General features: G+C 40.5%; 3 protein-coding genes and 2 long non-coding RNA genes across 9 annotated transcripts; 3 read left to right on the top strand and 2 right to left on the bottom strand.

Annotated features, from left to right (window-relative positions):
* Positions 1 to 6352: 6352 nt before the first annotated feature.
* LOC112265410 (POU domain class 2-associating factor 1-like) lies at positions 6353 to 7803 on the top strand (the record flags this gene model as incomplete). The annotated part of the gene is made up of 1 exon (XM_024442687.1): positions 6353 to 7803. A coding segment is annotated over one exon (357 nt), but the record flags the coding sequence as incomplete, so codon positions are not given.
* Positions 7804 to 14850: 7047 nt separating this feature from the next.
* On the top strand, positions 14851 to 23047 carry LOC112265414. The gene is made up of 3 exons (XR_002955767.2): positions 14851 to 15229; positions 15745 to 15828; positions 22759 to 23047. It is a non-coding gene; the product is annotated as an uncharacterized LOC112265414 (long non-coding RNA).
* Positions 22692 to 28202, bottom strand: LOC112265406. 5 transcript variants are annotated; one of them, XM_024442679.2, is made up of 5 exons: positions 28078 to 28202; positions 26045 to 26145; positions 25007 to 25058; positions 24121 to 24350; positions 22692 to 23941 (listed from the first exon to the last, which is right to left on the bottom strand). In XM_024442679.2, the coding sequence occupies exons 1-5, from the start codon at positions 28082 to 28084 to the stop codon at positions 23654 to 23656; spliced, it is 678 nt and encodes a 225-aa protein (XP_024298447.1). In that variant the 5' UTR covers positions 28085 to 28202; the 3' UTR covers positions 22692 to 23653. The 5 variants fall into 5 exon arrangements, 4 of the variants coding, with proteins under 4 accessions (XP_024298447.1, XP_024298449.1, XP_024298448.1 ...); XM_024442681.2 differs by having other exon boundaries at positions 24121 to 24297; positions 25044 to 25058; XM_024442680.2 differs by having other exon boundaries at positions 26054 to 26145.
* Positions 26780 to 29860, top strand: LOC112265412. Its single transcript, XR_002955765.2, has 2 exons — positions 26780 to 26893; positions 28023 to 29860. It is a non-coding gene; the product is annotated as an uncharacterized LOC112265412 (long non-coding RNA).
* A 6435-nt stretch (positions 29861 to 36295) lies between these two features.
* LOC112265405 (uncharacterized protein C11orf53 homolog) lies at positions 36296 to 50207 on the bottom strand. The gene is made up of 5 exons (XM_024442678.2): positions 50064 to 50207; positions 47079 to 47179; positions 41278 to 41317; positions 38418 to 38713; positions 36296 to 37641 (listed from the first exon to the last, which is right to left on the bottom strand). The coding sequence occupies exons 1-5, from the start codon at positions 50071 to 50073 to the stop codon at positions 37243 to 37245; spliced, it is 846 nt and encodes a 281-aa protein (XP_024298446.1). The 5' UTR covers positions 50074 to 50207; the 3' UTR covers positions 36296 to 37242.
* Between the last annotated feature and the right edge of the window lie 16072 nt (positions 50208 to 66279).

The following is a 66279-nucleotide window of genomic DNA, read 5'->3' as shown; positions in this document are numbered from 1 at the left end:
TCATCAAGATTAGTTGCTCTTTCACTCTCCCCAAAGTTGGTAAAAAGAGGTGTGTGTGTTTAGGTGAGTATGGAGGATGGGCCCACCATGTACATGTCAGTGGTGAGGGGCAAGGTGGTGGAGGTAGTGGTGGTGGGGTCACGTTGTTGGAGGTACTCTGGGTAGGACCAATGGTTCATGGGCTGGAGAGCAGTAGCTGCAGGCTGGGCTATCCAACCTGCACAGAGGCCGACATCATTGACTGTGGAGGAGTCATTGGATAGGCTACTAGCTACTTCAAACCTGGAAGAGCCCTATGAATATACCATACTGGGTTAGCACTCGTAGCCAATAGTAATGTAAAGATTTAAACTTATCCAAATAAATGATGGGAATATATACTCCAATTCACTTACCAAGACGTGCATATGAAGGCAAGTGGTTGTTTGTGATCCCAAACTGTGAAAAATATGTACTGAGAAATCTACCTGAAGGAAGGGAATCTAAATTCACTCGTTATTATTTAAGCTGAGTTACAATGGTATTTGGGCTTTAAAGCTCAGGAGTTTACATTCAAATGCTGTATGTGCATTATCAACGGTAAACCCCGGGTGGTGAGTGATTATAATCCTTTTAAATGCCAACATCATTTCAACAGTAGCTACAAATCCACTGGCTTATATAGGCATGATCCCTGTGTGTAGAACAATGTATTCACTTGCATTACTTCACAGTTGAATAATAAGTAAATTATATCCATTTATGTGTGTGTGTGTGTGCGTGCGTGCATGCGTGCATGCGTGCGTGTGTGTGTGTGTGTGTGTGAAGTATGTGGGAATTTGGAGCAAACAGTGGAATGGCAGAAAGGATCTGGAACAGGAGACCATTAAAATTAATCCAGGCATGCAAATTCCCTTGGCAGGCTGGAGCACTTAATTGTATACTGTATATTGTTGTTGCAAGAGGTGTTTCATATATTATATGGTGTATTCATCTATTACTTCATTTTGCATTTCTCTTTTTTTTTAAAGACAAGTACCACACATTTAGTAAAATAAATTGAACTCAGTCTAACTTCTTCTACTGATCAGCTGAACCCTTCCCGGAACCTCTGAGAACCTCTCTTTTTAGAGAGTCCCTCTGAGAACCTCTGAGATTCAAGTAACACAGTCCATTTAGTTGGGTATCCCTCCTTTTTTTAACAGGCCCTCAATCTTTCTATCGCATCAGGGTCTGTTGGTTGGAGTGTAGTGTTGAGAATGCCGTACTCTGTGTGCCTTGTGAGTTTTCAGGTAATTAATAGGTTGAGAGGTTGGTAAGAGGGCTCATTGGCATGGTTGAGCTGAGCTGATTTGCATAGGCCCTGTGCCCAGCCTTGCAGCCAGGTAGTAACTGTCATGGAAAAACACCTGCATTATATAAGGAGAAAATCCCCTTTTCTACCCTGCTGTAGGAATCTGATCTGATCTTCTCCAGGCTCCTTTCAGTTGACGTTGTGCATGTCCAGCCGAACGAAAGGCCATCTCTCTCGGTTTTTAGGGCATGTTGTAAAGATAAGAAGAAATGCTGAAGATTCTGTTTGATGCTTCAGGATGACAGGTTGACACTTATCTAAAATGTTTCCAATTGCATTCCTGTGGCTTGGCCTCTGTTCTCTTTTTGTCTCCTGCTCTGTCTTGTTCAATCCTCTATTATAGAATGACAGGCTCACAAGCCCTGTCATTTTGAATTCTGTAAAGAGAGTGTGGAAGACGTGAAACAATTATTACTATCTATCAACAATGACAAACCACCGGGGTATGATAACTTGGATGGAAAATTATTTAGGTTAATAGCGGATGATATTGCCACTCCTATTTGGCATATCTTCAATTTAAGCCTGCTAGAAAGTGTGTTCCCTCCGGCACGGAGGGAACACACTTTATTTTAAAATAATTTTGCTACCTAAGAATAGTACAAAAAAACAGAACTGGCTCAAATAGCCGACCAATCATCCTGTTACAAACTCTTAGCAAACTTTTGGAAAAAAATGGTGTTTGGCTAGATACAACGCTACTTTACAGTTAACAAATTGACAACAGACTTTCAGCACGCTTATAGGGAAGGACATTTAACCTCTTGATTCTAGCCATCCCAGATCCGGGATCGTGAATACAGCCTCAAGCTCATTACCATAACGCAACGTTAACTATTCATGAAAATCGCAAATGAAATGAAATAAATATGCTAGCTCTCAAGCTTAGCCTTTTGTTAACAACACTGTCATCTCAGATTTTCAAAATATGCTTTTCAACCATAGCAAAACAAGCATTTGTGTAATATTATTGATAGCTAGCGTAGCATTTAGCGTAGCATTCAGCATGCAACATTTTTACAAAAACAAGAAAAGCATTCAAATAAAATAATTTACCTTTGAAGAACTTCAGATGTTTTCAATGAGGAGACTCTCAGTTAGATAGCAAATGTTCAGTTTTTCCTGAAAGATTATTTGTTTAGGAGAAATCGCTCTGTTTGGTGAGTCACGTTTGGCTACCAAAAAAAAACGAAAATTCAGTCATCACAACGCCAAACGTTTTTCCAAATTAACTCCATAATATCGACTGAAACATGGTAAACATTGTTTAGAATCAATCCTCAAGGTGTTTTTCACATATCTCTTCGATGATATATTGTTCGTAGAAGTGTGCGTGTTCAGTGGGTCAGAAGTTTACATACACTCAATTAGTATTTGGTAGCATTGCCTTTAAGTTGTTTAACTTGAGTCAAACATTTCAGGTAGCCTTCCACAATAAGTTGGATGAATTTTTGGCCCATTCCTCCTGACAGACCTGGTTTAACTGAGTCAGGTTTGTAGGCCTTCTTGCTCGCACACACGTTTTCAGTTCTGCCCACAAATTTTCTGTAGGATGGAGGTCAGGGCTTTGTGATGGCCACTCCAATACCTTGACTTTGTTGTCCTTAAGCTACTTTGCCACAACTTTTGAAGTATGCTTGGGCTCATTGTCCATTTGGAAGGCCCATTTGCGAACAAGCTTTAACTTCCTGACTAATATCTTGAGATGTTGCTTCAATATGTCCACATAATTTTTTCTTTCTCATGACGCCATCTATTTTGTGAAGTGCACCAGTCCCTCCTGCAGCAAAGCACCCTAACAACATGATGCTGCCACCCTCGTGCTTCACGTTTGGGATGGTGTTCTTCGGCTTGCAGGCCTCCCCCTTTTTCCTCCAAACATAACAATGGTCATTATGGCCAAACAGTTCTATTTTTGTTTCATCAGACCAGAGGACATTTCTCCAAATAGTACCATTTTTGTCCCCATGTGCAGTTGCAAACCGTAGTCTGGCTTTTTAATGGCGGTTTTGGAGCAGTGGCTTCTTCCTTGCTGAGCGGCCTTTCAGGTTACATCGATACAGGACTCGTTTTACTGTGGATATAAATACTTTTGTACCCGTTTCCTCCAGCATCTCCACAAGGTCCTTTGCAGTTGTTCTGGGATTGATTTGCACTTTTCGTACCGAGGTTCTTTCATCTCTAGGAGACAGAATGCGTCTCCTTCCTGAGCGGTATGATGGCTTCGTGGTCCCATGGTGTTTATATTTGCGTACAATTCTTTGTACAGATGAACGTGGTTTCTTCAGGCGTTTGGCAATTTCTCCCAAGGAGGAACCAGACATGTGGAGGTCTACACATTTTTGTTCTGAGTTCTTGGCTGATTTCTTTTGAATTTCCCGATGATGTCAAGCAAAGAGGCACTGAGTTTGAAGGTAGGCCTTGAAATACATCCACAGGTACACCTCCAATTGACAAATAATCTGTCTGTAAACAATTGTTGGACAAATTACTTGTGTCATGCACAAAGTAGATGTCCTAACCGACTTGCCAAAACTATAGTTTGTTAAAACCTCTTGAGCTTACTTGAGACGCAGACGTCCCACCTAGAGCTCTAGAAATGCACATGCGCGACGCTACATGCTAATAGTATTAGTTAAAACGCAAACGTTCATTAAAATACACATGTTTGGTATTAAAATAAAGCTACAGTCATTGTGAATCTAGCCACCGTGTCAGATTTTTAAAATGCTTTTCGGCGAAAGCATGAGAAGCTATTATCTGATAGCATGCAACACCCCAAAAGACCCGTAGGGGATGTAAACAAAAGAATTAGCATAGTCGGCGCTACACAAACCGCACAATAAAATATAAAACATTAATTACCTTTGACCATCTTCTTTCTTTGCACACCTTGATGTCCCATAATCAATACTGGGTCTTTTTTGGATTAAATCGGTCCATATATAGCCTAGATATCGATCTATGAAGACTGTGTGGAAAACGGAAAAAAGAGCGTTTCATAACGTAACGTCATTTTTAAAAGTTAAAAATTCGACGATAAACTTTCACAAAACACCTCGAAATACCTTTCTAATGCAACTTTAGGTATAACTACACGTTAATAAGCTATAAAAATCATCAGGAGGCGATGTAAATTCGATAGCCTGCCGTGTGGAAAAATGTCCGGAAAAACACAGAGACAATGCCTCGGGTCGGTGGTCGGAGAGAATCGGTTCCCTTTGGGCGGATCTACCAAGAATCAATTCAGATTCAAATGAGGAGACTCTATATATCCTGTGGTAGCTGTAGGTACTGCAAGCTTGGCCTAATATATTACGGTTCACCTTTAACAATTCATGGGAGTGGCGCATGGATATTTTTTTCCATCTCCAGTGATCAGATTTTCCTGCGCTTTTCGATGAAACAGACGTTCTGTTATAGTCACAGCCGTGATTTAAACAGTTTTGGAAACGTCTGAGTGTTTTCTATCCACACATACTAATCATATGCATATACTATATTCCTGGCCTGAGTAGCAGGACGCCAAAATGTTGCGCGATTTTTAACAGAATTTCAGAAAAAGTAGGGGGGAAGCTTAACAGGTTTAACCTCTACGGGATGGGTGTCCCTAAACCGGGACGGATGCTAACGTGTGCTAATGTGAATAGAATGACGTTTTAAACAACAGCCAACTTTCCGTGACATAGACATGTCTTAAATGGGCAGAAAGCTTACATTCTTGTGAATCTAACTGCAGTTCTAATTAACAGTAGCTATTACAGTGAAAAATGCCATGCTATTGTTTGAGGAGAGTGCACAACAACAAAACATTTTTATCACGTCAACTGGTTTGATACATTCACCTCTGAAGGTAAATAATGTACTTACATTCAGTAATCTTGCTCTGATTTGTCATGCTGAGGGTCCCAGAGATAAAATGTAGCATAGTTTTGTTTGATCAAATAAATGTGTATGTTCAAATGTAGGAATGACCGCACTGCTGTCTCTGGCTCCACACCCACCCCACCCGGACATCTAAACTCAGCAAAAAAAGAAACGTCCTCTCACTGTCAACTGCGTTCATTTTCAGCAAACTTAACATGTGTAAACATTGTATGAACATAACAAGATTCAACAACTGAGACATAAACGGAACAAGTTCCACAGACATGTGACTAACAGAAATGGAATAATGTGTCCTTGAACAAAGGGGGACGGGGGTCAAAATCAAAAGTAACAGTCAGTATCTGGTGTGGCCACCAGCTGCATTAGGTACTGCAGCACATCTCCTCCTCATGGACTGCACCAGATTTGCCAGTTCTTGCTTTGAGACGCTACCCAACTCTTCCACCAAGGCACCTGCAAGTTCCCGGACATTTCTGGGGGGAATGGCCTTGGCCCTCACCCTCCGATCCAACAGGACCCAGACGTGCTCAATGGGATTGAGATCTGGGCTCTTCGCTGGCCATGGCAGAACACTGACATTCCTGTCTTGCAGGAAATCATGCACAGAATGAGCAGTATGTTTTTTTGTTTGTATTATCTTTTACCAGATCTAATGTGTTATATTCCCCTACATTAATTTCACATTTCCACAACCTTCAAAGTGTTTCCTTTCAAATGGTATCAAGAATATGCATATCCTTGCTTCAGGTCCTGAGCTATGTATGGGCAGTTTGTCATGGGCGTCGTAAGAAGCGGACCAAGGTGCATTTTCCTTTTATTTATAGAAATGTTGCCAACAAAACAAGGAAACGACCGTGAAGCTTAACTTCGGCTATAATGCCTCTAACAAAGTCAACTACCCACACTGAAAGGAGGGGAAAAGGGCTACCCAAGTATGATTCCCAATCAGAGACAACGATAGACAGCTGTCTCTGATTGAGAAGTTAGATTTGGGTATGTCATTTTAGGCAAAAATTTTAAAAAAGGGTATGATCTTTAAGAGGTTTAAAGCATAAACTCTGTAAACATTCCATCATATCCACAGAGCATAGTAATATACACCTTCACCTGTACAAAATAGTTGGGGTTTGACTACAAACACATCCACTGTTGTCGGTGCAGACCCTAGCACCTACGTCCACAGCCCTCACGCAAGTGGACCTCCAGGACTCAGTGTTGACTTATATCCCGTGGACCCAGCCGCTAACCACCATCCCTACATCGGGCGTGCAGTTTGCCTTTCACCCTGCCACTCTGGCTGGGTCTCAGTTGCTTCCCATGTCCATGACAGTGACCCCCACCATGCCCCAGCAGGACCCCCAGCCCCTGGAGCAGAGTCTTGCTGTGGCTGAAGAGCCCAACCCTCTGGGGAAACTTCTGGAGGACCAGGATCAGGATGACAAATACACATATGTGAACAGTTCCTCAAACTTCATCCCCAGTGTCTAAGATATATTAGTGTTGGAGCCAGTCATAATCATTTTTGAAATGTTTACAGAATGCTTATGAATGTTTTATCTATGGGTTATAAATGAATGTATTATGTCGGTAACCCTTGTATTTCTATTGCTCATAATTCAGGTACATGGTGCTTGTAGTCATTCTTTCCTTTATGTTGTAATGTACATTGAAGTACTGTGAATTGCTTTTTTTATGATGTAAAAGGAACAGTGTTGTAGTTTGACTAGTTCTATTATTTACTTTACAAGAGTTTTGCTGAAAAATAACTGCTGTCATGTATTATAGATGCTGTAACTGAAAGACAGGCCTTGAATGATTTGTCCCGCATCAATTTAAATTACTTGTAAGATGTTTATTTGTTAAAGAAATACCTCCTTTCTGACAACCATAATCGAATACAGTTGTTTTAAAAGTAGGTACTCTGAGACGTCATTCAATTGTTAAATGAACCCATATTGATATTTATCCAGGGTCTGCTTTGAAGAGTATTTGACATAAAACATGAAAACATCATCTTGCCTGTAGCCTTGCACTCTCTTGTCATTATCTTTTGAAATCAGAATTCAGAAGTTATGGCTGTCAGCTAACTATGGTCCAAGAGTGGGAAAGGCCTTGGTTCTCTGTTTATCTGGCTGTCCCATCTGTGGCTCCCCTGTGGGGTTTTTATGTCTACCACCCCCCAGGCCCCAGGGGAAACTGTCAGAGAAGGGGCTCTGAAGCACACCTGCCACACCCACCTGAAGAAAACCAACTACTACAGGTCTGAGGTCCAGCAAGACTGCTCTTGTGTTCTTTCAGTTTATTGGTTTGTGTTTGAGGGAATGTTTACGTTACAGTATGTTACATTACAGTATTTAGAGATCCTGAAGACCGTGTGAGGCTTCAAAATGTATTATGTCAAACATATTCTGTCAATAATTGTCAAACCTCTACTCTTTCTGTATGTTTTTAATGAAAGTTAACTTGTAAATTAATTTGAATGCCATTACTCAATTTAAGACTTCAATAGCATACTAATACGTTTCAGAGTGGACAGAACTGACAGTTCTAAGGCCTCATACGATATGCTCTAAACACAACTATTACAGAACATTCTGATTTTCAGTTGAAGATTAAACAGAAAATGCTTATCTTTATCTTATCAAAATTAAGTATGACATGAAACACAGCTAACAGTGTGGCTGTAACGTTTTTCTTCTGGTGAAAGAGAAGCGGACCAAAATGCAGCGTGGTTTCTTTGATTCATGTTTAATAACAAAAAGATAAACACGAACACTACAAAACAATAAACGTGGAAAACCAAAAACAGCCCTATCTGGTGCAAAACACAGACACAGGAACAATCACCCACAAACACACAGTGAAACCCAGGCTACCTAAATATGGTTCCCAATCAGAGACAATGACTAACACCTGCCTCTGATTGAGAACCATATCAGGCCAGACATAGAAATAGACAAACAAGACACCCAACATAGAATGCCCACTCAGATCACACCCTGACCAACCAAAACATAGAAACATACAAAGCAAACTATGGTCAGGGTGTGACAGTACACCCCGGCCACAAAACCTGAACCTATTGGGGAGGGTCTGGGTGGCGGCTCTGGTGCTGGACGTGGCCCCCACTTCACCGTAGTCTTAGTCCCCCACCTTGTCCGCTTCCGTGGCCTCCTAGCCACGGCGACCCTACTTAATGACCCCACTGGACTGAGGGGCAGCTCGGGACAGAGGGGCGGCAGCTCGGGACAGAGGGGCGGCAGCTCGGGACAGAGGGGCGGCAGCTCGGGCGCCTCTGGGCTGAGGGGCTCTGGCGCCTCAGACTCCGGCAGCAGCGCCGGACAGGCGGGAGACTCCGGCGGCAGCGCCGGACAGGCGGGAGACTCCGGCAGCGCTGGAGAGGAGGAAGGCCCCAGCAGCGCTGGACAGGTGGAACGCACTGTAGGCCTGATGCGTGGTGCTAGTACTGGTGGTACTGGGCCGAGGACACGCACAGGAAGCCTGGTGCGGGGAGCTGCCACCGGAGGGCTGGTGTGTGGAGGTGGCACTGGATGGACCGGACCGTGAAGGCGTACTGGAGCTCTTGAGAGCAGGGCTGGCACTAACCGCCCTGGCTGGATCTTCACCCTAGCCCGGCAGATGTGGGAAGCTGGGATGTAGCGCACCGGGCTAAGCACGCGTACTGGGGACACCGTGCGAACCACCGCATAACATGGTGCCTGACCAGCACCACGCTCGCCACGGTTAGCACTGCTAAGAGCACTGTAGTGCTGAGATGGCACAGGACGTGCAAGGCTAGGGAGATGCACAGGAGGCCTGGTGCGGGAGGCTGGCACAGTCTTCACCAGACAACTAGCACCTGCCTATTTCCTCCCAAGTAGTATAGTCCATATTCTTGCCGTCCAAACCGTCCTCCCATGTCCATTCCTCTTGCTTTCTCCTGCTGTACCTTGGGGCGGCGACACTCCCCTGGCTTTGCCCAGGGTCCTCTCCCGTCGAGGATTTCTTCCCAAGTCCAGAAATCCTTATTACGCTGCTCCTGCTGCTGCCCGTTACCACGCCGCTTGGTCCTGTTGTGGTGGGTGATTCTGTAACGGTTTTCTTCTGGTGAAAGAGAAGCGGACCAAAATGCAGCGTGGTTTCTTTGATTCATGTTTAATAACAACAAGATAAACACGAACACTACAAAACAATAACCGTGGAAAACCAAAAACAGCCCTATCTGGTGCAAAACACAGAGACAGGAACAATCATCCACAAACACACAGTGAAACCCAGGCTACCTAAATATGGTTCCCAATCAGAGACAATGACTAACACCTGCCTCTGATTGAGAACCATATCAGGCCAGACATAGAAATGGACAAACAAGACATCCAACATAGAATGCCCACTCAGATCACACCCTGACCAACCAAAACATAGAAACATACAAAGCAAACTATGGTCAGGGTGTGACAGTGGCATAATAAAAGTGTTTTAAACTCCAAATAAATCATCAAGGGAACCACAGTCTTATCTCTCAAATATATCTATATTTTTTGGCACATCCTGAAAATCTATCACCAATGACAATGTCCTCCATCAGGCCTTCCACCTTTTATTCCTGTTATAACATGTATTAACGCCCTTAGGATGTTTGTGTTTGCATTGCTTGATAGTACTTAAGAAGAAAGACGACAGCTATGTTGAGATGATACAGTGCATTCGGAAGTATTCAGACCTCTTGACATTTTCCACATTTAGTTACGTTACAGTCTTATTCTAAAATTGATTCAATTATTTTTCCCCTCATCAATCTACACAACAATAACACTGATTCTTTTGAACATTTTGCAAAAAATAATAGACGTTTACATAAGTGTTCAGACCCTTTACTCAATACTTTGTTGAAGCACCTTTGGCAGCGATTACAGCCTCGAATCTTCTTGGATATGATGCTACAAGTTTGAAACACCTGTATTTGTGGACTTTCTCTCATTCTTCTCTGCAGATCCTCTCAAGCTCTGTCAGGTTGGATGAGTAGCGTCGCTGCACAGCTATTTTCAGGTCACTCTAGAGATATTAGATTGGGAGCAAGTTTCCGTCAGGGATTCCTCTGTACTTTGCTCCATTCATCTTTCCCTCAATCATGACTACTCTCCCAGTCCCTGCCGCTGTTTCTCATGGTCTGAGTTCTTTAGGGGCCTTTTGGCAAACCCCAAATGAGCTGTATATGTATTTGTGTTTATTATGGATCCCCATTAGCTACTGCCAAGGCAGCAACTACTCTTCCAGGGGTCTGGCAAAATCAAGGCAGTTATACAATTTTAAAAACATTACCATACATTCATCACAGAATTCACAACACACAACACCCTCAGGCCCATACTCTACCACATATCTACAACACAAAATCCATGTGTATGTGTGTCTAGTACATATGTTATCATGTGTGTGTATGCATGTGTCTGAGCCTATGTTTGTGTTGCTTCACAGTCCCTGCTGTTCTTATCTGTTGTTTAAATATAATTCTACTGCTTGCATCAGTTACCTGATGTGGAATATAGTTGCATGAATAGAGTTGCATGGCTCTATTTAGTACTGTGTGCCTCCCATAGTCTGTTCTGGACTTGGGGACTGTGAAGAGACCTCGGGTGACATGTCTTGTGGAGTATGCAAGGATGACTGAGCTGTGTGCTAGTCGTTTAAACAGACCGCTCTGTGCTTTCAACATGTCAACACATCTCACAAATACAAGTAGTGATGAATTCAATCTCTACTCTACTTTGAGCCAGGAGAGATTGACATGCATATTATTAAGTCCCTATTTGTTGCACCTGACCACACGACGGAACAATGGTCCCGGTGCGACAGAACTAGAGCCTGTAGGACCTGCCTTGTTGATAGTGTTGTTAAGGAGGTAGAGTAACACTTTATTATGGACAGACTTATCCCCATCTTAGTTACTGTTGCATCAATATGTTTTGACCATGACAATTTACAATCCAGGGTTACTCCAAGCAGTTTAGTCACCTCAACATGCTCAATTTCCACATGATTTATTACAATATTTAGTGAATATATTAGTGAATATATATTGAATGATTTGTCCCAAATACAATGCCTTCAGTTTTTTAAATATTTAGGACTAATGTATTCTTTGCCACCCATTCTGAAACTAACTGCAGGTCTTTGTTAAGTGTTGCAGTCATTCCAGAAGCTGTAGTAGCTGACGTGTATAGTGTTGAGTCATCCGCATACAGACACACTGGCTTTACTCAAAGCCAGTGGCATGTCGTTAGTAAAGATTAAATGAAAATGACAGCTGCCCTGGGGAATTCCTGATTCTACCTGGATTATGTTGGAGAGGCTTCCATTAAATAAAACCCTCTGTGATCTCTCAGCCAATCATCAGTCATTTGTGTAAGTGCTGTGCTTGTTGAATGTCCTTCCCTATAAACATGCTGAAAGTCTGTTGTCAATTTGTTTACTGTAAAATAGCATTGTATCTGGTCAAACACAATTCTTTCCCAATCGTTACTAAGGGTTTGTAACAGGCTGATTGGTTGGCTATTTGAGCCAGTAAAGGGGCCATTACTATTCTTAGGTAGCGGAATAACTTTTGACTTGAAGGCACACACTTTCTGGTATGTTTAAATTGAAGATATGGCAAATTGGAATGGAAATGTAGTCCGCTATTATCCTCAGTAATTTTGCCATGAGCCTTTTACTGAGAAGGGGCTTCTGTCTGGACACTCTACCATAAATGCCTGATTGGTGGAGTGCTGTGCAGAGATGGTTGTCCTTCTTGAAGGTTGTCCCATCTCCACAGAGGAAATCTGGAGCTCTGTCAGAGTGACCATCCGGTTCTTGGTCACCTCCCTGACCAAGGCCCTTCTTCCTCAATTGCTCAGTTTGGCTGGGCGGCCAGCTATGGGAAGTGTCTTGGTGGTTCCAAACTTCATCCATTTAAGAATGATGGAGGCCACTGTGTCCTTGGGGACCTTCAATGCTGTATAAAAGGTTTGGTACCATTCCCCAAATCTGTACCTCGACACAATCCTGTCTCGGAGCTCTACAGACAATTCCTTAGACCTCACAGCTTGGTTTTTGCTCTGACATGCACTGTCAACTGTGGGACATTATTAAGACAGATGTGTACCTTTTCAAATCATGTCAATTTAATTTACCAAAGGTGGACATCAATCAAGTTGTAAAAACATCTCAAGGATGATAAACGGAAACAGGATGCAATTGATCTCAATTTTGATTCTCATAGCAAAGGGGATGAATACTTTTGAAGTCGGAAGTTTACATACACCTTAGCCAAATACATTTAAACTCAGTTTTTCACAATTCCTGACATTTAATCCTAGTAACAATGTTCGGTCTTCGGTCAGTTTGCATCACCTCTTTATTTTAAGAAGGTGAAATGTCAGAATAATAGTAGAGAGAATGATTTATTTCAGCTTTTATTTTTTTAATCACATTCCCAGTGGGTCACTCAATTAGTATTTGGTAGCATTGCCTTTCAGTTGTTTAACTTGGGTCAAACATTTCGGGTAGCCTTCCACAAGCTTCCCACAATAAATTGGGTGAATTTTGGCCCATTCCTCCTGACAGAGCTGCTGTAACTGAGTCAAGTTTGTAGGCCTCCTTGCTCGCACATGCTTTTTCAGTTCTGCCCACAAATGTTCTATAGGATTGAGGTCAGGGCTTTGTGATGGCCACTCCAATACCTTGACTTTGTTGTCCTTAAGCTACTTTGCCACAACTTTGGAAGTATGCTTGGGGTCATTGTCCATTTGGAAGACCCATGGGTGACCAAGCTTTAACTTCCTGACTGATGTCTTGAGATTTTGCATCAATATATCCACATAATTTTCCATCTTCATGATGCCCTCTATTTTGTGAAGTGCACCAGTCCCTCCTGCAGCAAAGCACCCCCACAACTCGATACTGCCACCCCCGTGCTTCACGTTTGGATGGTGTTCTTCAGCTTGCAAGCCTCCCCCTTTTCTTCCAAACATAACGATGGTCATTATGGCCAAACAGTTCTATTTTTGTTTCATCAGACCAGAGGACATTTCTCCAAAAAGTACGATCTTTGTCGCCATGTGCAGTTGCAAACCGTAATCTGCCTTTTTATGGCGGTTTTGAAGCAGTGGCTTCTTCCTTGCTGAGCGGCCTTTCAGGTTATGTCGATACAGGACTCGTTTTACTGTGGATATAGATACTTTTGTACCTGTTTCCTCCAGCATCTTCACAAGGTCCTTTGCAGTTGTTCTGGGATTGATTTGCACTTTAGGCACCAAAGTACGTTCATCTCTAGGAGATAGAGCGCCTCTCCCTCCTGAGCGGTATGATGGCTGTGTGGTCCCATGGTGTTTACACTTGCATACTATTGTTTGTACAGATGAACCTGGTACCTTCAGTCGTTTGGAAATTGCTCCCAAGGATTAACCAGACTTGTGGAGGTATACAAATTTTTGTTCTGAGGTCTTGGCTGATTTCTTTTGAATTTTCCGATGATGTCAAGCAAAGAGGCACTGAGTTTGAAGGTAGGCCTCAAAATACATCGACAGGTACACCTCCAATTGACTCAAACGACTGTGTGTCAATTAGCCTATCAGAAGCTTCTGAAGCCTTGACATACATTTCTGAAATTTTCCAAGCTGTTTAAAGGCACAGTCAATTTAGTGTATGCAAACTTCTGACCCACTGGAATTGTGATACAGTGAATTATAAGTGAAATAATCTCTCTGTAAACAATTGTTGGAAAAATTACTTTTGTCATGCACAAAGTAGACAAAACTATAATTTGTTTACAAGAAATTTGTGGAGTGGTTGAAAAACAAGTTTTAATTATTCCAACCTGTCACAACTTCCGCCGAGGTCGGCACCCCTCCTTGTTTGGGCAGTGTTCGGCGGTCGACGTCACCGGCTTTCTAGCCATCGCCGCTCCATTCTTCATTGTTCCATTTGTTTTGTCTTGTTTTCATACACACCTGGTTTACATTCCCTAATCAACTGCATATATATATTCCTCTGTTCCCCCCCATGTCTTTGTGTGGGATTGTTTTGTTACGTGTTTTGTATTGACACGCCCAGCTGGTTTTTCCCCAGGTACTATGTTTCAACCAGGAGTATGTTTAATTGTTAAACATTTTTGCTTATTTGTGACTTTGTCGCGCTTTGCACTTTTGCCTTTGGCTAGAGGTTTGTTGGACACTGTTGCATCCGTCTGTTGTTTGCTTCTGCCCAATAAAGTGTGTGCCTGATCACAATTCTCTACTCTCCTGCACCTGACTTCAACACCAGTAGCACATACTCTGACACAACCTAAGTGTATGTACATTTCAGACTTCAACTGTATGTAAATAAGGTATTTCTGTTTTTTACTGTTAATACATTTGCAAAATAAATCTAAAAACCTGTTTTCGCTGTCATTTTGGGGTATTGTATGTAGATTGATGAGGATTTTTTATTTATTTAATCAATTTTATAATAAGGCTGTAACGTAACCAAATGTGGAAAAGGCAAAAGACCTGAGTACTTTCCAAATGCACTATGTCATTAGCTCTGAAGTATGTGATTCTTATCATGGCTCTCAACTAATGCAGCCAGTGTATCTCCTGTATCATTTTAAGAATACAGCACCTTCATTCTGGCTAAAGAGATGCTCCAACATGCCTGCACAGCTGCCCTGAGACTGAGGGCGGGACATGTGCTATGGCTGCCAAGAAGCATCACGTAAAGGCAGCGCTCTGATGGGCACTCTCCATGATCTAACAGGTTTCAGGAGACAAGGATTAGTTAGGCATTGTGTGAAATCCTTCACATTTAATTCCTGTGATATTGGTTTTGAGTAGCGCTTTAAAACAAAAGGGTTCTATGATGACAGGTAGGGTTAAAAATGAAACATTTTTCATCTGAAGATAATGAATAACCTTGCGAGTATGAGTTACCATACCCTGTCTCAGGGATGGAACATTCTGGAAACCCCTTCGGTCTCCTCAGAGTTAGGTAAATCTGCTTTTTTAGTTTATTTTCACCCCATATATTGAACAACCAGAGTTCCCTACAACTGCAGGTTCTGGTGCCTCTCGGGCAGTTCAAAATGTTGTTTAGGTACCTCCTTGCTGAGGAATGTGATTGTTTTTCTTGAATATTTATAATATTTTGTATTTTATTTTGCATATTTTATAACTCGTGTATTTGCAGGGTTCACTTATAAAATATACTGTATATTGGTCTCAATGGTGATTCACTTTCAAAAATAATAAAAAAATATTTATAATATTTTGTATTTTATTTTACATATTTTATAACTTGTGTATTTGCAGGGTTCACTTATAAAATATATATTGGTCTCAATGGAGATTCACTTTCAAAAAATAAAAAATAAATAAATAATGTTTCTGTAAATTAAGCACTGCTGGGAATAATTGTATTTTTATGAACTCAGAAGCTAGACCATATAATTGTGGTTCTGGTAAATGGTACTGTATGCATAAACAGGTATTTTTCTTATCTCATAGCTTTGAGAGATGGGGGGGAAAACCCAAATCCAATCTCTGCCATGGAAGGTGCCATGGGTGAGATTGCTATTGGCTTGATATCAGGTAAATTCATCTTCTCCTTCAGTTAGTGTTTGTATCCCAGCACATGCCAGATGCTTCTATAGGCTGGTTTGCCATCGTACATAGCCAGCCTACAGAGTCACATTTTGTGGTTTTACTATAACATTCAACTTGCTGTAAAACCTTGTTTAATAACCTTTTACTGCAGTTGAATAAATCAGGGTCACACAGAGTGATTCTTGGTAGTCTTAAACAAATCTACTTTGAAACAAAAGTATACACCTCACACACATGCTTATGGTGTAATGAATACTCAGAGAGAAAAAGGTCTAGATTCACGCGCTGATCGCTGCAGGTGTTTATTTCACCTTCACAGAAGGCAGGAATCGTGGTCACAGGCACACAATGGTCATACACAAGTAGGCAAACAGGCAGGTGAATCAAAACTAGGACTGAAGGCTATAACTGGTTCTCACAAATGAGCTAGGAAAAGACTTAGTAGAGTCTAAACGAACAATACCTCACAAAGGCACAAACAGAATGAACTGAACTAAATAAGGAGCTGATGAGACCAGGTGAGTAACTAACACAGGTGAAATCAACAAATAATACAAAAAAATCGTGAAAATTATTGGCACCCCTGTTTTCAATACTCTAGCACCCTCCCCCTTGGGTACTTTTCTTCATATGCTTCTGTTTTTCAACGCCAAACACACCATTGGTGTGCGTGGTGAAAGCTCTTTTTTCATGTCATCTGATCATAGCACCGATTCCAATCCAAGTGCCAATTCTGTTTATCAAACTTAAACCAGCGCTATGGTCAGATGCCATGAAAAATATAGCCTTTTTTTCAAACACACCAGTGATGGGTTTGGAGTTGAAAAACAGAAGCATATGCAGAAAAGTACCTCATACCTATGGTAAAATATGCTGGTGGATCTTTGATGTTATGGAGCTATTTTGCTTCCACTGGTCCTGGGGCCCTTGTTAAAGCGACAATCAGCAGTTGAGACACTAACAAAGCGACCTCCTCACCCCAGTTTTGGTAAAAAGCTGAGGGATAGGGCTGGGGAAATGTAACCACTCTCAAATTCCTAGACAGAGCTATGGATGTAAGGACTGACCATCCATTACATAACAATTATAGTTTTAACCATATTTTGAGGCTATATAGTGTTTGTTCACATTTACTTTGTTTACCAACATTGGATTGAAACAAGCTTATATTTGGGGTTCTGTTAGGGTATGACGGTTTAACTAAGCTCAGAAGGCATTTAGAAGTTATATTCTTCAAGCATCAATACAAACATTTCAATAATTCAGAAGTAAACATTTTAGAAAAAGGTTTTAGTGTCATTAACCTCATAAGGGGAGGGTGCTAGAGTATAGAAAACACGGGAGCCAATCCTTTTGACCTGTATCTTTTTGAGTTTTTTTAAATGACTTTTTAAACAAAATCTCTTTCTCTCAGCAATTGTATTAGTATAAAATAATAACATTTCCCTATTTGTTTTGCATACAATATAGCTAAGAACGTGTATTATATATTTTATACAGCATTTTTTGCTCAGCTTTATCAAGGGTGCCAATAATGACGGACCTGACTGTATATTCATGAGGTACAAATGCACAAGTAATCAACCTTTGCTTTGAGATGCATTCAGACAGGTTCAGACCAATCTGAGTTTTCATCTACTGGGAGAAATTCTGTGTGAAAAAAATGCTACATCAACACAGTGTATTGGTAATACAATAGCTATGAGCAGAGTTCATGCTCAGACTTGCCCTCTTGGGAATGAAAAGGTTGCCCTCAATCATCCCTTGTCTTCAAAGAGTAAAATGTCAGGATACATTTAGACTGGGACTTATATGTACTGCGGGTAATTAGGTCTAATGGCAAATGGAAAAGACCTCTACTGAAACCATGAAAATACAGGGGAACACATACAGCGACAAAACATCTCATCATTGTAAAGATCAGACTCAAGATGAGGAAAACCCAAGACTAAAAAAACAGGACCAAAAAAGTACCACACCGCATTCCTTAAAACCCAGGAGGAAATTCTACATTATATTAGGAAATTTGGACCAGGCCAAAATAAAAATGTCTCAATAATAAATCAGCCTGTTTAGAGGAGAAGGGACAAGCCAAATAAAAATTATTGGACAAAGTAGTGAAGATTTGTGGCACTATGACACCTTTTTTTCTGGAGGTCAGATACTCTCTTCCCAAGACCAAGCATGTTATTGGCCTGAAGCTTAAAAGGTCTATAAGGACTAAATAGAACTGGGTAGTAGGTCTGGAACAAAAACAAGAGAGTGTAGGAAAATATAGATTTTTTTACACAATGCAATAACAATAGTAAAAGAGTTTGAAGTTTGCAGCCCCAAAGTGTAGGGGAGCTCTCGAAACAGAATTAGAATTGCAGGTGTCATTGTGGCGTGTATGGTGCAGCACCTCTCTTCCCTCCCTGCTCTGGCTTCCTGGTGCTAGAGGGCACAATTTCTGAAAGGTAGAGCACAGGCGTGCTAGTCAGGCCAATTTGTTGGGACAAACATGTATGGCCTTGCTAACCCACACATTTCCCAAAAGGAACAAACACTGTTCGGAACAGACCTGTTTGTAAACATCTAGGAATGTATCTAGGGTTAATCATCCCTTTTTTATATGTATTTTTTTCTTTCACCTTTATTTATAGCCGTAAATCAATTAAGAATACATTCTTAATTACAATGATGACTTGTCAATCCCTAAGGACTGGTCAAAAGGCAAGGCATTGACACTATCAATGCTGAGATGGTCAAGAACGACCCCTGAAATTGCATCGAAATGCACAGATAGACCTGTTTGAAAACATATGGGAGTTCATTTAGGAATAGTCACACTCCTCTCTGGCTTGGTTTTTTTTCACACAAAAAAGGGAGTGGCTGCATGGACCACACATTCACTATACGCGACATCATACAACAATGCCTGGAATGGAAAGCCGCTTTATACCTCAACTTGTGCTCAGAAACATCATTTGGAAAGTCCTCTCATGGCATCCCCCACAAACAAATGACTTGTTAGCTGCCTCTAGAGATGAAGTTGAATGTATCATCCTTGTTAACAACCTTAAAAGACTGGTTCTCCATCATCTGTGGCGTACCCCAAGGATGCATTCTCTCACCCATTATTTTCATGGTTGCTACTGACTGATTCATTAGGAACATTGTAAAAGACCGACCTAGAGGGCCACATCCAGTGGACTCCCTTCTCAGTGCTTGAGGATCTTGAATTTTCAGAGGACATTGCTCTGCATGCTCTTTTCCTAACAATCCCGCATGCAGATGATCACAACTAGATTGAGCCAGTTTGCTGACCAACTGGGCCGGCAGATAAATGTGGAAAAAGACCCACGAGCTGAGAATCAACACACCATGTGTATTGAATCACATATTTTATTATGTGCAGATGGACTGACCCTCATGTTTTAGAGGTAACCATTTTGTACTGTTTTCAAAAACAGAACTGCTAATATAAAATTCATAATAATGTTGCTTTGGCAAACACTGTAAATAAAAAACAACAGTCTATGAATGTGGTACATGTAATTATAGAAAAGAAATCTACATATTAAAATAAAATCTGTAGACATACTGTCTCTCTTTTTGTCAGGAATGGATCTCTCCTTACCCATTTTACATTTTAATCACTTAGTAGAAGACACTCTTATCCAGAGCAATTAGGGTTAAGTGCCTTGCTCAAGGGTCCATCAACAGATTTTTCACCTAGTCTGCTCCAGGACTCTTAACCGCAAAGCTACATGCCACCTACCCCAGTCGTGATGGTGTTATCACAGCAATAAATGAATGTGTTCCTCTGGTTGGTCAGTATTAAAAGGCCTTATGATTCGAACAGAAGGAGCGTGCTTTACATCTTGTGCCGATATCAAACCTTGTGAAATACTTTTATCGGGTCCGCCTTCCTTACACACAAGTAAGGACTTGATAGGAAACATCAACACAATCCTTTGAAGTGACATTGTGCCAAGTCAGCAAACATTCCAACCCAAAGACAAATAAGAAAATGCTGTGAATGAGAATGAATCAGTGCCTGTGACTTTCAAATATACACATATGTACACATACTGGAGTATGTTTGATCCTCAAATACCACAAGTTATTTTCTATGAAGTAATATAGATGTTTGATATGTAAGTGGTACTTCAGGGATTCATATTCGGTGCACTCATGTTGGAATGAGATTCACTAATAACGATCGAACGTAGCAAACAGTGAGCTGTTGTTCACTTTCTTTTCAATCCTTCAATGGTGCCCCAGGAGGAATATTACTCATTCGTCACAATCACATCCCACTCACCGATCACTTTGTTAAGACACAAGGGTTTGCAACTTATTTTCCCACATTCAGTAATCAATTATTGCAGCTGTTTGAAATTACAGCTACTGCAAGGGCAATTACTGTCAAATGATCAGCTCCGGGGTATACTGTCACAGTTAAGTTACGTTTTAAATGTCACGCTCAAATCTTCCGAAGGTGTATGTGTAGCTCAATAAATGTAGTTTAGGATGATTTGTAACACATACATTTTGAATGAAGGCTATGATGACACAGACTCTATGTACAAACAGCACTTCCAGAGAGTAAATAATCTCTTAGCCAACAGTGTTAAACAATAGCCTAACCATACTGTACGATTGGCATGGTTAATAGATCAATTAGATTAAAAATAAAGGCTCAATAGCAGTGTTCTGTCATATTGCGGGTGGCTCATGAGTCTTAGCAGGTGAAAGTGCAAATTGATCTAGGGTGGACAAGCATTTCACTACACCCGCAATAACATCTGCTAAATATGTGTATGTGACCAATACCATTTGATTTGATTTGATTTGACAAGGTGTAACAGGGGATTTCCACAGAGGATTGTTAAACAGGCACTTGGCATGAGAGTAGGGGGACTTTGGAACCCTGAACACACCCTAGCATTAATTTGACTTTTTCCTTTTCAGCACTGAGTGAGTGCTGACTGTCAGTTCATCTGGACAGCATAAAACCCTTTATTTTTTCAATATTATTTTTTACATTTAAGTTGAGAAATTGTATGGAACAAATGGTGTGGTACTTGGTAATTGTTTCCTTGTCCTTTTCATTGTGTCTTTATGTTGCAAGTAAATATTATGCTCAGAATGAAAGATGTGTAGAAAGGGAGCTGTAAAGAAGGAGGCAAGGTTGCAAAATAAAAAAATAAAAATGTTAATCAGGTGCATAACACAGCATAACCGATTATATAAAATGGAGGGTGGTTCCTTATCCCTAGGAGCTCAATATCCCCAATATCATTCTAATGCATGGAGTTCCTCAAGCCCATCGAGACCTAACTAAATAGAAAAGACTGAGAGACAAGACAGACACATTTCTAAGTATGATTAAGGTAAGTAATTCAATAAGTAAATGTGTAATTTGACTGAACTATCCCTTTTGTGTTAGTGGGACCACTTTCAGTTGTTTATGAATGATTTGTGAAGCATTCATAGGCCTTATAAAGGGTTTGAGACATTTAGATGAGCTGAATGTGATAGGAGATGAGGTTAAGGTTCTATATTAGGTACAATGCCTGCTTTGTTTTTGAAAAGCTACACAGTTTTCTTGTTTAGATACATTTTCATACAATGAATATCCTTTATTTTGACCCAAAACCCTGCCTTGCCTCCACTCCCACCAATGGTAGAACCCAAAACAGTACCAAACCACCTTGTCACATTTGTCAATCAAGTTATAAGACAACTAATTTAGGCCATTGAGCACCACAGCTAACTTTTCCAATTGGCTGGAATAGAAACCCAGGAACCTATGAGCTGCCAGTAAGAGTTTTAAATATCAAATGGGGCCCAGGGTTCAAATAGTATGTGTTTTTTTCATATACTGTACTTTGAGTGTTTGATTGAGCCTGCCTGGAGTGTGAGATGGGCAGCACATTTGTAATTTTGGGACTATTCCATTGGTTCAATTGTGCCAAGCAAGCTCAATCAAGCACATCTAAATTATCTTAAAAAATAAACAAATACTATTTTAACCCAGGTCTGCAGATGCAAGCAGTGATGAAATCGGGGCCAAACATTTAATAGTAGCTCATAATGTAGGCCCTAAAGATTTCTTTAATTTCATATGTTCAACATCAACTAGAGGTCAAGAGAAAGGACCATACTTGAAGGCCCCTCTTTCAACTATTGTACTCTCCTTGTGTGCCATGTATGCAATTGCATCCCTCCTCCTCCCCTTCTTTGCCTTCAGTCTAATACCTCATAGGTTCTTCTGAGGATCTTCTGATGACACGACAAACACTAGCGCTACCTGCAGCCCTTGGCTTCCTCTCTTCCAGAATCCTCATTATTAATTCCATTCTGATGAATGAGAGCAGACCCAGACACATGCTTCAGCTCAGATTGTATAAAAAGAGAAAAATGTGCTCTACTGAGGATTTAGAAATCCAAAAAGAAGCATCTTACCCCAGAACCCTTCACAAGATCACTATCCCAGAAAACTGGTTGGTTAATGAGTTGGACCTCATAAGAGGTCAAGGATCACAGCAGGTATGTGCTGCACTATGCTTGCAGCCTGCATACATGAGAAGGTTATACTTTTGGATGTGGGTTGATGCTACAATAATCATGACTGCTGCTATCGAACATAATGTTTAGAATAGAAGACAGGAGAGTGAGAGTAAACTACTGGGGTAAAAATAGTCATAGTTATAAGCAGCTGTAACAAATGTACATGAATACATTCTGATTTGCGCGCGCATTTGGCGGGCACTGGATTATGCTTTCTATTACACACAACTCGTGCGCGATTATCAAACCCCCTTTGAGCTGTTGTGTGTTATAAAAACATGAAATCCTTATCCAGGTAGTTATCTTTTATTGGTGCGAATTTTTGGTGAGATGTAACAATATGATCATTTTGGACAGGCAGGCCTACTTCTATCCCTGCTCAACCCCACTGTATCTCGGCCTCGGAGGAGACTTGGATCCCGAGGCAGAGGATGGTGTGCACGGAGGGTAGAGTGGAGACAGGCGTCTCTTGAGTTGGATGTGACCTGATGCGACGTGCACTTGCAACTGCCTTAATGGAAGATAATTTTTCCACATCCAGAGCGGTCAATGTTAACCTTATTGTTTTGTTTTTCTTCGTTTGTCAGTGGGTTTTGAGATTATTTTTTGTAATGACAAACACTATAAAACAAATTCTAGATCATGATCGTCTGTCTATTGTAATTTGTCTTGGTTTATTAGACATTTTTATTTGTGTCTTAGCAGTAAATATGATTAAATAACTTGAAAATGATTGGTCTATTAAAGTTAATGTTTCTAACTAAGCTTCGGTGTGCATCTGCACAGGGAAACTAAATAGTGAGTTGAAGGGGATGATGCTGCTAATTTCCTTTGGGTAGGCTTTTCAAATAATTTACAAAATGAATGCATCCATAAGAAAAAATATGCTGAAAAAATATACTGGATGACATCATCATTGCATCGAGGTTAGAGCAGCCCTTGGCCGTGGTATGTTGACCATAACCCCCCCCTGCCTTATTGCTTAAATATCAAAGTCAATAACTAAGAAGATAGCACTAAGCCCACACATATCCAACATTTATCCAAACTCGGGAATTTTAAAACCATTATTCCAATCATATCAAAAACAGAAACTCGGAGGAAACTTCGACCGCAAACACTCTGAAATGCAAAGCAGGCCTACATCTTAAAACAAATGCCACAAGTGTCAACGTTTGACTTCGAGTTACAGACATTGTTTTGACTGTACATTACACTGTATTTACACAGACAACAAAGACCGAATACATTTTCAAAGGTAGCACAGCTCTGAATTTGACAAATCACGCCTGAAGTAGCTGTCCTCCGCAGGCGAGGCGTATACATAGTCTGATGTGCCATACGGTGCGTATTCTGGAGTGGAGACGCTCTCCTGGAGGTTGCAGTTCTGGTAGTGGTAGTGGTCTGGAACAAACCCATAACTCAAGTCCAGCCTCGTCGGAGAGTTGTAACACGATGAAGAGTAAGACTCCTGTGGCGAATAACTATTGTAATCGACCGGACTTGGCATATTCAGGGAACCTGACGGTGAGCTGGGAGCCTGAAAAACAAGCCAGGGGAGATGTGCATTACTATTCTAGTACAGTATAACGAAACCATGTCCTACTCCAAGCCAAATCTCTGAATTAACAAACAGCCTGAGCTTTGTCAAATATTTCATATGACCGTGCGTAATTGCAAAGAGAGGAGATTGCGCAACTGAATTTGAATAAAGCATACCATGCCATGGCCGTAATAGCCCATATTCGGGGAGTGATTTTCCTGGCGCCAAAGATTTGTTGAGGTAGCGGGATGCAGAATACCACTGCTGTAGGTCTCGTTGGGGATCATCATGCTTATCAATTGTTGATTATCGAAGCTGTCCATCTGGACGTTGCTCTCTGGAATGGCCCGCGGCTGAAAGATGCAGTTGGAATTCATCTCTTCAGGGAAATAATCAAAGTAATGGCCTATAGGAATGAACGAGAAGGATCAGTAAGAGGATGCATACATAAACACATGCAGAGAGACATGTAAATAAGTGAAGACTCCAGAAGTGATGTCACAGCACCACCAACCAACAGCTAAAAAACACATTTGAATGCAAGTTTATAAAAAGGTCCCAGTACACTGCACTTTAGGAATGTTGGCCAGTGTCAACTGTATACAAAGATATATATTCCAACTATTCTGCTGTGGTCGTTGATTCTCCATGTAAGTGTCAATCTAGATATTTTACCTGACCGAATCTGATGCGCAATTCAGACTCCGAATATATTTTATAATAGGCTTTTGTGATTTTACAGCTATTCTGCTATTTGCATGTATGATGCATAATGCATTGCCTTCTGTCTTTTGGATCAAAGCTTGTTTATTTGATTATGATTTACTGCAACGCCCCCACTGGACATTTCAAATGGCATTTACTGTACTTTACTGTAGGCTACATTTATTTTCGTTAGCAGGTTTGGATACAGTCAAGATAAAACCATTTTTACTATAGAACATTGATTCTGGACCATCCATGGTGATGCTTTTGTCGTACAACGATTTTGGGATCAAGATAATGTCAGACAATGGAACGCTGTATCGAAATGTTGATTTATTTGGACATATTTGAACTTACCTGACAAGGAGGAGGAGACGCACACATCCTGACTCACCAAGCTCTGGGATTTCTATTCATTTAGGAAAATAAGTAAGAAAGAGAGTCAGAGAGAGAGAAAAAACATAAGTCCCCATTCATTTGCAACAGTTCGATTTTTGTGCTGGTTATTTTTCATCCCCTTGAAAGCTACTTGTTACCTTCAAATAACAAGTAGCCTACCACCCACTGTATAGCACAATAATGGCATTTGTTTATTTTTTATTTTTTTATTCTTCATTTCGGAGGGTTGTGTGTGTGTGTGTGTGTGTGTGTGTGTGTGTGTGTGTGTGTGTGTGTGTGTGTGTGTGTGTGTGTGTGTGTGTGTGTGTGTGTGTGTGTGTGTGTGTGTGTGTGTGTGTGTGTGTGTGTGTGTGTGTGTGTGTGTCTGAGAGAGGGAGAGAGAGAAAGAGAGAGAGAGAGAGAGAGAGAGAGAGAGAGAGAGAGAGAGAGAGAGAGAGAGAGATCTATTTCGCTTGCTTTGGCGATGTAAACATATGTTTCCCATGCCAATAAAGCCCTTAAATTTAACATTGAGAGACAGGGAGAGAGAAGGAGAGAAATAGATCCAATAACTACTAGCCTACAGTATGTGTGATCAATTAAGGGAGTAATAATAATTAGCGTCATCTTTGCCATCTTTGCCATATGTTCTGCCAATTGCCATGTGGACATAAGAACATATTTTCTGATTTATGAATCTAAATGTGCTGTAAAATATCACAGAAAACAACTGGAACTGTCCCTACATGAAAAAATATCCCACTGTTACTGCTAAACGATCATTGATAGGCTACTAGAGAGTAGACCTGGTGGTCAATCATTAATGAGACATGCAACTTCGTGTTCGGGGTTAGGTTGGTGGCTGTTGCGGCAATTGAGGAAGTTATTGCAATGGGGATTTCATGGAGAGAGCAACACCTCCAATTATACTGAGACTGTGTGTGTGTGCGTGTGTGTGTGTGTGTGTGTGTGTGTGCGTGCGTGCGTGTGTGTGTGTGTGTGTAGGGGGGGAATTACCATTCTAACCGTTTTAGTTGATGTCTGGAGAGCTCTTTTCTGTTGCAGCAACTGTTTAACGGTTGTCTTCACCCGCACACCCTGGTACACTTTTGGCTTATCTGTCAAAAGAGAAAAACATGGTGTCGATGTTTACTGTAAACAAACTTGAATGGTCCCAACCCTGCCACTCCTGAGCACTTTCACTGCCTGCTGCATACTTTCACGCAACAATTTAATTAGGCCTACTCAATAATTTAAAACATTGGAATATTATTAAAAACACATTTCAATATTACTATAAGATTGTTTTGATCAGGGTGTTTAACGCAATGTATTACATCTAGAATTATTTGTGAATTTCAAACGAATTATGCATTATAGTATGAACAAACGCTCAAATGTTGCCGAGTTTATTGTATTAAAGTTGCCCATGTGAAAGTGTCCTAATATTGTCCTACATAGGTCTATATCCTCTGTAGCCTGCCTCTGCGAGAACCTCGCACGACAGAGACAGGGTTTCGAATTTCACAGTCAATACAGTGGGCTTGCCTTCACACTCATTTCAAGCACAAAGGAAAGCTGTGCAAAAATGATATTGTAAATGTAACGTTTCGATTTTATTTAGCTAATATGTTTCTTTTTATTCTATACATAGGCCTAAAACACAGGTTAATCGTTGCGATCCATGAAAGGGGGCTGATAGCGGCATATTCCGTGAAAGTAGGGAAGTAAAGTTAGGTTACAGGTAAAGCGGGCAAACAACAGTCTAGTAAGAGTCAATAACAAAGACCCAAAGGACTCCACAAATCCGGTGAAAATAAGGTGAAAATGGAAGACTTCGCTTGAGAAATTCGTCCGATTATAAAAGTAAGTTACTTTTACGCTCCGCACTTGGTAGGCCATGGGATAACAATATGAGCTTTAGCCTACCCGACGATAAAATAAAGGTTGTTTTGGTTTTGATGATCATTCCGGTTAGCCTATCGAACCCCCACACCTGACAATTATGCAGTAAAACCATTTCGTTTTCTGTAAAAATTCATCCATTGAAGCAGGACTGTATTTTAAATTAAATTGAATACTAATTTACGCTATCAAAACATAGCCTACTGTAAATTATCGGGAACTAGGCAGATAGGTTAGAGCCGTTGCCTATACCCACTCTAAACTCATGTTCAATGTTTTAGTGCAGTAGCCTAGCGTTTAGATTTTTATGCTAAAATGAACGGTACTCATATATGTACGCCTTCGATTGTATGTCATGGCTTCACTTCTAACTATAAGGGGTATAACGTTCTTCTTCAATGACTAAAGTCATTACAGAAACGACGCCACACAATGGTAGAACTCATTAAGGCAGTCAGAGACTGTCTCAGGAGTGGAAAGTTGGCGGTAAAGGTGATTCGATAATAGCAGCTGCCGGCAGAATCTAAAGAGGTGTGCTTGGCTGTCAAACCCATCCTTTTAAATATTCATATTCTGAAATGTCAGATCATGATTTGTCTTAAATGTGGCAAATAGTAAAGCTACCCAAAAGACACATCCCACTGATTACTGCTTAAAATGACCATTTGTACATTTACATATTAAAGTGTGATTAGAATGACTACAATTACAGTTGAATCGACAAGAATAATGCAAATAAAACCGCGTTTGAGTTAAATTAACCTTACGCCCTAACGTGGACGAAATGGCCAAAAGTAGTGATGTTTAAGAAATAAGCTTAATACTATTTTAAAAACGTTGTTCAATTAAATTGCCAACTATTGCAATAGAAAATAGCATACATCATGCAGGTAATAGGCATTAATCCACATGAGGCCATTGTTGAAAATTAGTTTACATTATTCTTTAGTTAAAACACGAGTTACATACTTTATCTCTAAGGTTTTCATCAGAACCTCGCAGTTCCCATATAAGTGAAACAGCATGTTGTGCAATGTCAATTATTTCCAATCGTTTTGTTCTAACATTTATATTTCTTTCTTTCTTTCAGGAGGAACGTACAAAAAAAGAACCATGATCTGATGAAAAAAGAATGCTAAACTTACCAGACATGTTGTGCAAATTAAGAAGGACTCCTGGAAGAAGAGCAGTTATGAGATTCCACAATGTCCTTTTCTGGCTGAGTTATATGGGCTATATCGAAATATTCATAAAAGTCACATAAATTCTCAACACACAAGTCTTAAAACTGTCTCAGAGCATACAATAATACCCTAATATAGCTAGGGATATATTAGTTTGTGAAATTTTCTCTCCATGCCTACTTTTTAAAACCCCTAGAACTCAATGATTTGACAATGATTTGATTGCGCGTTACTTTCAATTTGAATATTCAAAGGCTACTCAAAAATACAGATTTTTCAGTATAAATCAATACATACGCACTTAAAATAACATTTAATTTAATATAATTTAATAATAGTTTATACCCAAACCAAAAAGAAATTGACATTTTGAACATTTTATCCATCTTTTGCCAATCTGCCCATCAGTCCCTCTTCATAATGAGGCACTACAGGAAAGTAACGGTTAGATGTTCTATGTAAACATGACCAACAATTAAACATCGCAGATCATATGTATTTCAGGATGGATGAGCACATCAACACGTTATGACCATACATTTTTAGTCTTATTTTAAACAATAAACTATGACATGTCTAGGTTGTGGGCGTGGCATATGGTAGCAGCCATTTCTGCCATCACTGACTCCATTGCTCCCTCAGTAATTGCATGCTCCCCATCACTGGAACTCACATCACCCACGTCTTACCAATTGTATTATAGTTGTTTTAGCATTATTTAGTGTAGTTACATGAATTCTATAATATAAAGACTGAACGTTTCAGCCATTCACATGTCAAACCTGATTTGACATCCCAGGTCTCCTATATATGAATCGAGAATACTATCTACAAATGAATTACAATGCAAAAATTCGGTTTACAAACGTCTGATATATTTTTAATTCAATGACAAGACTCCCCGATTAGTCTACTTGTGTAGGCTAGGCCTACTTAGATGTGGACAAAGTCATTTCAATTGATAGACTTATTTGAATATTGTTACTGTCCATACCAGTTTAAATTTATAAGAGTTTACAATTTAATACATATGATATGAGAAAACAGCACATTGCTTTAGAGAAAACCATTTCCTATAGATGTTCTTCCATTGTGAGCCTACATTACATTTGAATAACAATTTACAAACATATCAAACAATGAACTCGAACTTATACCTAGTTTTAATTCAAATAGCTTAGATTTCAGTTTTGGGGTATCGATCTATCATTATCCTCACTCATATATTGAGAAAATGCACACACTATCTGCCCAATACAATCTATGGCCTTTCCTGATTTGTACTGGTAGGGGCCTATACAATGATCCCTATTATGTAGGCCTAAATCCCATCATCTCCACTGGGTAGTTGTATTGACAAACTTCTGACCTTCCATAAAGTAGGACCTAGGTCCATTATCCTAACTACCAAGAATATTATGCTAGTGCTCTCATAGAATATCTAACGTTTGGCTTTTTAAAATTAATTTATTGCTGCCGTTGCAATCCCCCCCATGAATTACGCTATTGTAAGAGACGAGGTAACATGAAACAACCGCGCCATCTAGTGTAGGATATACGTTAGTAGGTTCTCCCTAAGTCTTAATTCGATGTCGTGATAACAGAACGAAGTATAACTCAACAAACGGAAAAGGCATGTTTTTTTCATGTGTCAATTTAGCAAAAAATATGTTTCATTTTCATGCATTTATTGCAGTGTCTTTTATTATAATGGATTTATAATAAAGAATTCTACTGCCCTATACATTATCTATGTTTTTTATTTCTTGAAATGTATAAATGAAACGCCAAACACAGGAAGCATTGATTAATCGGGGAAACGGAGTATGGTAAATCACTTGCACCCATTGACCAATTCAGATCACTGCATTGTCTTTGAAAGTAAAATATTCAGGTGGAGATTCCCATTCACTTCTTGAAGTATTCTGTGCATGGTCATCTCTGATTGTCTTTCATTATATTCAAGACTTTTCATACCGAGGTAAAGACAGTTTTAGGTTGGATATTCGACGGATATTCTCCTGTAGTTTTCCTTACGTCCATCAACAGCAGTTAGGGACCATCAACATAGTGACAAATGACATTTTTCAAATTTCAATAGCTCTTTAACCATTACTCCAAACACTTTCAAAACGGGTTGTAGCTAACCCGATGGCATAGACGCACATTGCACACCCTTTAGTGTGTCCATTTTTATCTCACATAGTTTTACATTAATTTTTCAAAATTTAGAATGTCAATAGCTCCTTGGTCATGTGACCTGGTGACTTCAAACAAGGTTCAGAATGTCCACTGACTGCCCTTCTATATTGCACACCCTTTAGTTTGTCCATTTTTATCTGACATGGTTTTACACAAAGTTTTCCAAATGTAGAATTTCAATAGCTCCTTGGTCATGTGACCTAATGTCCGCTGACTTCATAGTTTCAAATTTGCAATAGCTCATTGGTCATGTCAATTACACACCTAAGAAGCATACAGTGGATATACATCCATATTGCATAACCTCTAGTCATGTATCTTTTATACTGTTGTACATTATTATTAGTTTGACAATTAGGTGGTTCAGTCCAATGTTGTGTTTACCCTTTTCTTTAATATTTATCTATAATAATTGGTAGTTCTAAGTACTTATTTTCCCAGTTTTTTTTCTCACAGTGTTTAACAGCGGTACACAATAGGAGAGAGACAGATAATATCTATTTTCGTTAATATCAACCATAAAGGAAAAGGGCAAAGTACAAGAGTCATGCTATTAATTGTCCAAAGCAGGGATGGAGAGTGAGCTGGTGAGGTAGGCTGGTCAATACATATACTGAACATGTAACCACAGTAATGGTGGCCAGTAAATCAATGAATAAAAATATAACATTGACAAATTAAACAAATTGTAGACCTTTAATATTTTCCAACATGTCAACAGAAACTTAACTTCAATTAAGTATGAAACATTTCACCGTGTTAACTTTCTCTTTATCCCTGCTTGAGGTACATGTCAGAGCCTCTTCAGTGTGGATGGGGTATTGCATACGTTTTCAACAACAAAGACAGCCCTTCCCGTTTGTGTTCTTTACTCTGTTGAACTGTTTTGTCTTCATTCCTAGTTTCAGCACATGGAACCTCAGTTGGCAGGCAAAACATTCAATCAAAACAAAACAAAGTGTAACACGTTATAAATAATATCAAATATCAATGCAGTTTGATGAATGACGAATTAGCCATCCATTGTGTTATATCATAAATGGTCTTACATGCCGTCACTGTTGTCAAAAGATTATAAACATGTTAAATAAAGTTACTAACCCAGTCAGTCTTTGGGCCACATCCAAGTTCTTTATCAGTGGCACACATGAAGCAGTTGTTGGCTTTGTTGAACTCTGAAATCATAGGCATGAACTGAACATACGGCTGTCCCACACAACTACATACAAATAAATAATTTACATTTACTTTGAATTAAATGTCATTACCAGACATGTTTAGTATATCCTCAGCCATTTCTTTTCTCAGTTGCTCCATGTGTTTTTGAAGGTTCCATATCAATTTGGGAGGGAATGTTGGGGAAGTTCTGTGCAACTTGCTTGGCCATCTACACCAAAAAAATAAAATAGAGTTTTTTACCTAATTGTCACATAGCAGCTAACCATTCATTATTGAAAATATAGCTATCAAACCTGCATTATAAAGACCCCAGAGCTGAAGGTGTCCTGCTGCATGGTGTGAGTTATTTCCCCTCTACACTTTATATCCGCCCAGTCGTCTTTTCCATGGCAGGATCTTCTCATTTTGAAGTATTCTCTTTTTTATGTAAAAATAATGGAATTATGATTAGTTATAGGCAAATGAATACACAAGCCAAATTTGTATGCTGTTTTCCTTATCACTATAATCTAGTAGTCATTTATTAGTAGAGGTCATTTCCTTTATGCCTCATTCTACACACAGTCTAAATTATAGGCACCGAACCATTTACAGGACAATAAAAGTAGCATATAGGATCCAACCCTATTACAGAGTGAATAAATGTACAGTCGTGGCCAAAAGTTTTGAGAATGACACAAATATTAATTTTCATAAATTCTGCTGCCTCAGTTTGTATGATGGCAATTTGCATATACTCCAGAATGTTATGAAGAGTGATCAGATGAATTGCAAAGTCCCTTTTTGCCATGAAAATGAACTGTAATCAACCAAAAAACATTTCCACTGCATTTCAGCCCTGCCACACAAGGACCAGCTGACATCAAGGCTGTTCAGTCTGCTGATAAGAATGATGTGATTGACAGAGTCGAAAACCTTGGCCAGGTCGATGGATACGGCTGCATAGACATGAGTCTTTTGTCGATGGCGATTATGATATCGTTTAGGACCTTGAGCGTGGCTGAGGTGCATGCATGACCAGCTTGGAAACCAGATTGCATAGTGGAGAAGGTACGGTGGGATTCGAAATGTCGGTGATCTGTTTGTTAACTTGGCTTTCAAGACCTTAGAAAGGCAGGGTAGGATAGATATAGGTCTGTAACAGTTTGGGTCTAGAGTGTCTCCTCCTTTGAAGAGGGGGATGACCGCAGCAGCTTTCCAATCTTTGGGGATCTCAGACAATACGAAAGAGAGGTTGAACAGGCTAGTAATAGTGTAACGGTGTTCTGTAGGCAAAAGAGAGTCAGACCAAAATGCGGCGTGGCTATTGCGATCCATGCTTAATGAAAACAAAGTAAACACGAATCAAATACAAAAACAATAACCGTAACACGAAAACCGAAACAGCCTAATACTGGTGCAAAGTAACAGAGACAGGAACAAGGACAATCACCCACAAAACCCAACACCAAACAGGCTACCTAAATATGGTTCCCAATCAGAGACAATGACGAACACCTGCCTCTGATTGAGAACCATATCAGGCTAAACATAGAACTAGACAAACTAGACATGTAACATAGAATGCCCACTCAGCTCACACCCTGACCAACCAAAACATAGAAACATACAAAGCAAACTATGGTCAGGGTGTGACAAATAGAGGTTGCAACAATTTCGGCAGATAATTTTAGAAAGAGAGGGTACAGATTGTCTAGCCCAGCTGATTTGTATGGGTCCAGATTTTGCAGCTCTTTCAGAACATCAGCTATCTGGATTTGGGTGAAGGATAAATGGGGGAGGTTTGGGCAAGTTGCTGTGGGGGGTGCAGAGCTGTTGACCGGGGTAGGGGTAGCCAGGTGGAAACCAAGCCCAGCCTTAGAAAAATGCTTATTAAAATTCTCGATAATCATAGATTTATCGATGGTGACAGTGTTTCCTAGCCTCAGTGCAGTGGGCAGCTGGGAGGCGGTGCTCTTATTCTCCATGGACTTTACAGTGTCCCAGAACCTTTTGGAGTTTGTGCTACTGGATGTACATTTCTGTTTGAAAAAGCTAGCCTTAGCATTCCTAACTGCCTGTGGTTCATAACTTGGTTCCTAACTTCCCTGAAAAGTTGCATATCGCGGGGGCTATTCGATGCTAATACAGTACGCTACAGGATGTTTTTGTGCTGGTCAAGGGCAGTCAGGTCTGGAGTGCACCAAGGGCTATATCTGTTCCTGGTTCTACATTTTTTGAATCGGGCATGCTTATTTAAGATGATGAGGAAAGCACTTTTAAAGAATAACCAGGCATCCTCTACTGTCGGAATGAGGTCATTATCCTTCCAGGATACCCGGGCCAGGTCGATTAGAAAGGCCTGCTCGCGGAAGTGTTTTAGGGAGCGTTTGACTGTGATGAGGGGTGGTCGTTTGACCGCAGACCCATTACTGACGCAGGCAATGAGGCAGTGATCGCTGAGATCCTGGTTGAAGACAGCAGAGGTGTATTTAGAGGACAGGTTGGTCAGGATGATATCTACGAGGGTGCCCGAGTTTACGGATTTGGGGTTGTACCTGATAGGTTCCATCATAATTTGGGTGAGATTGAGGGCATCTAGCTTAGATTGTATGACGGCCGAGGTGTTAAGCATGTCCGAGGTTAGGACACCTAACATTACAAACTCTAAAGATGAATGGGGGGCAATTAATTCACATATGGTGTCCAGGGCGGAGCTGGGGGCTGAGGGGGGTCTGTAACAAGCGGCAACAGTGAGAGACTTATTTCTGGAAAGGTGAATTTTTAAAAGTAGAAGCTCTAACTGTTTGGGCACAGACCTGGATAGCATGACAGAACTCTGCAGGCTGTCTCTGCAGTAGATTGGGCACAGACCTGGATAGCATGACAGAACTCTGCAGGCTGTCTCTGCAGTAGATTGCAACTCCACCCCCTTTGGCAGTTCTGTCTTGGGGGGAAAATGTATACACATACATAAAGGCATTTTTCAGCTCTGATTTTACCACTCAGAATCCAGAATGGATATGACAATGGGGCCAGCACAGGATGTAATACACCCATACAACAATCTACTTTTTGTAGATTTTTGTTATCTGGAAACTGCTACTATGTGTCAAGAAAAGAGCTCCAATTAGGGGTTAGTGTACTCCGGTAAAAAAGGCCTGGTTTAGATGAAAAACTATTGCCCTGTGTCCCTGTTCATAGGGGCGTGAGAGACTCGTCACTGGTAGAATTGAGTTGGCACTTTGTTGGCCCAAACACCCACAGATCCACAAGGTTGAGGTTACTCATGGACAGTAATTAGTAATAACATTTATTTTGCATTGATGCATTGTGTCTTCTAACTGTCCAAGAATAGGATCCAAAGTGTTAGGAAATATTTGTTCCCATAAATACAAAGGAGGATGTCTCTCCTCATACCTCTGGCACTTTAGTCAGACTGCCAGACTGTGCACCACCGAGCCAATCAGGAGAGAATACATACAGGTCAACGGTGCCAATTGAAAGTCAAGGGGTGTGTCTGTGCCTTTTGGATTACTCTCTCTTTACAGAGGAACCTCTGTGGTTAAAGTCTGCTCTGTGCATGTCTGAAAGTGACAGAGCCAGCAGCCAAGAGAGTTTTTCACAGTATGTCATAAAAAACTATTACACTTATGAATGCATGTAAAATGTTAATATGTATTAGATCCAGTACAATGGAGTAACTAAGACCTGATTTGGAATGCAGTGTGTTCCGATTCCTCCTTCTCTTTCTGTCAGCAGCAGGGTCAACCAAAAGCACTTGGCCTGATGGTTCATGCAGATACTGGGGAAGCAATATAGAAATGTATTGATCTCTTAAATGATTTTTCTATTAAATGACCCATATCACAACCTTCATACCTCTTCACAAAAATGTACCTAAGTCAATTTTGGAAAAAGGATTTTACTCACAAAAGACGTAGGAATTTATTTTCCCAGTTAGAAATAGTAGGCCATGCATCAAATAACTATTTTAATCAGAAAAACAAACCCTCAAATGCAATAATGCATTTTGTAAGTTGTCTGCAGGTGGCTTGTTGTGAATGCACTCAAATATCAAGTCATTATCAGGTTATGTAAACTGCGTTCTAATACTCAACGCAGAAGGATTTGTCTTAATGTACAGTATATGAAAGTGATGCTATAAAAATGATTCTTTCACGTTATCAACTCACTGTGACTGACAAATCACTGCCTATTACTGTGATTAAAAAGAGCATATGAAACACTGTTTTTCATGAGGCCTACCTGTGCTCCTTCCTTTAAGCACCTCTGTTTGAACACTGTCCTTGATCCATTCCACACACAGCCATTTGCAGATCTTTTCAGTGTCCATGTGAAAGATAGTTATTGTGAGGATGGAACATAACGTTGACTTAAACGCTTTTTTAAACACCCATGTAAAATGAAGGCCTGCAAAGCTTACAGATTTAAGTCTAATAGCATGAGATGAAAGTAGACAAACATCAGTGTGTGCAATGTGTAGGCCTACTGAGTGGACATCCTTGTTTGAAGTCATTAGGTCACATGACCAAGGAGCTATTGAAATTCTACATTTTGAAAAATTCATGGAAAACCATGTGAGATAAATATGGACAAACTAAAGGGTGTGCAATATGTAGGCCCACTCAGTGGACATTCTGAACCTTGTTTGAAGTCACTAGGTTACATAACCTAGGAGCTATTGAAACTTTACATTTGGAAAAATTAATGTAAAATCTTGTGAGATGGAAATTCACAAACTAAAGGGTGTGCAATATAGAAGAAGAGTCAGTGGATATTCTGAACCTTGTTTGAAATAAGTATGTCACATGACCAAGGAGCTATTGAAATTTGAATGTAAAAAAAGTTTGTACTTTGTTCACGCTCCCTAACTAATTCAACTAGGAATACAAGACGCTGTTCACATTTCCACGTGTTTATTAGCTTTGGAAAGCAAATTAATGTCTAGATCGTGAAAATAAGACCTGTGCAATGTTGTGCGCAATTTTTCCAACATCATGACACGTATTTGGAGTCTGTGGCTCAAGTGGTTTGAAAGCGCGAATATCCGTCGAATATCGAACTTGAAACTGTCTTTACCTCGGTCTTTTCATTTAGTTGTCACCTCTGCCTATTACTACTAACGAATGTTTTGCAACAAAATCCTAAAAGATACGAAAGATTTTAAAAAACGCACATATTCATTACCAAAGCGTCGTTGAGTAAAGGCTAACATGAAGCAGATACAGTTTGACAAACTCTGATTTTGTTATTAATTCAGACAACAAGATGATATTAAAAAAAAGAACGTTAAAGTAAAACAACCTTTAGCAAAAATAAAGATCGTTGTCACATGTTCATCGTAATTGTCGTATATATGGCAGTATATAAATAAAAATGATGTTTTTCTAATATAATGACGGTATAGACACACATCTATTTCAAACATTTGAACACAGGCAAAGTCATTTTAGGTCTAACCACTGAATCATAAATGTCAATTCAATGTCTATTCCATGTTAGCTCAAGGTAATTTCATTGAAATGCCGTGTAAATAACATTGATAAAACCAGTGTGCGCCCGGCTATTACTGTATGTCACCAGGGGACTTAGGAGGGTCAAATAAGTACAAGTTTCACTTTGTACTTCTATAAAGTGATAAGCAAAGTCTACAAAGTCAAATATTTGGATCAAAAGGAGCTGAGTCGCTTGCATCAGCATTGTTTTGGTTTTCTGTGAAGGACAGGATGTTTCCAAAGTGACTCAATAAGTCCTCCGAATCTCATATGGTGACCAAGAGCTTCCGACATCTTCTTTCACCCACGTGTGAGTGTCACTATGTGTGGCGAGGGTACTGTCAGAGTCCTCATTAGCTAGAGGGGCCATCTTGGAGGCTAGGTCGTTGGAGACAGTCATATAGGAAGGACATGTGAAAGTGGAGACAGCAGGGTAAGAAGTGTGATAGTGTACTTCTTCCAGAGGGTGAAGGGCATAGGGCTGTGCCGAGGTCATGGAGGAGCTGCGGGTGGAGCAGCGGTACTGTGAGGGGCTCCCAGGAGGGTCGGGGCTGGGCAGAGAGACTGGAACAGAGTTCAGGCTGTCTGCACACAAGCCCTCTCCCTGGGTCACTGGGTCTGCCACTGACTGCTCCCATGAATCTCTCTGCAGGAGAAACAGACAGGGGGAAGGATAGAGATGTGTTAGAGATGATGGAAAAATGTGTATTTTTTGTTGGTTTTGCAGATTGCGGAATATCCTAAAATGTATGTGTAAAGGAGTTGGGTTGGAACCACGCGAGTGTGATGATTGGCTCCCGAGTGGCGCAGTGGTCTAAGGCACTGCATCTCAGTGCTAGAGGCATTACTACAGACACCCTGTATCACAACCAGCCATGATTGGGAGTCCCATAGGCGGCGCACAATTGGCCCAGCGTCGTCTAGGTTTGGCCGGTGTAGGCTGTCATTGTAAATACGAATTTGTTCTTAACTGACTGGCCTAGTTAAATATCAAATAAAATTAACCTTGCTGAAGACGTGTTGGCTCCCTGAGCTAATGTCTAGGCTTTATCTCAGTGGGCTAACAAAGCCTTGTGTAGCTCACAGATCTGGGTTCGAACTGCAATCAGTAACATAGGAAAACACTTTCACTTGTGGAATTTGATTTATTTTTTCCTTCATGCTTGTGTGAAATATGTGCTCATTTGGATGTACCCTACGCGCTCCAGCCTCTAGCGCTATTAACATGCTTTGCACCATCTCACATCACATAAAACACAAATACACATAGGGCCTGTTTCCTGCATTTAGTCTAGCCTTGAACTCACTTCGTAGTCCAGGACTAGAATTGAAACCATATTTAAGAAACAGGCCCATAATGTGAAGCCATATCTCAACAGTCCCATTCTATTACCGGCACTAACCACTGATAGTGTGCCTTACCAGGAGGAAGTGAGGGGACTCTCCGGAGAAAGGTGGTAGCAGACTGGACAGGGCGGAGCTGGGGAAGATGGAGCTCCCTCCGGTGGAGAAGGCTGCACTGCGGTAGTCTCCGAACGTTTCCTGGTAGTAGCTGTCTATGAAGGAGGAGTATCCCGACATGGCTGATGAATCACAACCCAGAGGCTTGCCCCCAAGGGATGAGGAGTAGACATCGGCTGAAAACTGCTTGGGGGAGAAGTCCGAGTCAGAGATGAAGGGTCGCCTCATGCTGTAGTAGCCAGGGATCATGTGAGACCCTGTTGTAAAGGGAACCAGGTAGAAAACATTAGTAACAAGTGGTTCTGTGTGGCTCGGTTGGTAGAGCATGGAGCTTGCAACTTCAGGATCGTGGGGTGTGATTTGGGCTGGGGCCACCCAAAATGTATGCACACACTACTGTAAGTTGCTTTGGATAAAAGTGTATTCTAAATGGAAAAATATATATACACTACCGGTGACATTTTTTAGACACCTACTCATTCAAGGGTTTTTCTTTATTTTTACATTGTAGAATAATAGTGAAGACATAAAAATTATGAAATAGCACACATTCTTCAAATAGCCACACTTTCCCTTGATGACAACTTTGCACACTCTTGGCATTCTCTCAACCAGCTTCAACTGGAATGCTTTTCCTATAGTCATGAAGGAGTTTCCACATATGCTGAGCACCTGTTGGCTGCTTTTCCTTCATTCTGCGGTTCGACTCATACCAAACCATCTCAATTTGGTTGAGGTCGGGGATTTTGGAGGCCAGGTCATCTGATGCAGCACTCCATCACTCTCCTTCTTGGTCAAATAACCCTTACACAGCCTGGAGGTGTGTTGGGTCATTGTCCTGTTGAAAAACAGATGATAGTTCCACTAAGTGCAAACCAGATGGGATGGCGTATCGCTGCAGAATGCTGTGGAAGCCATGCTGGTTAAGTGTGCCTTGAATTCTAAATAAATCACAGACAGTGTCACCAGCAAAGCACCCCCACACCATAACACCTCCTTCTCCATGCTTTGCGGTGGGAAATACACATGCAGAGATCATCCGTTCACCCACACCGTGTCTCACATAGACACGGCAGCTGGAACCAAAAATCTCAAATTTGGACTCCAGACCAAAGGACAAATTTCCACTGGTCTAATGCCCATTGCTTATGTTTCTTGGCCCAAGCAAGTCTCTTCTTTTTATTGATGTCCTTTGGTAATGGCTTCTCTGCAGCAATTCAACCATGAAGGCCTGATTCACAAAGTCTCCACTGAACAGTTGATGTTGAGATGTGTCTGTTACTTGAACTCTGTGAAGCATTTATTTGGGCTGCAATTTCTGAGGTTGGTAATTCTAATGAACTTATCCTCTGCAGCAGAGGTAACTCTGGGTCTTCCATTCCTGTGGTGGTCCTCATGAGAGCCAGTTTCATCATAGCACTTGATGGTTTTTGCGACGGCACTTGAAGAAACTTACAAAGTTCCTGAAATGTTCCCTATTGACTGACCTGCATCTCTTAAAGTAATAATGGACTGATGTTTCTCTTTGCTTATTTGAGCTGTCCTTGCCATAATATGGAATTGGTCTTTTACCAAATAGGGCTATCTTCTGTATACCCCACTACCTTGTCACAATACAACTGATTGACTCAAATGCATTAAGGAAGAAATAAATTCCACAAATTAACTTTTAACATGGCACACCAGTTAATTGAAATGCATTCCAGGTGACTACCTCATGAAGCTAGTTGAGAGAATGCCAAGAGTGTGCAAAGCTGTCATCAATGCAAAGGATGGCTATTTGAAGAACCTCAAATATAAAATATAGTTTAACACTTTTTTGGTTACTACATGATTCCATATATGTTATTTCATAGTTTTGATTTCTTCACTATTATAGTGAAAATAAAGAAAAACCCTTGAATGATTAGGTGTTCTAAATCTTTTGACAGGTAGTGTATATGAATGGTTTGTACACTTTACTTACAGCCTGCAGGTAGAAGGATACCTACTCAGTTGCTCAACTGAATGCATTCAATGGAAATGTGTCTTCCGCATTTAGCCTAACCCCTCAGTATCAGAGAGGTGCTGGGGGCTGACTAAATTAAAATGTTCAGCCCCAGGGGAACAGTTGTGGGGGTTTACTGCCTTGCTCAAGGGCAGAACATCAGATTTTTTCACCTTTCCAGGTCGGGGATTAGAACAAGCAACCTTTCAGTTATTGTCCCAACGCTCTAACCGCTAGGCGACCTGCTGTCATATCTAGCAGGTCCCATCTAGACAAACCTTCGCCCCATCTGGGCAACCCTCCGCCCCATCTAGGCAACCCTCCGCCCCATCTCGGTGACCCGCCGCCCAGGTACAATGCATTATAATGTTTTTAATCATTGTAAGATTTCTCCTAAATATATATATGACGCCCTTATATTGTGATTTTATAATCTCATAAAATCCTGACTAAATAACAACATTTTTGAGCCAGTAAAACATGTCCTACATTGAGAGACATAACATATTATAAATCTTATGAAGGCTCATAAATGCTTAGAACTAATAAGTAATAAAGCCTTATACCTGCAGGAAAATGTTTCCAGTGGGCAGTAGCTATCAGAACAAAGCATACATTATAAGTGTGGAGTACACATTCAAAGCTCTGGTGGCTACTTGAAAATCTTGTGCCTTGAGTTTTATTCCACTTTTTCAGAACTTTGCTATTGAATGTGACATTTGAACGTTTTTGTCTATAATACTGTCCTTCCCTTACCTCAAACACTATTGGCAGAGTTGATAGGTCAGTGGGACTCATCAATAATTACATAATTTACCCAGAGATTTTTCTCACCTGGCATTTGGACAAATGACGATTGACTGGATGTTCCTCCCTAAAAATGAAAGAACAGAAAAACATTAAAGCCTGGATCCATGGCATTATAAAAACAGGTCTGATTCTGGTAACACATAACATGCCACCACACACGCGGTGAGGAAGGCACAAGCCGATATATAAAGAAAATTCAAACAAAGCTTCAAGAAATGCTACGCACATCCAAGTGAGGGTAACAATTTATATGGATAGTTCATCTGTAGATGCACTACAGACTACCTACACTTATGAAAAAATGTGCTAAGTATAACTATATAGGGTTCTTTGGTTTGTCCTTGTAGACTATGTATGGGTATGCTGACTACAGGAATGTCCACCAGAGCTGTTGCCAGAAGATATTATGTTAATTTCTCTACCATAAGCTGCCTCCAACGTCATTTTAGAGAATTTGGAATTATGTCCCATGGGGTTATGGTATTGGCAGGCATAAGCTATGGACAACGAATAGAATTGAATTGTATCGATGGCAATTAGAATACACAGAGATACCATGACGAGATCATTGTCGTGCCATTCATCCGCCACCATCACCTCATGTTTCAGAATGATAATGCACAGCCCCAGGTCGCAAGGATCTGTACACAATTCCTGGAAGCTGAAAATGTCGCAGTTCTTCCATGTCCTGCATACTCACAAGACATGTCACCCATTGAACATGTTTGGGATGCTCTGAATAGACATGTACGAAAGCGTGTTCCCGCCAATATCCAGCAACTTCACACATCCATTGAAGAGGAGTGGGACAACATTCCACAGGCCACAGTCAACAGCCTGATCAACTCAAAAGAGATGTATCACGCTGCATGAGGCAAATGGTGGTCACACCAGATAGTGATTGTTTTAATTATCCATGCCCCTACTTTTTCTTAAGGGTATCTGTGACCAACAGATTGATATCTGTATTCCCAGTCATGTGAAATCCATAGATTAAGGCCTAATTTATTTATTTCAATTTACTGATTTCCTTATATGAACTGTAACTCAGTCAAATCAGTGCTTAATTTGTGCTGGATCCTGCCGGAACAGGATCTGGCACCTCTAATTTTTAGACTGTTTTGTTCTGGGACCTATTTGGCCAGATCCGGCACCTCTCATGGCACTTTTTGCAATGTAAAAATTTGAATAAAAGCTACCTCGAGTTGATTCTTTGTTAGTTATCCTACTGGTTGGGCCGGCCAGGGTTAATGGTTTACGCAACATTGTAACCTATGTTTGAGACCAACGCATGATTGTGTCTCTCACAGAACTGGAACGAGATTTACTTTCTATGATCTCTCTCCCTCTCTGCTCTGATAGACATGAATGAACACTGATCTCTCGTGTTGCACTTCATCATTTATTTCCTTATAGAATGATAGCCGTGTGAAGGGTTCTGGAGGATCTGCAGTACCCCAGATACAGTGGGGCAAAAAAGTGTATTTAGTCAGCCACCAATTGTGCAAGTTCTCCCACTTAAAAAGATGAGAGAGGCCTGTAATTTTCATCATAGGTACACTTCAAATATGACAGACAAAATGAAAAAAGAATCCAGAAAATCACATTGTAGGATTTTGAATGAAATTATTTGCAAATTATGGTGGAAAATAAGTATTTGGTCAATAACAAAAGTTTATCTCAATACTTTGCTATATACCCTTTGTTGGCAATGACAGAGGTCAAATGTTTTCTGTAAGTCTTCACAAGGTTTTCACACACTGTTGCTGGTATTTTGGCCCATTCCTCCAATACATCACAATGATGTTCAAGTTTAAACATTGAGGTAAAGATTAATGCTCAGTCACTATTTAAAGAATGAAAAAATAATTCAGAATGGTTCTATGTGGAACAAAAATCCTTCTTTCCTTCTAAAGAATCATCAAATAACATTGTTATTAGCATGAAAAAGGTTCTAGGTACAACCCTGTGCCTTATAAAGAACCCCTTGTCTTCCAAAAAGGATTCTTCAGATGAAAATTGTTCTTGGTAGTACCCTATCCCTCTGCAAAAAAAAACTTTCGGAATCCTTTTTTCTAAGAGTGTACAGACTATCAGTAACATTTAAAAAGAAATCTTCTAAACCTAACCCTTATCCTAACCCTAACCCTAAACCTAACCCTAACCTGAACTCTTACCCTTATTCTAAGCCTTACCCTAACCCTAACCCTAACCTTAACCCTTACCCTTATTCTAAACCTTACCCTAACCCTAACCCTAACCTTAACCCTTACCCTTATTCTATACCTTACCCTAACCCTAACCTTAACCCTAACATTAGCCCGTACCCTAACCCTAACCTTATCCATTACCCTTATTTTAAACCTTAACCTAACCCTAACCTTAACCCTTACCCTAACCCTAACCTTAACCCTTATTTTAAACCTTACCCTAACCCTAACCCTGACCCTAACCTTAACCCTAACCCTAACCCTTACCCTAATTTTAAACCTTTACCCTTAACCTAACCCTAACCGTAACCCTTACCGTAACTCTAACCTTAACCCTTAGCCTTATTCTAAACCTTACACCTAAACCTAAATGCAACCTTAGCACACAGTTGCTTATCAGTATATAGTGTGTTGATAGTATTACAATGTGTAGAGCAGCTACAGATGGACTATCTAAAAAAAGTGTGACCCAAGTGAGTGCTGGCATTTTTCATGTTTGATGTGAACACATAACATGGACAGTAACAATGTATACAGTGACATTCTATGAAATAAAAAAAAACAGATCAGGTCATGATCATTATCATTACAGACTGAAAAACATTAATCACCATGCACTTTTATAGCAGGCATTGTGTCACGTTTATGATAGCATTACGAAGAGCTTATAATGCAGAAGTCAGTTAAATTATTCATTATGGGGTTTAATACACTTCTTAATGGCTTTATTATCCTCTTGGGTACCGTGGAGTCTGAAGTAAAATATAGAAAGGACAAGTCTCCATTCTGTCTATGGTTATTGAAGACACTTTTTGCATTACATTTATAGCAAGCTTATTAGAATGTATAGTAAAAATGTTTGTATGTGGGTTAGAAAGGGAGATATACTGTACACTTACAGGGATAAAAAAAGAGAGAGACACACACACACACACACACACACACACACACACACACACACACACACACACACACACACCAAGGGTTAAAAAGGAGGACAAGCTCTCTTTTGTTTGCATTTAAGCTGTGTTGGCTGGAAGGTAAGCAAATTTTGAGGGTTGGATTTGAATGCAATTTGCCCATACCAAGACTTCCCTATGTGGACCAGGGCTATGCCTCAGTGCTTCTCCGAAGGCTGTGTATGGAAATCATGTTGTTAAAGCGTCATGGTCGCCCAGTTCACAGCAAAGCACCTGATGGAGAGACACAATAATCCTGCATGGGGAGGCTAACAACTACCTAACAACAGCATTTTGGGGGCTCTAAGCGAGATTTTGCTGCAGGACACCACATAAGAGGAAAACTGCTGATGCACTACCAAAAAAATACAGTTGGGGTGTCGCTAATGCCTTGAAACGGAACCACAACTACCAACCAACATCACCAGCCACAGGTCTTCATGAAGAGCTGATCTGTGAAGAATGTTGGGCTGCAATGTGTTGTATGACAGTTGCCAAAGAAAAGTTGATGGTCCCTACAAGGATGCTGAAAATAGTGTTGTCATTCTTTAAGTTTTTATATGCAGATGTATTTGGTGAAAAGGCTGTCCTAAAGAAAAAACAGTTACCAGTCAAAATGTTGTCCGTATAAGACCGAGCATTTGGGAGCATACTAGTGTGCACATATTTTAGTTCTACATGACTATTTACTCTGATTCATTATATGAAGTATGTGTGGATACCCAAGTGTTTACAAATAAAACAAAAACAGACCCTTGAAAAGTACTCTTTCCTCCACAATAACAGTGAAGATACACTGAATGGCCAGCTGGCCCTAATAAGGTCCGAACCTCAGGCAGTTCTGCATATGGTGTTGGCTACTGTAATTGAGTAAGGAAGAGCTGGCTAATGCCATTTCTCTCTCAGCATTCCTTGATGCTGAAAGTCAGAGGTCTTTACTTGTGTCACAAGTCTTATAATGTACAAATGAATAGAGCAGCGTATATATGGTTATATCTCTTTAACATTCCTCTTTATAAAACTTGAAGTTCATTATTACTTGAGATTATGTAAGACGGGCTATGTCCTGTCATTGAGGCAGCATGACTGTTGTCAAATGTATTTCCCTTTGATTTCTATGGGTCCATGTTGCGACTTGAATTGAATCACTTTGTGGGTAAAGTTTGCCAACGTCTATCAATGGCCTTTCTCCCTAGGATAAAAGACTGCAAACTAGAATGAGAGAGAGAGAGAGAGCATCAGAGAAAGTCTAGGCAACCTTTAGATAGTGTGGCCCATCACCCTGTTATCTGTATGTGTCTTTAGTCTGTATTGTTCAACCCATGAACCTGGGTACACACCTCCCATGTTTACAAAGGAAGACAGAGAATCTACTAGAATAAAGCATAAACACACAGTATCATTGGATATTGAGTATAATATAATCCAATCTAATTTAGCGTCAAAAACTGTTGATGGCTTGGTAAACCTAGGGTCTTACCAATCCATCCACAAGATGATATCTGTAACTCTGAGTTAATAGTATTCCCTTTATACTGTTAATTAAGTATGACAGAACCCAAGTCTATTACATTTTCGCTTTCAAGCAGAGGTTTCGGTGTTGGCGTTGACAACATCAATCTAGTTTTGTTTAGGAAAATAGTGACTCAAATCATTATTAAGCAATAAGAGCAGTACTTCCTGGTGTTGTGATCTTTGCTGCTGTTTTCTTTGGACCCATTGACCTCTAAGAGAAGTCATTTGGCAAATCTCTGACATTTTTGCATGACATTATTATGAATTTACCAGTGTTTTTTGGGCACAAATGAAATATCACTTATAACCCAATCTTCCGATTCAACATCACATTTAGTTTTGTTCTGTCACAAAGGTCGTTTCTTGATATTCAAAACAAATTGTAGTCTGTGGAGATTCAACATGAATTTAACAATTTGTTATTTCTGCATAGATATTGATATTTCAAAAGTACCATACAGTCCAGGCATGAGAGGTTGGTCACAGAGTGTGAAAGCATGTCTTATGGTTTACGATGTTGAAACTAATGGCATCTACCTCACAGTTTGTTTATGCCTCATCAGGTTCTCTCCGTGAAGAGTGTAGTTAGTGTCTACCGAGTGGACATGCCAATGGTAACAGAAAACAAATGGAGTCCTGTAAAGGTCATTGACAGGTAGCTTGGGAGATGAAAAGCTTATCCTGTTTGCTCAGGCATATGTCTCATAGGCCGATTGTGCTATGTCTGAGGAAACAATGACTGGCTTGTCTGTGGCCTGCATGGAGAACATTATCGGTTGGCAGGTGTGCGAGAATCTGACTTTGCATAGACCAACCTGGCAGACCAAAAAAGGGTTTGTGTTAGCTATCCTCCTCACAACTTCTAGAGGTCATGACCATTAGCCATTGTGTATTATTGTTGTCCTGCTCATGGTGGGGTTCTCATGCGTCTTCTTGGCTTTGTTTTTCTCTCTTAACCCTATGTTCTGTTATTTACCCATAGGCTTATCTTTCACTCATGGCTGAGAAGTGGAAAAATAAAGGCACAATACCGAGGGACTTATAGGTCGGCATTATGGTCATGAAAATAAATAAATAAATAATACAAAATAAAAAAAATCCTGCAAAAGCGAGTCATACAAGATTTACTTTGACTACTCACACTATATCTTGGTCCATTTGTTTGTCTTTGTCGTTTTTCTGCCAGTAAATCTTTCACTGTGTGCTTGACCCTAACCCCTTGATAGGCCCTTTTAGAATACTCTGGAGGAGAAAAAGAGAGAAATGTTTTGCACACATACACACACACACAGAGATATAATTTACTCATTATTTCGAGTGTGAAGTAATACAATTTAATACATTATTCTACACTCATTACTCTGCGGGGATTATGAAAAATTATGAGATCATTAAAAAGATCTCCATACACTCCTAACACAAGGATAGCCTAAAATTGTAGTTATATTGATACAAAGGTTTAACATTTTGTATGCTTCAAGTGCATTGCTAGAACAAATTCTATGAACCTCTTGAAGTACAGTTGAAGTCGGAAGTTTACATACACCTTAGCAAATACATTTAAACTCAGTTTTTCACAATTCCTGACATTTAATCCAAGTAACAATTCCCTGTCTTAGGTCAGTTTGGAACCACTTTATTTTAAGAATGTGAAATGTCAGAATAATAGTAGAGATAATTATTTACTTCAGCTTTTGTTTCTTTCATCACATTCCCAGTGGATCAGTAGCTTACATAAACTAAATTAGTGTTTGGTAGCATTGCCTTTAAATTGTTTAACTTGGGTCAAACATTTCAGCTAGCCTTCCACAAGCATTCCACAATAAATTGGGTGAATTTTGGTCCATTCCTTTTGACAGAGCTGGTGTTACTGAGGCAGGTTTGTAGGCCTCCTTACTCACACGCGCTTTTTCAGTTCTGCCCAAAAATGTTCTATAAGATTGAGGTCAGGGCTTTGTGATGGCCACTCCAATACCTTGACTTTGTTGTCCTTAAGCCATTTTGCCACAACTTTGTAAGTGTGCTTGGGGTCATTGTCTATTTGGAAGACCCATTTGCGACCAAGCTTTAACTTCCTGACTGATGTCTTGAGATGTTGCTTCAATATATCCACATCATTTTGCTTCCTCATCATACCATCTATGTTGTGAAGTGCACCAGTCCCTCCTGCAGCAAAGCACCCCCACAACATGATGCTGCCACCCCTGTACTTCACAGTTGGGATGGTGTTCTTCGGCTTGCAAGCCTCCCCCTTTTTCCTCCAAACATAACAATGGTTATTATGGCCAAACAGTTCTATTTTTGTTTCATCAGACCAGAGGACATTTCTCCAAAAAGTACGATCTTTGTCCCCATGTGCAGTTGCAAACCATAGTCTGGCTTTTTATTGGCGGTTTTGGAGCAGTGGCTTCTTCCTTGCTGAGCGGTCTTTCGGGTTATGTCGATATAGGACTCGTTTTACTGTGGATATAGATACTTTTGTACCTGCTTCCTCCAGCATCTTCACAAGGTCCTTTGCTGTTTTTCTGGGATTGATTTGCACTTTTCACACCAAAGTACGTTCATCTCTAGGAGACAGAGCACGTCTCCTTCCTGAGCGGTATGGCATCTGCGTGGTCTTGTGTTGTTTATACTTGCGTACTATTGTTTGTACAGATGAACGTGGTACCTTCAGGCGTTTGGAAATTGCTCCAAAGGATGAACCAGACCTGTGAAAGTCTACAAATGTTTTTCTGAGGACTTGGCTGATTTCTTTTGATTTCCCCATGATGTCAAGCAAAGAAGCACTGAGTCTGAAGGTAGACCTTGAAATACATCCACAGGTACACCTCCAATTGTCTCAAATGATGTCAATTAGCCTATCAGGCGCTTCTAAAGCCATGGTATCATTTTCTGGAATTTTCCAAGCTGTTTAAAGGCACAGTCAACTTTGTGTATGTAAACTTCTGACCCACTGGAATTGTGATACAGTGAATTATAAGTTAAATAATCTGTCTGTAAACAATTGTTGGAAGAATGACTTGTGTCATGCACAAAGTAGATCTCCTAACGACTTGCTAAAACTATAGTTGATTAACAAGAAATTTGTGGAGTGGTTGAAAAACAAGTTTTAATGACTCAAAGTTTGTAAACTTCCGACTTCAACTGTATATGAAAAAAAAAAAGTAATTTTGTACAAACATGCACCATTGTCTAACAGTGAAGGCATAGTCATACACTGGATAGCCCCCCACACATTTTAAGTAGTTGAAATAGGCCAAGTGATAGAAGTATCAAAAGTATCAATATGTATTCTTATATACGCCATGAATCTCAACAGTAAATATGTCTCCAGCCTGATCTCTAGGCAACCCCCACCCCTGAACATATTCCTAGTGAGCATACTATAGACTATATTTGCACTTTAACATGCAAAAGGAAATCACATGCAAAAAAAAACAGTACAGTATGTAAAAGATCTAAGCTTTATGAATGGAGTTGTAAGATACGTTCCTATTTTACTATAGCCACGTTGATCATCATAAGGCCAAACAGTTTTGAAATTCAGAAAATGATGTTGGAATCGGATCATAATGACATCGTTTTCTAGGTGTTGCCATATTTGATATCCATGTTAATGATTTATTAATTGAAAAGAGGGTTGGATACCGGACACCCAATACCAAAACAATATCTGCATACTATTCAGCATCATCATGTCCTTTATGCTCTGCACTAGTCGCAGCTAAGTATTGACATCTTTAGATATAATTAATGAACAATCATATGTATGTTCAAATCACAAACTGTTACCATATTCCCCAATGCAATACTCTACAGTACTATACTTTCAGTTTTAGTATGAAACATACAATCCAGTACACCAATCCAATACTTTACAAAGCACAATGTTAGCTTTACAGGTAATTGAATTCATAAACTTTTTAATATTGAACGATACTAGTAATTTCCAAAAATGACAATGGCATAAATCAGATTGTTATGCTAGTTAAGTATGTCATTATCACCCCTTTAAGGACAATGGCATTCGCTTTTTATGGATGATGATAGTTTTGACAAAACCATATACTATGGAAGTATCTCATAAATGATTATGAATCAGTTTTATGGTTGCATTTAGCCTTACCGGTTTCCATGATGCTGCAGTTTCAGGTCTGGTACTACAACAACTGAGGAAGCCAGTCCTCTATTCCAGTGAAAGTGAAGATGTACCTATGATCAAAATCCTACTAAAGACAAGCCTTTTCCACCTCTGGAAACTTTTATGGAATCCTTCACACACTCCACTGATGGAGAGTGTACGGAGCTTTCCAAATGACCTTTTTCCATGCAAATGATTAGTAGGACGTTTCTAGACTATTTGCATCTACAGTCTAGATTAGAGGAGAGCACAAGCATCTAAGAGACTCATCGGAAGGCATTCTATTTTGTTACCTTGAAACATGTTTTCATAAGTCTTTAGGCCCATTTGGGCTCCAAGTATTTTTTTACACTGTCAAATGTCCCCTCAGGCTATCAATCTAAAAGATTGAAATTATATATCGAAAAAGTTTCAGTCGCACTAAGTAAAGGCAACAGGTGTAATGCTTTAGTAGCCTAGTTTGTTCTGAGCATGTTTGAGCCTTTATGAAGTGTCATAATGATACGTTATGTAATAATACATTATATCTGTCAGCTTTAAGTCAAGTGTTACAGGTTTCAAATCAAATCAAATCCAATTTTATTTGTCACATACACATGGTTAGCAGATGTTAATGCGAGTGTAGCGAAATGCTTGTGCTTCTAGTTCCGACAATGCAGTAATAACCAACAAGTAATCTAACTAACAATTCCAAAACTACTGTCTTATACACAGTGTAAGGGGATAAAGAATATCTACATAAGGATATATGAATGAGTGATGGTACAGAGCAGCATAGGCAAGATACAGTAGCTGATATCGAGTACAGTATATACATATGAGATGAGTATGTAAACAAAGTGGCATAGTTAAAGTGGCTAGTGATACATGTATTACATAAGGATGCAGTCGATGATATAGAGTACAGTATATACGTATGCATATGAGATGAATAATGTAGGGTAAGTAACATTATATGAGGTAGCATTGTTTATATATTTACATCATTTCCCATCAATTCCCATTATTAAAGTGGCTGGAGTTGAGTCAGTGTCATTGTCAGTGTGTTGGCAGCAGCCACTCAATGTTAGTGGTGGCTGTTTAACAGTCTGATGGCCTTGAGATAGAAGCTGTTTTTCAGTCTCTCGGTCCCAGCTTTGATGCACCTGTACTGACCTCGCCTTCTGGATGATAGCGGGGTGAACAGGCAGTGGCTCGGGTGGTTGATGTCCTTGATGATCTTTATGGCCTTCCTGTAACATCGGGTGGTGTAGGTGTCCTGGAGGGCAGGTAGTTTGCCCCCGGTGATGCGTTGTGCAGACCTCACTACCCTCTGGAGAGCCTTATGGTTGAGGGCGGAGCAGTTGCCGTACCAGGCGGTGATACAGCCCGCCAGGATGCTCTCGATTGTGCATCTGTAGAAGTTTGTGAGTGCTTTTGGTGACAAGCCGAATTTCTTCAGCCTCCTGAGGTTGAAGAGGCGCTGCTGCGCCTTCTTCACAATGCTGTCTGTGTGAGTGGACCAATTCAGTTTGTCTGTGATGTGTATGCCGAGGAACTTTGTCTGTACTGCAGGATGGTATCACCTAGAAAGTCAGAGGAGAAACAATGTCAAATCAAATCAAGTTTTACTGTTCACATACACATGGTTGGCAGATGTTAATTCATACGAGTGTAGCGAAATGATTGTGCTTCTAGTTCCAACAGTGCAGTAATATCTAACAAGTAAGCTAACAATTTCACAACGACTACCTTATACACACAAATGTAAAAGGATTAATTAGAATATGTACATAAAAATATATGGATGAGCGATGGCTGTGCGGCATAGGCAAGATGCAGTAGATGGTATAGAATACAGTATATATATATATATATATATATATGACAAGAGTAATGTAGGATATATAGACATTATTGAAGTGGCGTTATTTAGTGACTAGTGATACCTTTATTAAATCCATTTATAAAATGTATGAAATTGGCCAGAGATTTGAGTCTGTATGTTGGCAGCAGTCACTTTATGTTAGTGATGGCTGTTTAACAGTCTGATGGTCTTGAGATAGAAGCTGTTTTTCAGTCTTTTGGTCCCAGCTCGGGTGGTTGTTGTCCTTGATTATCTTTTTGGCCTTCCTGCGACATCAGGTGCTGTAGGTGTCCTGGAGGGCAGGTAGTTTGTCCCCGGTGACGCGATGTGCAGACCGCACTACCCTCTGCAGAGCCTTGCGGTTGTGGGCGGAGCAGTTGCTTTACCAAAACGGTGATACAAAGAGATACAAAGACATAGTTTGTGAGTGTTTAGGTGACATGCCAAATTTCTTCAGCCTTCTGAGGTTGAAGAGGCGCTGTTGTGCCTTCTTCACCACACTGTCTGTATGGGTGGACCATTTCAGTTTGTCTGTGATGTGTATGCCGAAGAACTTAAAACTTTCCACCTTCTCCACTACTGTCCCAATGATGTGGATGGGGGGGGGATGCACCCTCTTCAGTTTCCTGAAGTCCCCGATCATCTCCTTTGTTTTGTTGACGTTGAGTGAGAGGTTATTTTCCTGACACCACACTCCGAGGGTCCTCACCTCCTCCCTGTAGGCTGTCTCGTCGTTGTTGGTAATCAAGCCTACCATTGTAGTGTCGTCTGCAAACTTCATGATTGAGTTGGAGGTGTGCATGGCCATGCAGTCATGGGTGAACAATGAGTGCAGGAGATGGGTGAGAACGCACCCTTGTGGGGCCCCAGTGTTGAGGATCAGCGGGGTGTATATGTTGTTTCCTACCTTCACCACCTGGGGGCGGCCCGTCAGAAAGTCCAGGACCCAGTTACACATGGCGGGTTGAGACCTAGGGTCTCAAGCTTTATGACGAGTTTGGAGGGTACTATGGTGTTGAATGCTGAGTTGTAGTCAATGAACAGCATTCTTACATAGCTATTCCTCTTGTCCAGATGGGTTAGGGCAGTGTGCAGTGTGATGGCGATTGCGTCGTCTTTGGACCTATTGTGATGGTAAGCAAATTGGAGTGGGTCTAGAGTATCAGGTAGGGTGGAGGTGATAAGATCCTTGACTAGTCTCTCAAAGCACTTCATGATGACAGAAGTGAGTGCTATGGGGCGATAGTCATTCAGTTTAGTTACATTAGCATTCTTGGAAACAGGAACAATGGTGGACATCTTGAAGCATGTGGGCACAGCAGACTGGGATAGGGATTGATTGAATATGTCCGAAAACACACCGGCCAGCTGGTCTGCGCATGCTCTGAGGACGCGGCTAGAGATGCCGTCTGGGCCGGCAGCCTTGCGAGGGTTAGCATGTTGAAATGTTTTACTCACATTGGCCATGTTGAAGGAGAGCCCACAGGCTTTAGTAGCGGGCCGTGTCAGTGGCACTGTATTGTCCTCAAAGCGAGCAAATAAGTTGTTTAAGGTGTCTGGGAGCAAGACGTCAATGTCCGTGACGGGGCTGGTTTTCTTTTTGTAATCTGTGATTGACTGTAGACCCTGTCACATACGTCTCATGTTTGAGTCGTTGAATTGCGACTCTACTTTGTCCCTATCCTGACGCTTTGCTTGTTTGATTGCCTTGCGGAGGTAATAGCTACGCTGTTTGTATTCGGTCATGTTTCCAGTCGCCTTGCTGTCACGTATACTACCTCTCCGGCCTCTAGGTCATCAGGCTGCTGATTATCCCGCACACCTGTCACCATCATCTTGCGCACCTGCACCTCATGACACTCACCTGGACCCAAACACCTCCTTGATTATCTTCCCTATATCTGTCACTCACCTTGGTTCTTTCCTCGGGTGTTATTAACTTTGTTTTCATGTCGGTGTGTTGTTTGTGTTTTGTGTTGTTTCTTTTATTTATTAAAACACTCACTCCCTGAACTTGCTTCCCGACTCTCAGCACACTTGTTACACTTGCCATGATTAAAAGCGGTGGTTTGTGCTTTCAGTTTTGCGCGAATGCTGCCATCAATCCACTGTTTCTGGTTATGGAAGGTTTTAATAGTCAGTTAGAGTAGCAATGGTCCAGAATGCTACCAGCTTGTGTCACACATTCCATATGCTGATAGAATTTAGGAAGCCTTGTTTTCAGATTAGCTTTCAGATTAGCCTGTATGTTGTTATGATTACACCATGAGTCGTTAATCATAAGGCATACACCCTCACCTTTCTTCTTACCAGAGAGATGTTTGTTTCTGTCTGTGCGATGCGTGAAGAAACTGGGTCGCTGTACCGACTCTGACAACATATTCCGATGAAGCCATGTTTCCGTGAAACAGAGAATGTTACAATCTCTGATGTCTCTCTGGAAGGCAACTCGTGCCCTAATTTCGTCCACCTTGTTGTCTAGAGATAGGACATTGGCGAGTAATATGCTCGGAAGTGATGGATGGTGTGCCTGCCTCCTGAGCCTTATCAGTAGGCCGCTCCGTCTGCCTCTCCTGCGGCGACCGCGTTGTATTGGGTCTGCCTCTGGGATAAGATCCTCTGTCCAGGGTGGAAGTCCGAACAAAGGATCCGCTTCGGGAAAGTTGTTTTCCTGGTCGTAATGTTGGTAAGTTGACATCGCTTTTATATCCAGTAGTTCTGTCCTGCTGTATGTAATAACACTTGAGATTTTCTTGGCTAACAATGTAATAAATAATAAATAAATAAACAAATAACAGCATAGATTCCTAAGGGCCTGAAGCGAGGCGACCATCTCTGTCGGCGCCATTGTAGATGTCTGCACAAGCTGCATGATCAGTATAAAACGCTACATTCAGGAGGTTGCATATCCTCCACATGGGCCATAATTATTGGCACCCGTGATATAGATGATCATAAAAAAATTATACAAATAATGAGTTATATTGCATGCGACCCCAAAAAATTGTAAATTATATTATTTTATACAATTGCTCAGAGAAAGAGAAATGATTTGCGTCCCTGTTTTCAATACTCTAGCACTCTCCCCTTACAAGGATAACGACAGTCTTTTTTTCTAATGTTTGATGAGATTGGAGAACACATTGGGAGGGATCTTAGACCATTCCTCGATACAGAATCTTTCCAGATCCTTGATATGCTTTGGTCTCGGCATATGGACTGCCCTCTTCAATTCAAACCACACGTTTTCAATGGGGTTTAAGTCTGGAGACTGAGATGGCCATTGCAAAATTTGGATTGTGTGGTCAATTAACCATTTCTTTGTTGATTTTTATTAGTGCTTGGCATTATTTTCTTGCTGGAAGATCCACTTGCAGCCAAGTGTCAGCCTCCTGGCAGAGGCAACTAGGTTTTTGGCTAAAATGTCCCGGTACATGATAAAGTCAATGATGCTGTTGACCTTAACAAGGGCCCCCAGGATTAATAAAAACTAATAACATCAAAGTACAGGAAAAGTACTTTTCTGCATATGATTCTGTTTTTCAACACCAAACCCACCACTTGTGTGACCAAAGAGCTCTATTTTCATCTGACAACAGGACCGGTTCCAATCCAAGTGCCAATGCCGTTTATCAAACTCCAGGCGGTGCTATGCTATACTCTATGGACACAAGGCCAGCATAGCTGCGTAGGGGAAACAAGTTGAGTTGCACAAAAATGGAATATAACGTTGTGGATGAAGTTCAGAATTACACAATTTCATGTGTAGCCCTACAACATCTAAAGACCTGCATCACTATACTGAGAGCTTTGCCGTTTTGAAAAATATGTATTTTGGTGTCAGAGGAGGCTGGTGTGAGGAGCTATAGGAGGACGGGCTCATTGAAATGGCTGGAATTGAATTACTTTTACGGTATCAAACAAATCAAACATTTGGAAACCACATGTTTGACTCTGTTCCATGTATTCCTTTTCAGCCATTACAATGAGCCTGTACTCCTATAACGCTTCCCACCAGCCTCCTCTGACACCAAAATACATATTTTTAGAAACGGCAAAGCTCTCAGTAGGTTGTTTTTGGAGTCTTTGTTTTTTTCAGGTCCCCCAAACTGCACAATGAGGATGAGGAAGTGATTCGCTGTTTGGGGTAAGTTAATCCAAATAAGTGAAAATACAAAAAAAGGTGTCTGCACCTGTCTATAACATGATGTTTACATGAAAAAAAGAAATTTGGTTGTGAAAAATAAAACTTAGCATTTAACTACCTTGCTGGCTGTCTCCAAATCCACACAGCCAACAACTAAAAAGTTATACCTACACTTTGGCACAATATAGAGACTGGTTAAAGGATTTGTCAACTGTGAATGAACATTGGTTTGACTGCTGAAATCAGCAGCTCAGTCGCTGTATTAACCTCTGTCTGGCTAGAAGATGAACCACCATGTACCACCATCTGGAAGGAAATAGATGGAAGTGCATTCCCTATAGCAGAGAGGAAGAGGCGAAGCGAGAGGATTACTCTGCCCAAAATCTGTGCGAGTGAGATCCGCCCTGATACATGTGGATGCACGTGGCATTCTGGCAACTTTGAGAAAAAAACGACTTAGTTGTGCATGTTGTTCACACACACACACACACACACACACACACACACACACACACACACACACACACACACACACACACACACACACACACACGTATACACACATCTGCCCTCTCATTGGCTAGATTGGTCCCACTTGATCCCGCCTGTCTTCAATCGTTGAGGACATGTATTTCCATTGTTAGAGCAGTGACTTGGCTATCTTGTCAATATAATATATAATCTTTGCCTATAGTCACAGCTGCAACCAGTCGGGGAAGACAAAAAATTAATTAAAACAGACCAATTAGCTCAAACTTCACAATCACATGGCTACCATAATTCACAGAATAGAGGCACCTCTACCCTGTAGGTGGAAACTGGAACATATTCTTATATAGATGTGAAAAAGCATATTGTGGACATTCTGTCACGGAATGGATTCAGAAGTCCTAATAATGAAGATTAAGTATTTCATTAAAGCTTTACATCACAATTAGCATATTACTTAATTACTGTAAGCCTAGATACCTGTTACCTGTGTGAGGGTCTGTTACACTGTTGGACTACAGTGAAGTGATGATAGGCTATGGCTCGGTCCTGGCGTCTTTTAAGACCATTTGACCTTAGCAGGAAAAACCACTCTGGGTGATATGGTACAGATATTGTACAGTCTTGTTAACCAGTCTGTCTATAACGAGATAATACTATGTACCATCACATGGCTATGGTGAGACTGTGTTAGCTCAGCTGGTCTTGCTGTGTTGGGATGATGTTATGCTAGTTGACAGTTGTGTGGCGTTATCAGTGACTCATTGCTTCCAGAGAGATAAGCCGGTGGCCTAGTGCACGTCTCTTCTTTGAACACCCGACACCTAATAGGCAACAGGAAGGGATGTGGAATTCCTGCCAGGAATAAGTACTGGCTGACTCACACTCTACTGGGCTCTGGGGTATTAAAGCAAACCCAAAGTAACACAAATCCAGCCTCTCCTTCCTGTACACATTTTGTTTTTTTTACACGCTCAAGAAGCACCGGAAATCTGAAGCAGCCAATAGCAACCAATATTGTTTTATTACTTGGTCTTCTTATCATTTGTATACATATCATATTTTCACCTATGTGCGCAAATAAAGAAGTGTAACATTTGTCTCTTGAGTCACATTGTTATATGGTGTGTCTACTAAAGTGTGAAGATTGTCTAATCTGACCTCCAGTGGAAACCTTTGGACATTACACCTGGAAAGGTCCAGCTCCTCAAAGTGGATTTCTGCCAGAGGAGGATGGTGTGATGAGCTATAGGAGGACAGGCTCATTGTAATGGCTGGAATTTAATAAATGGAACAGAATCAAACATGTGGTTTCCAAATGTTTGATTTGTTTGATACTGTAAAATATATTCCATTCCAGCCACTGGAGCCAATGAGCCAATCCTCCTATAGCTCCCCCCACCAGCCTCCTCTGATTTCGGCAATATAATCTTTAAATCAGATAGATTGGGTCTGCATTGATGTGATAGACAGCTGTAAATTGTGACATGCAAGTCAGTTTATTTATAATACAGTACAGATATGCCAGTTGGTAATCATTTTTGGGGGAAACACCAGAGGGCAGTAAAAGTCTACTCAGCCACTGTATTGACAAATTCAATCTTGAGTCTTTTACACTCAAACGATAAGAGAAAAATCTTTGTCCCTGACTGACACCCTGTTCTCAGAAGAAATTATTGAAGGTTCCGACGAGTTCCCTAGTGAGACAGGAAACAGAGAATGAAAGAAAGAAAGAAAGAAAGAAAGAAAGAAAGAAAGAAAGAAAGAAAGAAAGAAAGAAAGAAAGAAAGAAAGAAAGAAAGAAAGAAAGAAAGAAAGAAAGAAAAAGAGGGAGAGAGTAAGAGAAAGAGAGAGGAGAATGCTTTCCCTCCATCCCCTGGTTCCCTTCAGTCTTCAGTGACAGCTCCATTAATGATGCTGTTGAATAATTCATTATGCCATGCCGTGCCTCTGATCCTCCATGTTTTCCCTGTTTCCCCCTCTTGTCAACAGGGAACAGCCTGTCCACATTCCGCTCTCTCCTCTCATCAGTTTATAGAGGGGGAGAGATGCTCCTCTGGCAAAAAGCTTGACATACTCCCCCAACTCCACTGTTACGTAAGGCCTGGATGCGAGGACGAGGAGATACCTCGGCCCAAGTTCATCGTCAGACTCGGAACTGACTGAGGCTGCCTCCCAAATGGCACGCTATTCCCTGTATAGAGCCTGAGTTCTGGTCGAAAGTAGTGCACTATACAGTATAAGGAATATGGTGCCATATTGGATGGATGCTGACTCTGAACATGTCGGACTCTCTCTCTTTCTCTGACAGACTTTTTGCTTGTCTCCATTGGCTAATGTTCCAAGGCCAAACTCAAAGCAGGTGCCTTGGAATGTTTGCCCATAACATTTATAATGTGTTAGGATTAGGGCTAACTCGGGGGAGAGGTGTGTAATTGTGAATGAATGATGGCCTATATCTTCAACTGAAAACTTTGATATTCAATGGTTGTGCTTGTCATTGTTCGTGACTTTCAAATTAAATTATAAAACAGTTCTTTTTTTCTCAGTTGTCATCAAAAATAAGACATCTCTTATCACAGAACATTCTTTTGGCATCATGTAGTGGAATTTTCCAGCAGGCTAAGTATTATGTATTCTGGGGAGCTCTGTATTGGAATTGTAGTCTGTGGTCATGTACAGATAGGGATTCTTCTCGTAAATTACACCTTGTAAAGATTGGTATTTTGCAAATGACTCTCAGTAAAATAACTTGTTTTTTGAATATTCTGGGTTATATTGCTCGGTCACACTTGAGTGAATACTTTAGATTCTTGAGGAGGTCTGTATGAGGTATTATGCTGAACAGGGAAGTCTAGATGTTTATCCATGTGATGTGCTGCATGAGCAACAATTCAAGTATATTGCAACATAACATTGGAGTAGAGTAGCTGTGTTACCCTGGGCCAATTCATTTTCATTGCAGTAGAAAGTCATAAATACATGCAGATGACCTTTAGACAAATACAGTACAAAGAAAGTATGAAATAATACAGGTAATATTAATACACAACATAGCTGCAAAGACATTTGATAAGATAATGATGAAGTTCTTAATCAAAGCTTACTAATTCTATTAATCATACTGTTACATTTAATAATGGATACTACCGTACAGAAATTACAGATTTGTTTTACATAGCACAATTTGACAAAAATTGTACACATATGAAATGACAACAATCATTATCTACTTAAGTATACTGTACTTACCTTTTAGTGTTTCACAAACACTCACATATTAAGTCCAGTATGAATACATGGCTAAGATCCAACTTCATTTGATCAAATCATCCCAAAATGTTATTGTATATATCTTTCTGTTTAATTAATATAATTGATTGTGTCTTTGGCTTTACACTTGACATTTTATCAATTGTAGCAGGAATTGTTGAGCACAGTGCTCACTCTACTAGCACTAACTGGAGGTAAAGCTGCAAGCATTGTAGCTTGATGTATTTGACCCTGTCAAAAGTGGCGCGGCGTGATCTTACGAACGGTCGAGAATGGGTGGTCTCATCATTGAACGTCAATTTGCCCAACAGTTTTGATATCCGTTCATAATGATCCATTGCAACTCATAGCGTAACAAACTGTTTGATTCTAATAAACAAATGTGCATGGCGTTCTTCAAACATGTATACAACATTGAGTAAAAATATTGCATAGTTAAAACAAACACAATTACCCACAATCCTCTGAAAACAGAGCCACATGGCAAGTTGTTGGAAGAACTTAAAATTCTTAAGTTGAAAGAAAATATTATGAAAACTGAGCAAGTTAACCATAATCTTCCTTGTCGTTGTTTTTACACACAAATGCTTGTTTAGATTATGCATTCATCTTATGTTTATTTATTTTTGTATTGGTTGAACAAGTGAAGTAGGGTACTAATTATATTCTTAAGTAAAGATCGCAACACATTTTTTTTACGTCAAAATAATTATATTTTCAAGTATAATTTACTAACCACCTAAATAATTTTTTACAGTGTAGCTTTCATCTCTCAATGGAGGACAAAACGGTTGGGTTGTTTAATTGTAGAAGAGAAAAAAAAGATTGCCTTGGCAGTAGACACTTTTCCTTGAGTTATTAAGATTCTGGCAGGACAGAGCACCATGGAAACCAAGCACCTCCAAGACAATAAGGTGATTGTCCGAGTAGAAAGCTCCCGATGTCTCAAACAAATTTGAAAATTGGGCACACATTTCCTTCCATGTCCACTTTCCCTATTCAATTCTTCCAGTTTAAGTGAGGGCTCTGTGGTTGGTGGAAAGAGCGACCCCCCCCCCTCCCAACACCACACTCATGACCACACACACACACACACACACACACACACTAAAGAAGTCAATGAAGAACGGGGTAGGAGCCATTTGAATTCAGTCTTAGTGTCCTCTGAACAGTATGCGATAACGTTACACAGACTCAGTAGCCAACACTTGGCAAAAGACACAGAAACAAATGAAGGAAAGGGAACCCAGTACAACTCCTCAGGACTTTATGAACAATCTCTGCTTTATTCCTCTGTAGAGATAAGAATCAGGCCACTTAAATTAATCCTGTTTAGCAGGGATCTCTCTCTGTCTTTGTATGACCTGCGGCTATAGTGTCACAGGGGCACAACGAGTTCCAGGAGAGGCGGCATAGGAACCTTCAATCATCTCTTCTGAGAACAGGGTGTCAGTCAGGGACAAAGATGCCTTTGATGAGGCTGTTCTTCTATACGTGGCAGCCGTGAATGAAGGCTGTCGGCACTGGTAATTAGAGAGAGGAACTATGGGTAACCAGAGGTCACATCCCGCTGCTCCCTATATTAACTGGGCTATGGGGCCATCTCCCTCAGCTCAGAACTCATTCACTCAGGCCCTATAGACATAAACTCAGGTTGCTCAATGAACCTGCTAGCTAAAAGTAAATAAATCATTGTGATATGGGAAAGGGAAAGGAAAGGGACTATCTTGTCAGTTGCACAACTGAATGCATTCAACTGAAGTGCGTCTTTCGCATTTAACCCCACCCCTCTGAATCAGAGATGTGCTGGGGGCATTTCTTACCACTGAAACACACAATTTGTAGTTGTTGTTATAAATTAAAACAGTAAGTTTATCACTGAAAAATACCATGTTCATTACATGGAAGAAAAGCTAGAGACATTTATTTTGCATCTGTTTTCCATGTTATTCTTAAGAATTGTCTCTAGGTCATTACCCCAACCCCCTGTATCCAAAAGACAGAACCCCCCACCTGATTCCTGACAAAGAGAGGGATCCAATAGTTAGCCTTGCGGCCCCAGTCTCCTTTTCACATAAGCTGTCAATGTGACAGACGTGGGAACCACCACACCAACACCAACACCAGCCAGCTTGGCCCACACTGTGGGAATGTCAGCCACCCACAGCAGCCAGCAGGCCCTCCAGCTACCCCTGGTCCTGGTCCTTCAAGGCCATAGCACCCAGGCTCCTCCAGGGCTGGTCTAATTAGTGGATTAGGGTGGGGTGTCTACATACGCTTAGCCCGAATCCCCCCTCAAAGTCATGATCATGATCAAATCAGGCATGAACTTGCCTTCAGTTCACAGAGGAGGTAAAAGCCTATTTGGTCAAGTTGAGGTAATAGCTTGAGTTGCCCACGTCAGTCAAGCTTAGAGATTTAGGTTATGGAGAGGCGTGATAACTTGAAGTGTAACTTTAAACATGATACATTAGTAAGAAGTAACTATAATCAACTAGATTTACTGTAATACAAAACCTAGTTATCTTTTATGTCAGTAAAGATGTTCTAAGTTTATTTCAGGGATCCTTACTTCCAGTTCTCCATCAACCCCCTGTATGAGGAACATTTCATGTGACAGGTTGGCTTCCCATTAATTTGATGGTATTATTCCACCAAAGGCCCTTTGAAGTCTTCTTCATGCATTCATTCACAATTGTGATGATTCAAGATGGATAATTGTGTGAAAGACCTATGGGTGAATTAATCCATTCTAGCCACCTAGTGGCCACCGTTTGATGGGCTCTGAACAGGCAAGACATATCCTCCAGATACTGTATAGATTCTTGGAAAAAGCACAGACGGTTCATGGGCATTTCCTATCAGGTTATTATCCTGTTTTCCTTTTCTCTATACTTCTTTGTCCATAAAATAGCTTTAAAGACCAACTGAAATGTTGAAAGAAAAAAAATCCCTCAGAACTGGAGTCCATGTAGGCCTATCTGGCTTTTGTTTGGTGACATTATACAGTGCATTCAGGTATTCAGACCCCTTCGCTTTTTCCACATTTTGTTATGTTACAGACTTATTCTTAAATTAAGAAGAAAAGAAAATCCTTCTCAGTCTACACACAATACCCAATATTGATAAAGTGGAAAAAGCTTTTATCACATTTTTTGGAAATTTCTTAAAAAATAAAAAACAGAAATACCTTATTTACATAAGAATTCAGACCCTTTGTTATGAGACTCGAACTTGAGCTCAGGTGCATCCTGTTTCCATTGATCATCCTTGAGATGTTCTACAACTTGATTGAAATCCACCTGTGGTAAATTTAATTGATTGGAGATGATTTGCAAAGGCACAAACCTGTCTATATAAGGTCCCACAGTTGACAGTGCATGTCAGAGCAAAATCCAAGCCATGAGGATGAAGGTATTGTCTGTAGAGCTCCAAAGCAGGATTGTGTCAAGGCACAGATCTGGGGAAGGGTACCAAATCTGGCATCATTGAAGGTCCCCAAGAACACAGTGGCTTCCATCATTTTTAAATGGAAGAAGTTTGGAGCACCAATACTCTTCCTGGAGCTCGCCGCCAGGCCAAACTGAGCAATCAGGGGAGAAGGGCCTTGGTCAGGGAGGCGACCTAGAACCTGATGGACATTCTGACAGAGCTCAAGAGTTCCTCTGTGGAGATGGGAGACAACGATCTCTGTAGGACTCCACCAATCAGGCCTTTATGGTAGAGTGGCCAGACAGAAGCCAATCCTTAGTAAAAGGCACATGACAGCCCACTTGGAGTTTCCCAAAAGGCACTTAAAGGACTCTTAGACCATTAAAAACAAGAGCTTCGGGACAAATCGGGACAAATCTCTGAATGTTCTTGAGTGGCCCGGCCAGAGCCCGGACTTGAAAACGATCCAACATCCCCGGAGAGACCTGAAAATAGCTGTGCAGCGATGCTCCCCATCTAACCTGACAGAGCTTGAGAGGATCAGCAGAGCAGAATGGGAGAGCAAGCTTGGCACAGGTGTGCCAAGCTTGTAGCGTCATACCCAAGAAGACTCGAGGCTGTAATCGCTGCCAAAGGTGCTTCAACAAAGTACTGTGTAAATGGTCTGAATACTTACGTAAATGTAATATTTAAAAAAAAAAAAAAAAACTATTTTTGCTTTGACGTTATGGGGTATTTGGTATAGATTGATGAGGGGGAAAAACTATTTAATTCATTTTAGAATAAAGCTATAATGTAACTGTAACGCTCGTCGTTGCATGAAGAAGGAGTGGACCAAAGCGCAGCGTGGTACGTGTTCATGATAATTTAATTAAACTGAACACTGAGAGAAAATAACAAAACGAAACAGTTCTGTCTGGTGCAGACACAAAACAGAAAACAACTACCCACAAAACACCCACAAAAAAAAAAGCTGCCTAAGTATGATTCTCAATCAGAGACAACGATAGACAGCTGCCTCTGACTGAGAACCACACCCGGCCAAACACAAAAAAATAGAAAACATAGAAATAAAGAAACTAGAATGCCCACCCTAGTCACACCCTGGCCTAACCAAAATAGAGAATAAAACCCTCTCTATGGCCAGGGTGTGACAGTAACAAAATGTGGAAAAAGTCAACGAGGTCTGAATACTTTCCAAATGCACAGTAAATGGTAGCTTTTTGTATGTCTCCAACTTTATTAATTAGCCAATAACATAGGCAGTGTGATGCCATTGAAAATAACATTAAAACTGTTGTTTCACTCCCCTGTTCCTCTGATTGTATTAAGCCTAGCATTTGTAGCTTTACTACTGTCAGAATTTCCATTAAACTGATTAAGTAGATATTCCCTTAACAGGGTATATAAATCTTAACTTAATCATGTTAATATGTTTTAATACAGTACAGTAATGACCATGTGTGATCTGTCACAACAAAGGCTCTGGTATTCTTCCCTCAAATGATTGATTACTGGAATGGCCACACGCATGAGCTTGTTTTTGCAATGGTAAAACAGTTTTATTCTGCTCTGCCAGGCTTCAAAATACATTCCTTAGAATCCCCAACCTGAGTTGAAATCAGGACATCCAGAAACAAAGACAAATCTCTTGCACATGACATTTCCAGCATGGTGGGCATGTCCCACATAACAAATCGATACATTCTTCTTTCTGTCATCTCTGTTGTATATTTATTTGATTGGATTTGGTTGGATTTTGAAGGGTTGGGAATTGCACAGAACAATGTGTTTGGGGCTATTTGTGAGGCCTGCCTGTTCACAGAGAAGCAGCTGCATCTCAAACTACTGGCACCGTCCCAATCTTGAAGTAGTTGATTTCCAGATGTTTCTTGGCGCTCTGACTTATGTAAGTAAAGAACACTTCACAGTGGGAGAAAGCCTTTTCGAAGGTTGATCCAGTCTCAGTGCACCATTTGCAAAGTTCTCCTTATACAGCCTATTGTGGATCAACTCATTGTCCTCCCACCAACACTGCACTTTCTCAAGTATGGTGTCTATCTACCCACCACTCACTGTATGTTTACACTTTCCAACACTGACCTCATAGCCTCAAAATAAGTCGACATACTGTACAATGTCATGCCTTTTGCCTCGTAAAGACACTCACCAATAACAACTCAAAATAATGTGTGAGTACGTTCTTACAGGTGGGCCAGTCAATCTATGTTTTCTTGACACATTTTGACAAGACTGAAAGAAAAATAACAACGCTTGCCGAAATCACTTGTACCTTGTCTGCTAAGACACAGCTGTGTAGGTTTGGTTGACACACCTGTCTAGACCAAGACTAGACTTGTAACCGCCCTGAACAGGTGTTGTCGCTGGACTTGGCTAAATGGCCACAGCTGTTTACTCTAACAACACCAGCCTGGGAGGAGCCCAGCCTTGGATGACATCACTGGCTATATGTCTCTTCACACTTATTCACTACTTTCCTTCACTACAGACCTTAGAACAGAGCTGCCATGGAACAGCTTTTGCAATATAGAACTAAAAACTTATTCAGGGTTATGAGTGAATTGGCTTCATTGATGAAAAGAAATGTTCTAATTTAAAGAAATTAACAATGGTATGGTATTAATGGGACGAATCAACTCTGTTATAGAAACACCACCCAGGTATGGATGGTTCATGTTTGATTGTTATGCCATGTAATAATGGTATATAGCCCACTAGAGGGCAATGGACATTGTATAACTATGCATAGACCAAAATTAAAGTAATTTAGACTGAAAGGTTACCAGTGAGCAGTCCAGTACAATATTTTCAAGTAATTGCATGTAACATATATTTTTTTTCACGTACTTTTCAGCGTTACCACATTCTTGTATGCGTCTAGTATACATTGTAGTATTTTTAAAAGGCCCAAAGCATCAACGAAATTGGTTTTACAATATTACAAATGATCAAATGATACAAAACAACATGTCAGATCATCCTGGCTTCTTTAT

The sequence above is a fragment of the Oncorhynchus tshawytscha genome, linkage group LG13, assembly GCF_018296145.1.
Source record: "Oncorhynchus tshawytscha isolate Ot180627B linkage group LG13, Otsh_v2.0, whole genome shotgun sequence".
In the NCBI taxonomy this organism is placed as follows: Eukaryota; Metazoa; Chordata; class Actinopteri; order Salmoniformes; family Salmonidae; genus Oncorhynchus; species Oncorhynchus tshawytscha.
This window is presented reverse-complemented; position numbering and strand designations above follow the sequence as displayed.

What these genes read in the sequence shown, in the direction of transcription:
- LOC112265405 (XM_024442678.2), bottom strand. An exon ending in CAAATGGACCAAGATATAGT is followed by an intron (nt 41,318 to 47,078) that starts GTGAGTAGTCAA and finishes TTTCATTTTTAG; the next exon opens with GGAGGAACATCCAGTCAATC. An exon ending in AGTCCCCTCACTTCCTCCTG is followed by an intron (nt 37,642 to 38,417) that starts GTAAGGCACACT and finishes TTTCTCCTGCAG; the next exon opens with AGAGATTCATGGGAGCAGTC.
- LOC112265406 (XM_024442679.2), bottom strand. An exon ending in CAACTAAAACGGTTAGAATG is followed by an intron (nt 25,059 to 26,044) that starts GTAATTCCCCCC and finishes CTAAATGAATAG; the next exon opens with AAATCCCAGAGCTTGGTGAG. An exon ending in GCTATTACGGCCATGGCATG is followed by an intron (nt 23,942 to 24,120) that starts GTATGCTTTATT and finishes CTTGTTTTTCAG; the next exon opens with GCTCCCAGCTCACCGTCAGG.